General features: G+C 39.1%; 2 protein-coding genes across 5 annotated transcripts; both read right to left on the bottom strand.

Annotated features, from left to right (window-relative positions):
- Positions 1-8,540: 8,540 nt before the first annotated feature.
- Positions 8,541-14,873, bottom strand: C1H9orf40 (chromosome 1 C9orf40 homolog). Its single transcript, XM_072837896.1, has 2 exons — positions 14,336-14,873; positions 8,541-10,163 (listed from the first exon to the last, which is right to left on the bottom strand). Exons 1-2 carry the CDS (start codon positions 14,771-14,773, stop codon positions 10,005-10,007), a joined length of 597 nt encoding a protein of 198 aa, XP_072693997.1. The 5' UTR covers positions 14,774-14,873; the 3' UTR covers positions 8,541-10,004.
- Positions 14,874-29,586: 14,713 nt separating this feature from the next.
- CARNMT1 (carnosine N-methyltransferase 1) lies at positions 29,587-70,941 on the bottom strand. 4 transcript variants are annotated; one of them, XM_072837818.1, is made up of 10 exons: positions 70,536-70,659; positions 69,967-70,127; positions 69,598-69,666; positions 62,771-62,966; positions 61,773-61,936; positions 44,963-45,103; positions 43,859-44,037; positions 40,945-41,058; positions 32,931-33,034; positions 29,587-32,245 (listed from the first exon to the last, which is right to left on the bottom strand). In XM_072837818.1, exons 4-10 carry the CDS (start codon positions 62,957-62,959, stop codon positions 32,144-32,146), a joined length of 993 nt encoding a protein of 330 aa, XP_072693919.1. In that variant the 5' UTR covers positions 62,960-62,966; positions 69,598-69,666; positions 69,967-70,127; positions 70,536-70,659; the 3' UTR covers positions 29,587-32,143. The 4 variants fall into 4 exon arrangements, with proteins under 4 accessions (XP_072693919.1, XP_072693909.1, XP_072693929.1 ...); XM_072837808.1 differs by lacking the exon at positions 69,598-69,666 and having other exon boundaries at positions 69,872-70,127; XM_072837828.1 differs by lacking the exon at positions 69,598-69,666.
- Positions 70,942-72,089: the final 1,148 nt, after the last annotated feature.

Raw genomic sequence — 72,089 nt, 5'->3', positions numbered from 1 at the left:
TTAAATTGCAATATATCTTGATGTTGGCCTACTTTTGTTGATTTTGATTGGAGTTCTCTGTGCTTCCAGGATCTGCATGTCTGTTTCCTTCCCCAGATTAGGGAAGTTTTCAGCTGTTGTTTCTTCAAATAAATTTTCTGCACTCTTTCCTCTCTTTTCTTCTGGGACTCCTATAACGCAAATGTTAATTACATTTGGTGGAGTTACTGAGTTCCCCAAGTCTATCCTTGTTTTGCATAATTCTTCTTTCTCTCTTTTGTTCAGCTTCATTACTTTCCATTACTTTGTACTCTAGAGGTCATTAATTTGTTCCTCTCTTCTTCCAGCCTGCTGTTCTTTGCATCAAGCCTATTTCTAATCTCATTTACTGCATTCTTCAACTCTGATGGATTTTTTAACTCTTTTATCTCTTTGGTACTGGTCTCACTGATGTCTTCTTTTCTCAAGCCCAGTGAGTTTTCTTTTGGTTGTTGCTTTAAAATCTCCATTAGGCATGTTACTTATATCTGTTTCACTTAACTCTCTGGCCATGGCCTTATCTTGTTTTCTCATTTGGGATAAATTCCTCCATCTTAGCATTTTCTCTGTCCCTGCCTTCTTCTGTGTGTTAGAAAAGCTAGTTATGTCTCTTGCTCCTGAAATTAGTGGCCTTATGAAAAAGTCACATAGTGCCCAGGCCCTGGAGCTTCTAGAGTGAATCTGGTGTGTGCTGTGTGCACTCTGCTATTTTGTTTTGCCTACTTTATCCTTTAGGCCAGTAATCTGCAGAGGCCCCTGCCTGAATGTGGTGAGTTTTAACTGGGTGTGCTCTGGTCTGTTTGTGATATGAGACCTGACATCACCCCCACCAGAACTGAGGCTATGCAGAACTCTCTAGTTGGGAGATGTGGTGTGGGCAGAGGTTTGTGCTGGTCTTCTGGGAGTGGTGTCTGCTGTGCTGGGACTAAGGCAAGCATGACTGAGAAGAGCTGTTCCACTAAGGCACAGGGTAGTGGGGCTTGGTGTAAGCAAGTTAGGCAATGAGTGTCAGTAATGTGCTGCTTCCTGCAGGTGACTCTGTGTTTATGCTGAGGGGTGGGAGAGGGAAATGGTGCTGCCAGGCACTCCTTGCTTCCCAAATAGGTATCTTCATGAATGCTGCCTCTCAGGGATGCACTTGGAGAAGAGTAAACAATCTTCCCTGTGTGCCCCAGGTGTTCTTTAGATCACTGTTGCCAAGCTGTCTGGGTTGGCTGCCTGCCTTCTTTCCAGGAGCAGGTGCAGTGTCCTCCGGGCCCTATTCCTGCCAAGCCCTCTGTCCTTTAAAACTTCAGGCTTTAAGCCCCACTGGTTGCAAAAATTCATGAAATTCAGCCCTTTCATTTTCAGAAATTAGGCAATGGCTTTTGGGAAGGGTTCTCCTTGTGCATTCCTGTGTATTCCTCTCTTGCTTTTTACCATAATGATGACTCCCTCCCCTCTGCAGCACATGATACTTTTCTCCCCAAAATCACATCTCTGCACCTCCCACTTTCTTTGATACACTTTCAACCTCTTGAATTTTAGTTGTGAAGTTTGTTCTTTCTGGGGTTCTGTCAGTCTTCAGGTCGATTTCTATGGTATTTTGGATGACTTGACAGTTATCTAGTTGTGTTTGTGAGACCAGGAGAGCCTAAGGTCCTCCTAGTCTACCACTATCTTCTTCTCTCTATATTATCCTTTTTTTTTAAAGATTTTTATTTATTCATTCATAAGAGACACAGAGAGAGAGATTGGCAGAGACACAGACAGAGGGAGAAGCAGGCTCCATGCAGGGAGCCCGACATGGGACTTGATCCCAGGTCTCCAGGATCAGACCTTGGGCCGAAGGCAGGCGCTAAACCAGAGCCACCCAGGCATCCCCTATATTATCCTTTTAATATATTGTTAGGTATGTAAATATTTTTTTGAGAATTTTTGTGTTTATATTCATAAGATGTATTGATCTGTAGATTTTTCTTGCAATATATTTGGTTGTGGTATCAGGCTAATGTTGACCTCATAAAATGAATTGAAAAATGTTCTCTTTTATTTTTCTGTAAGAGATTATATTATTTCTTCCTTAAATATCTGATGCAATTCTCCAGTGAAAACATGTAAGTCTGCAGGTTTACTTTTGGAAGGTTTTTAACTAGGAGCTCAATTTCCTTAATAGATAAAGAGCTATTCCAAATATCTTTTTTTTAAAATGAGCTTTGGTAGTTTATGTCTTTGAAGAAGTTTGTCTGCTTCATCTAAGTTGTCAAATGTATAGGAATATAGTCATTCATAATATCTAGGGCTCCAGTGATGCAAATATATACATATTTTGGTATTGTCTCATAGGTTGCAGAGGCTCTGTTCATTTAAAATTTTTTTCTTCTTTTTTTAGATTGGACAATCTCTATTGATCCATCTTCACATTCACTGATTATTTCCTCTGTCATCTTTATTCTGCTGCTTAGCACATTTACTAAGTCTTTTATTTTAGGTATCGTATTTCCTCTTCTAAAATTTTCATTTGTTTCTAATTGTTTATATTTCTCTTTTGAGAAATTTTGTTTTCATTCAGTTCATTTTCTTTATGGAGCACAGTTTGGATAGTTGCTTTAAAATGTGGAGTAATTCAGGTAGCCCTGGTGGCTCAGTGGTTTATTGTTGCCTTCAGCCCAAGGCGTAATCCTGGAGACTTGGGATCAAATCCCATGTCAGGCTACCTGCATGGAGCCTGCTTCGCCCTCTGCATGTGTCTCTGCCTCTCTCTCTCTGTCTGTCATGAATAAATAAATAAATAAATCTTTAAAAAAAACTTGGAGTAATTCTAACATTTGGGTAATCTTGGAATTGATATCTGTCGGTTGTCTTTCAAAATTGGTCACATTTTCCTGATGATTTACATGTGACTATTATCTTTCCCTTTAAAACTGGCCACAGGGATCCCTGGGTGGCGCAGCGATTTGGCGCCTGCCTTTGGCCCAGGGCGCGATCCTGGAGACCCGGGATCGAATCCCACGTCGGGCTCCCGGTGCATGGAGCCTGCTTCTCTCTCTGCCTGTGTCTCTGCCTCTCTCTCTCTCTCACTGTGTGCCTATCATAAATAAATAAAAAAAATAAATAAATAAAACTGGCCACATTTTTCTTTCATTCTTTTAATGTCAAGTATTTTGTATTGTGTCTTGAATATTACTTTGTGAGACTATGGGTCATGTTTAAATCTTCTAGACGATATTTTTTCCCTACTCAACCCAGTTAGGTTCATACTGTAAATACTGTCTCTTCTTCCATGGGCATGGTTCTAAGGTCTAAGCAACGCTTGGCTATGTTGCTTTAGGCATGTCCCATGCATGTATCACTTAGACATTAGTGAGGGATTTAAGTGTAGGTTTATATTGTTTTAGTTTCAAAGTCTTTGCTATATAGCTCACAATCTATCTCAGATATGTGTCCCTTAAGAATGAGCCCAGGATTGGGGTGCCTGGCTAGCTCAGTTAGGAGCCTACTTTTTAAAAAAAGGTAATTAAAAACAAAACAAACAAACAAAAAACCCAGAATGAGCCCGGGACTAGTACCAGTTTATATACAGAAATGTGGGATTACTTACCCAGCCCTCTCATCCCCATTCCTCCACTCTTGTTCAAAGTAGCTCCCTCTCCTGGTCTTCTGGTCAAAGACAAGTTTCTTTCAGAGTTTGGGTTACTCATGCTGGCCACTGCAGTTCTGCTGGGTGGTCACTCTTGGATCAAAGCTGGGAAAGAGTAAAAAATAAAATCCTAAAACTTTACTCTGTAGGAGTTGCTTTGCCAAGTTTAACTTCCATTCCCTATCCAATAATGCCTTCATTTAATTTTCAGAGACTACAAATATATTTTAGTTGGGCTTTTAGTTGCAATTAGTGGGAGAGTTTGATCAGGTCTGAAAGTCTTAATTTTTTCTCTTTTTTATAGAGATTCATTTATGAGAGAGAGAGAGAGAGAGAGAGAGGAGCTGGGAGAGGGAAAAAGGGAGAGGGAGAAGTAGACACCCCATTGAGCAGGGAGCCCAACGTGGATCTTGATCCTAGGACTCTAGGATCATGATCTGAGCCAAAGCAAATGCTTAGCTGACTGAGCCACCCAAGCATCCCATTCCTATTTGTTTTATTTGTAAGCATTTTTCTATATCATTAAAACTCTTAATAACATCAATTTATGATCTCGTTATATTCTAATTATCCATCAATTCTCTTAAGCTATTTATTTCTAATATTTTACTATTACAGTGATGTATATGTTTGCATCTAGTTTTCTGATTATTTCTTTAAGACATATTTTTAGATACAGAATGAAAACTAGTTCAAAGATTATGATAAGGCTCTTAAAGCATATTACCAAGCAGCTTTTCAGAACGGCTTTACTAAAAATAAAGTGCTATCTGCAACTTTTGCCAATTTATACAGAAAAATATTCTTGTTTAAAATTTGGGATCACACTTAAGCAGACGTGTTTATTTTTTTAAGCTTATATATACTTTTTCTTTTGTAAACTATTTTCTATGTCTATTATCCAGTTATTAGAATCACAGTTTATAATAAATTTGTATGTTATGAATATAGAAAGAAATTATATGTATATCTGCCCATTAGTGCAAAAGAAGAACAGTAAAAACAAATCAGAAACTAATGAAATTATTTATTTACAGGGGAGTAAAAGGGAACAAAGTAGGAAAAACAGGGGAATGAAAATGGGGGGAGGACAAGTTAGGGTGAGTGACATCTCCAATTATACATTTTTGTATAGTTCTAATTTGTAGAACCACGTGAATGTTTTACAAACTTAAAAAAAAAAGAGATGGGGAATCAAAACTGATCTAGAAACAAATGAATCCAACTGTATTACAATAACCCAATCACTCTGAAGGGAAGGATAGAAAAGAACTAACCTAAGTAACTTTAGAGACAATGTTAACTGAATATCCAAAGCTGAGCACAAGAAGTACATACATTGTACTGCAATTAGCAGGCCTGTTTGGTACAGTAGTAAAGGTTAGCAGTTTCTAAATTGTGTTCTGTGTATTTGAGGATTTAGGAAATAAATGAATGAATAAATAAAAATAAATAGTGGATATGAAGTCTACTTTTAAAAGGAATTAAGAGAGGAATGGTGTTGGATAGGGATTGGAAGTATCAGTATGAAATCATGTGGGATTTTTTTAAGTCTATATACAGATATAGGCACAAGCATACTGATAGATGAAGGAATACATATAGCTGTATACACATACATTTTGTAGTTCTGTCAAGTTGAGAGCATCTAGAAGCAGTGATACTCAGTACAATGAGTAAATCTTGCACCCAGATCATTTCTAAGTAGCACTCTCCAGTAAAGCACCAGGGCTGTTTGGAGAAATGACTCCAAGACTAGAGTGGAGATACTACAAGAGAAATGTTTGTGCCAAAACCTCTGTGTAAGAAGGTATGGAAGTGCTAAAAATGATAGTCTATGTAAGTTTTCTATTGCTGCAGAACAAATTACTAAAAACTTAGCAGCTTAAACACACACACACACACACACACACACACACACACCAATCAGTTCACAGTTCTGTAGGTCAGAAGTCCCACTTGATAGGCGAGGTTCTCTGTTTAAGAGTGCCACAAAGCGGAAAGGTGCCAGTGCACTGCATTCCTCTCTGAAGGCTCCACAGAAGAATCCACATCTATGTTCATTCAAGTTGTTGGCTAAATTCAGATTCTTGATGTTGTAGGACTGAGGTCCCGGTTTCCTTGCTGGCTGGCTGGCTGCCACAGGCCTCACTCTCAGCCTCTGGAGGCAGCTTCCAGGTTCATCACATGGCTCCCTTCATCTTCAAAGCCAGAATTGCTCTTATATTAAATCCCTCTCACATTTTGCACCTGACTTCTGTCTCTCATCTGTCCACCCATACCTAAAGGACTCATGTGATTAAGTCATACCCACGTGGATCATTTCATCTTAGGATCAACTGGTTTGGGACTTTGATTACATTTGCCAAATTTCTCACAGTAGTATCTAAATCAGTGTTTGATTAAATGACTGGGTAATACATTGTGGTCTGGGAATCTTGAGGCCTATTTTAGAATTTTACCACAGGGTTGTATCAAAAAGATACAAGATACAGCAATCAATAAATAGAAATTGCTAGAACACTGTTGTTTAGATCTGTGGCCTCCAGGTAATTGTTGAAATTCTTTAAAAGTAATCAGTCAGTTTGCCCTAATTTCAGGAATTGTTAGAGGTCACTAATAGTCTACCTACCTACCTATCAGGAAGATGGCAAAAATGTGCATTTCATGTACTGCAAGGAAGAGATATATATATATAGTGCCTACTATGGGTTCTGCACAACCACCATGTCATTTCATCCCCACTCTGCTCCTTGGAGGTGGGATTTAGCATCCCTATTCTCTGAAGAGATGCCAAGGCTCAAATTGTTCAGTGAAAAACACAGCATTTCCCAGTGGCACAATTTCCATCCATTAACCCCGTAAATGCAAAAGTGCATTGCCAATGTTAACCAGTATTCACACAATAAATAACAGGTTAAAAAAAAAAAAAAGAGGAAGGGCACAAAGACCAACTCAGAGGGCCTCCCAATGGCTAAATCTCTTGGGATAATTTGTGTAACAAAGTAATGATAGCAATACACTATAATTCATAGAATAAAATATATGCTCATTAATCTATACTGTTATTAAGTCACTGAATAAAAAATAGGGGTGAAAGGAAAGTTCTTTCTTCACAGAATTCCAATTAATAATAGATATAGGAGGGATAATGGAAATAGAAAGTTGCCATTTGACCTATACCAAGAGCAATAAATATTTCATGTAAGAATCAACATATCCTAAAATTCATGGGCAGAATATGATGAGAAATTGGACATAGTCTTAAAGTATCTTCCAAGAGATAATTATTATGTAGGAGAAAATATTAACTTTATAATAGAAAAAAAATGGCCAACACTACATTAATCAAGTAATCAAAGTTTCAGGAACCAATGACAAGTTGACATCCAGTGCCTTCTGGAGTAACGCACTGAGGATACAACACTTATATGGAGTTCTTACCAAAAATGTGTAATTATGAGAAACATCAGACAATCCAAAATTGAAGGCTACCCTATGAAATAACTATACTCTACAAAAAAGTACTCAGTACTCTACAAAAAGTACTAAGGTCATGAAAGGCAAATACATTCCAAGGAATTGACTTAAAGGAGGCTGAGAAGATTTTACAACAAAATAGAACATGTGACCTTAGATTGAATTCTGGGCCAGAAAAAGGATGTTAGTGAGACGATGGCAAAACTTAGTCTATACATTTTGTCCACTTTTTGACATATCCTATTAAGAGTTGCCTGAAGTAACTCTTTCCATGTCCTCATAATAGCATTATAGAAATATATTAACATTAATTTCCTCATTTTCATAATTGTACTGTGGTAATGTAAGATGTTATATTAGGGAATCTGGGTGAAATGTATACAACTAAAAAAGAATTTTTAAATTTCTATCTTAATTTATCCACCATGCAATTTTGCCTAATTATCTTGAGATTCACTAACAAATTTTTCTAAAAGGATGGACTTTTTAAAATCTCTCTATATATACACATATGTATACATCTTTACATATATATTCATATTCCATATTTTAAACATATTTAAATGTTTACATTAATATATATACCTATATAAAAACATTCAACCTTCAACCTGGATAGCAAATATTTTCCCTGAATCTTTACCTTAGTTTTGTATGCTATTTGACACATAATGCTCAAAAAAGATTGTCTGAGCTACTTTTTTCTTCAAGCTTTAACACTGATGGGTGCCTTGAACTCACAACCCTGAGATCAAGAGTTTGCATAGCTCCAACTGAGCCAGCCAAGAATCCCTGTTTGAGCTACTATTTGAAACTCCTATTCACTCACCTGCAACGTAGTATCCTATGAAATTTCTCATTAAAGTAAATGACTACCTCCTATAGTTCATTAGGTGTACATGTCTCAGTTTTTACATTATGTTTCCAGCATCTTAACTGCTTGATCCCCGTGACACATCTTTTATATGCACATCTTTGGTAAAATGCCTAGCTTTGTGATATGGTCCTAGAAAATCATTAGCATTACCTTCCCATCAATAGAGAAGAAAACTTAACTAATTCATTCATGCAATTTTTAGTGACTGTCTACTGTGTGACAGGCACTGTCCCAGGCACAAGGAAGAGCAGTGAACAAAAACAGACCCCTTCCTACTCTCAGGTCAAAAAGAAGGGGGAAGAAAGTTTACCATTTTCTTCCCCCCCTCCGCAGTAATTTAAATGCTTCCCCCACTTGCTTGCCATCCTTGCTACTTCAATTCCAATTCGTATCCTGAAACTTCTAGTTGCAACTTAAAGTGGAATGAAGTATAACTACAAAAAACACATTTATACTATTTTTTGTACCTACAATAAGGTTATTATGAGAATTAAACGATGCAGGTAAAGTACTTAGTACATTGCTAGACAATAAACATAACCTCTCTGAGGTAGATACTATTTATTGTTTCTCAGTTTACAATTAAGGAACCTGGGGCTTAAAGATGAAAAATAACTTGCTTAATGTTACATAGGTAGAAAGCGGCAGTACAAGCCTTTGAACCACGTCTGACACCAAAGCCTTCATTCTTAACCACGGTACATGTCTTTTGTTCTAGAATATTCTTAACGTCAACCCATACTTAAATCCTACAGTATACACAAATTGGTTTTTTCCCCCCTCTCATTAGCATTTGTCATCCTTTCTGAATTTTGGATCTACTGTTATCAACAACAAAATATATACAAGGACAAGTTACTCGATTACAAAGCCAACATTCTGGATGTAGTACAAAAGTTAATTAACTTAATCATTGATACTCAAACACAAACTGCTTACTTTATTTTGTTAACAACGAAATAGTAGTAACACAATAACTTACTTGTAACAAAGCCACTGAAAGAGTGAAATAAAAACAAAGCTAATTAAGAGGAGCTGCTTCATCTCTAATTAGTTATCTCCTTTAAACAGGAAAAACTACCATTAGTCTGTCTAGTGGTTCTCAAAGCTGTCGGCATATTAGGATTGGGGAAAAGGAGGATTGGTGCTTAAAAAAATAGCTATACCCAAGCCCCATTCAGACAGGAATCTCTCCAGTGAAGCTCAGGCAAGGATTTCTGAAGTATTGTCAGTATTGAGAACTACAAGTCTAAAGTAATAAGCAATAAAAACCATACCCTCAAAACAATTCAAAACCAAGAAATTAAGAAATGCAACTGAATTTCTTTCCTCTTATCCTGGGAAAAGGGGGAGGAAAGCACCTATTTGCCTCTCCTTGCTCTTTATCCATTTATGATTCCCCAAAGTAGAGTTAAACAAATATCAAACACTGGAAACTATGCAAACATGCTACCCAAATTGAAATTCTCACTACTTTACATTCTACATTTAGAAAGTTCTCTTAAAACTATGCCACCTTTAAATATCTCCCACATTTTAAGTTTGCATAGATGTTTAAGTGGGCTATTTGTTCAACTAAGAGTCAATACAATGTACTAGAAAGCATTTTATTAATAAGTTATTATAAAACAATACTCATTTCATGTACCACAAATTGACTTTTTGGTACAGAGAAGAAGAATATTTAAACATTTCCCACTTCTAAAACTGTCAGAATTCCTTTTTATGAGATCAATGTTTTCGAATTTAGAGTCTAAACATAAATTTCTCTGCAAGAGTACATATATAAAATACTTCCCCTGTAACTGCACTAGATCCTTGACAAATCCTTTTTGGGAGTTTCAGTAGTGGCTATAGGCATTTATCTTTAAAATAACTGTTCCTCATTTTTCAGGTTTGGGAATGGTATCACATCAAGTATGGAAAATAACTTTTCTTCTTAAGAATATGTAAATTCACTTAAGAGATGTCTCCTCAAATTAAGAAGAACCTATTCTTCAGCTCCTTCCGTCAGGACTCCATGTCAATCTCAACCACTTCATTCTTGCCCTGAAGCGCTGCTTCTGTTGAGTTGTCTTCAATCACATCTTCGATGTCAGCCAGATCAATAGGTGGTAAAGGATTCCTCCAGTACTGGAAGGTGTTATACTGCCAAAATTCTTCATTGAGCTTTAGGGAAAAAAGAAAGATGAAAGCACATCAAAGGCTTATAGAAAGTTTTTTCTTTCTTTTTTTTTTTTCAGGAAACAAATTTTCTTATTTTAAAAGCAAACACACATTAAGATTTTGTGGCCCTGGGAAGCCCGGGTGGCTCAGCGGTTTGGCGCCACCTTCAGTCCAGGGCGTGATCCTGGAGACCCGGGATTGAGTCCCACATCGGGCTCCCTGTGTGGAGCCTGCTTCTCCCTCTGCCTCACCGCCCCCCCCCCCCCCCCCCCCCCGTCTCTCATGAGTAAATAAATAAAATCTTAGGAAAAAAAAAAAAGATTTTGTGGCCTTTTACTTTGCTTCTTCAACAAACACACTTTAAATTCTGCCTAAGCAAAGTACTTCATGGACTCCATCAAATCTGTGCATTTTCATATTCACGGATTTGTAAAAATATTGTTAGTAGTTTAAATTTAAAAGAATTTCTTCCAAGAACATCTCTTCTTGATAATTTTCTTTTTTTCAACCAAAGAAAATGTTGGAAATTGGTCTTAATTTTTTTTTTTTTTTTTTTTTTACCTTTCAGTGTGGAAAACAATTTATTTAAGTAATACAAACATATCTTAAAACTTATTTTTGGTCTTTCCCCTGAGGTTTGGTATTTTAAGGAACTGACTTTACATAGGCTAAAATATTTTGACACCTTGCCAAAAAATTTTTGACTAATAATCAGTTTCAGATTTTCTTGCTACTTAGCATATTTATAAAGATACAAGATTTGGTACACTGCAGGACTTTAAATCAATATACTAACACTGATAAATCCAAGTTGAGTATTGGCTCCTTTAAAATTCAACAGGTTCCTCTGAATAGCTATACTATTGTTTCAAGTAACTATGAAATGAAACTGATGTTCCAATGAAGTTTAAAATTAACACAGAATTTCAAAAGCATCCCCAAAATACTTTGTGTAAGGAAGCAGCCCTGGAATTATATCCAGGATTCCAAGCTGACCGTTTTAATTACCTACTTATAAACAGAGCCCAAAAAGATCCCATAGTGACATCAGTATAACCAAGTAGCTAAGAGCACAAATTTTGCCTCGAGAGAGACCTGGGATTTGCATAACTCCACCATCCACTAACTCTGACCTTGATCTAAGTCTGTTTCCTCACTGGTAAAACTCAAGACTCTTTTTCTTTTTTTAAAAAAAATTTATTTCTTTTAAGGGGGGGATGGGCAGAGAGAGAGAGGGAGACAGAGAATCTTAAGCAGGCTTCATGCCTAGCACAGAGCCCAACATGGGCCTTGATCTCAAAACCCTGAGATCATGACCTGAGCCAAAATCGAGTCGGATGCTTAACCCACTAGCCACCCAGGTACCCCTAGGCCTCTCGTTCAAATTAAGGATTAGTAGTGTAATTGCTCAATAGCGCTAGATATTATATCCCAAGAAACCCATGAATCATCCATTACTTTCTTCGTAGGAATATATATATATATATAAAACATTTCTGCCTACTTTCCAATAAAAATAGCTAACAATGATAGCACAGACAGAGCAATGAATCTGCATAAAGTGACACTATCACGAGAAAACACATAAATATTTATTGAAGAAATACCTGGTCTTACTTTAGTTCTTTGGTTAAACACACCGAAACAAAATCCTAGAAAAAAGCTAACAAAAATTTTTGAGACAACTCAAAAGATATTCTGAGGTTCTAGGACAGGAAAAAAGGTACCATTATTCTGTCTAAATTGAATCCTCAATGCAGAAAGGACACATCTGAGAAACTTTCTCCTAAATGAGATCCCAAGAGTGAGGGTAGGGACTTAAGCTCTATTCTGAATGCCAGGAACCAGGGAGACATTTACTGCATAAATTGAAAAAAGCCTTTCTAACTTTTCCATGATTTTGTCATACCCTGTATCTTGGTAATTTGCTACAAATCCCTTAAAACAAAGAACCTCTACCTCTGGAGGCACAAAAGAGAGGTGCTGAAGGAAACATGTTTCTCTCTTAAATTTGCAGAAGACAAAAAGCTCGTGAACAGAATTAACAAAAGGAATAAACATAAAGATTCCTGGGCTTTTGCTGAAAGAAAAGAGCACAAGGATTGTCTTGGTGAAAAAGGTATCCCTATGGCCAAGCTTAGTCCTTGCTATGGGCCTGTAGTGACTAGGAAGCAGAGAGCTGCCAGATGTAGTTACTGCTGTGACAGATACAGGTGTGACTAAGAGATTCTAAGAAGCTATATCAGTCCACTAAAAAATTCTCCTTCTTTGACAGGTGTGACTAAGAGATTCTAAGAAGGTATATCAGTCCACTAAAAAATTCTCCTTCTTTGCCTACCTACAATTTCCATATTTCCTTCTTATCAATCTGTGGCATACTGCAGTCAGGATACTCTGGTAGAAAAGACAAGCCTATGTATGGGTGGGGCACCGACATGGTCTGAAGAGGAAAGGTTTTCAAACTACACAGTAGTCATCTCTATATCAAATAGGTCTGGATGACTATCATTCTGGGTTTTTTTTGTTTGTTTTTTTAGGTTTTGCTGGCAGAAACAATATAATTGGAAATTCTAATTATTCGGTTTTCAAAACATAAGTGCTATCATTTGGTTTTAAGTAACTGGATTTTGAACATCTAAAAGAAATATGAATTTAAAAGTCTAACAAAAAATTCTCAAGTTTTCTAAATTCCAATAAACTGGAGGTGGAAATATTTACAATTTAGAATTTCATCCAGAAATGCTCATCATTATCGTCCGAAGGTAATTTCTCACCCACACAGAAAAAGTCCTTTCCTATCTATAAAATTCTCATTTTATTGGGTTTTTCATCAAGAAGTCCTACCAAAGGAATCTCAGTTCACTTTTTTCCAGCAAGGCATTTAGTGAATTCTGCATAAGATAATTAAAACAATGGAAAAATGTGAGATAGACGCTAGGATGTAGTGCTTCAAGAGTTTGGTGAATTCTGGCCCTACATCTGGTTCTTCTTTTCCCAAAACTCCTGGTAAGTCAATACACAGAACTGCCAAAAAGCAGCCTCAGTTCCTAAGTCTAGACCAAGGCTGTCCCAAAAATATGTTAAGCGTTTTTAGTGGCCATACTAAAAAAATAAATTTTAATACATTTTATTCAATCCAGTATCTCCAAGTTCTTTCGATGGGTAATCAATGGAAAAATTTTGAGATCTTCCGGGCGCCTGGGTGGCTCAGCGGTGGAGCGTCTGCCTTGGGCTCAGGTCGTGATCCTGGAGACCCGGGATGGAGTCCCGCGTCGGGCTTCCTGCAGGGAGCCTGCCGCCTCTGCCTCTGTCTCTCTGCCCCTCTCTCTGGGCATCTCTCGTGAATAAATAAAATCTTTAAAAATATATATCTATATATATTTTTTGAGATCTCCGAAGTCTAGTGTATCTTATACTTAGCGCACATCTCCATTTGGACCAGTCACTTTTCAAGTTTTCAGTGGTTCCCACACGGGTAGTGGCTGCCATACCGAACAGCACAAACCTAGACAAATTACATCCAAGGTGCAGAGATGGGGCAGGGTCGTTTCCAAAGAATAAGAACGCTTAAAAGTGATCCTAGCATAGCTTTACTTTAGGATCCAAATTAATCTTCAACAATAATCACAGGATGCGATTTAACACTGTGAGTTTTTAAATGCCTCTTCCCGAGAGAGCGAGGTCCTTCCTCTCTCTACCCAAAGCGCTGTACCATGCCTACAGGCCGTCCAACGGATGGCTACCACATCGTTCATCCTCTTAGGGAAGAACCCGATCACGAATTCTACACGAAATCATCGTTAAGCCACGGAAGGCGCGCTACACCTTGCTCCATTTGTCGTTGAGCAGACCTGCCGCGGTTCGCGGTCCAGGTCTCCAGAGAGCTCGCGCGCCGTCGTGCCCCACGCTCCCGCTGCCCTCCTTCCCAGCACGGGCACTGACGGTGCCAGCCCACGTCCACGTCGCCCGACCGTCTGTTTGGCAAGTGCTTTCAGCCCACAGGACCCCCCCCCCCCCCGCAAACGCGGGGCCCCATCCTGTGGAGCCCGGGAGTCGGGGACCCCGGCTCTTTGGGGCCTCCTGAACGCGAATCCCGGGGCGCGCCTGGCTGCGTAAAGGGGGGGCCCTCCTCTCCCCCCGCCCTCCGGGGCGCTCGGCGGACCTCCAGCCCCTACCTGGCGCGGTGCTGCCCCCCAGTCTCCCCGCCGGGGCTCCGTGCGCCCCGCCCCGTCGTCGCCGCCGCCCCTCGGGGGCCGGGCGCCCCGGGGCTCCTCCCCCGGCCCGCGGGGCCGCGCGGGAGGCTGCTGCAGCGGCGGCTCGCCCGTCTCCAGGCCTCGGCCGTCGCGCTGCACGCCGCCCGGAACGCCGGTGTCCCCGCCGTCGCGACGCTTGCTGGGCGAAGCTGAAGGCTCAGTCATAGCCCCGGCGTCGATTTTGCGCTTTCGGGGCAGCTCCGGGGCGCCGACAGGCTGCCCGGGATGCGAGGGCCCCGGCGGCGGGATCCAGAGCGGCGGCGGCGGCGGCGGCGGCGGCTCCTCGGGGAAGTCGCAGAGCAGGAGCCGCTTCCAAGGCACGTGGAACGTCAGCGGCTCGGCCGCACGCCGCTTGGCCATGGGCCCCGGGGCCTCGGGCGGAGCCCGCCCGGCGCGGGAGGCCCAGCGCCGATAACTCCGGGGGCGGAGGGCGAGGGCTGGGCGCGCGACGGAGGGCGGGGGGCGGGGCGGCCGGGCCCGGCGCTGCCCGCGCGCGTCGCCCCCGCTGCGGCCGAGGGGCTGCCGGACGTTGGGGAGCAAACCGCGAAGCGGCGGAGATTCGAACCTGCGCACGAATGCGCGCGCGCGCCCTCGCGCCGGCCGGGCGGAGCCGCTGGTTGGTTGGTGGAGGCTCGCAGGGCGCGCTCCCGAACGCCCCCGCGGCCGGAAGTGCGGGCCCCGGAGGGAGGCGGGAAATCGGCCGCCGCTCCTATTAAAGGCCCGGGGCCGGGGGGCGTGACCTTGCTTCCCCCGGGGGCGGGGAGCGGCCGTGCGCGCCCCGGAGCGCGCTGAAGCGGTGCGGGCTTCGGACCTGTAACGTGTGGGTGTTAGTCTTCCCCTCGGGGACGCTTCCAGGAGGTTCAGGCCCCTCGCCGAGGGGCCGGCTGCGAGCCGACGGGCTGAGGCGGTAGCCACGGTAAGCGGTCCCCGCCGGCGGACTGCTGGCCCGGGGGGGGGCGGCCCGCGCGCGGGCTCGAAGCAGGACCAAGGGCGTGTCTGGCGCTGGCTGTCGTGGAAAGCGCAGTAGGCACCGCATTCTTCGAAGACCTTTTGATTAAAAATCCATTGATGAGGCCGCGGAGGACGTGTGCTCGCCAAAATTGCGCGTCCCGGAGCCAAGCCTGCAGCACGGCGCTTTCCCCTGGCCAACCGAACCAAGACTTGCCTGGCTCTTAAATTACGTGGGAAGCGCACGGAGTTCCCTTCTTCCGATGATGCGAAGTGAGATTCCAAGACCTTCCCCCCGCCCCCTCCCCCCCCCCCGGGCGGAATTTGTTGCTACCAAGCAAAGAGAGGGGGATGAGCGCAGTGACTTTACTATATAGCGTGTATCTTCCGGTTGGTAAAGGTAGTAGCCAAGTCGACCAAGATGAGCAAGGGAGCTGAGCTGCAGGATCTTCTAGAGGAAGTGCAAGGCAGGTAACTGTTCTCGTAGGTGGTCAATGCTTAACCTGTCACTTGCCCCTTGGCCCCTGAGCCTCGAGGTCGCGAGAAGATAGGCAACCCAGTACTTGGTCGGCGCCAAGTTAGGGTGGGAGACACCAGCTCTTCCGTCTGATCTTTCCATTCCTTCTTTGAAGTTGGGGACTCCTCAGTCCCCCAGGAACTGGTCACACAGATCAGATGTGGAAGATCTACATTTTATTTGAACGGTTTTGAGGGTTGTGCCTCCCAATAATGGTAAAAGGTGTGCAGTTTAGCTAATGGAGGTCCGCTCCTCTGTGGTCCTCACCACAGATTCTCTTTGTTTTTCTAAATTGTGAACTCCATCCTGTGTAGAGAAAGGTTGTGTGGAACACACGTGGCTGGTGGGCACCTGGGAGGCTCAGGGTAGGATTCCAGGATCCTGGGATGGAGGCCCGCGTCCCGCTCCCTTCTCAGCGGAGGAGCCTGCTTCTCCTTTCCCCACCCCACCCCCCTCAAAATAAATAAAATTAAAATATATATATAGATAGATAGATAGATAGATAGATAGATAGATAGATAAAGGAATGGTAGTAAGATACCCAGCATCCAGTTTCGCATATAGGGTATTACTTGGACCAGAACATGAGAGCGTTCCCACATGCTTCTCCCAACTGGTGCCTGCCTTCCTCCCTTTCCTCCACTCCAGGTAATTGCTATACAATTATACTCCAGGTAAATGCTATACAAAGGGATGGCTGATTCAAAATACAATTATTTTGTATTTTGAATCAGCCATCCCTTTGCTTTACTTTGTAATTTTGCTGTCTGTGTTTCTAAGTGACTTTTTTGGTTTTGCTGGTGTGTGTGTGTGTGTGTGTTTTCTACACTTTATGGAGCCCTGATTGACATAAAATAAAATGCATATATTTAAAGTGTTTAGTTTGCTGAATTCTGACATATGTATATTCCTGTGAAACAATAGGTACAGCGGGGTCGGGGCTGGGTGGCCCAGGTGAAGCATCTGACTTCTGCTCAGGTCGTGGGATCGAGCCCCATGTTGCACTTATGGTCCAGTAAGAAGTCTGCTTGTCCCTCTCCCCCACTCATGTGCAATCTCTCTCTCTCTCTCTCTCTCTCTCTAATAAATAAATAAGATCTTAAGAAACCATAGCCACAGTTACAATAATACACATACCCATCACCCCCCCCAGAAGTTTCCATTTGCCCTTTTGTAATTCCTCCCTCCACCCCTGGCTCCTTCCTGGCAAATGTAACCACCGCTTTACTTTCTGTCCTTATAGATTAATTTGCATTTTCTAGAGTTTTGTATAAATGAAATAATATACTAACCATCGCTTTACTTTCTGTCATTATAGATTAATTTGCATTTTCTAGAGTTTTGTATAAATGGAATCATATATACTAACCACCGCTTTACTTTCTGTCATTACAGATTAATTTGCATTTTCTAGAGTTTTGTGTAAACGGAATCATATATACTAACCACCGCTTTACTTTCTGTCATTATAGATTAATTTGCATTTTCTAGAGTTTTGTATAAACAGAATCATATATACTGTTATTGTTTGGCTTCCTTCACAGTTCTATTGAGATTCATTCAGCTATCACATGTTCTTTCCTTTTTATTACCCAGTACTTCTCCATTGTGTGGCTTTATCACAACTTGTTTCTCCATTCATCTGTTGATGGACATGTAGGTTGCTTCCAGTCTGGGGCTATACAGATAAAGCTGCTGAGCACATTTGTGTGTAAGGCTTTATGGACATAGGCTTTCTTTTCTCCTGGGTAAAATACCTCGGAGAATAATGGCTGGACCATGTGGTGGGTGTATGTTTAACTTGCTAGCAGATCGCCAAATGTGGTTATACCATTTTACATTCCCATCAGCAGTGTATGAGAGTTCCAGTTCCTACGCATGCTCTCCAACAATTGGTATGATCAGAGTTTATTTTTAATCTTTCTAACTAGGTATCTCATGGTCCTTATTATAGTTTTAATTTACATTTCCCTAGTGACTAATGATGTTGACTAATGATAGATTTTTTTGCTGTCTGTATCTGTGTAAAATGTTCAAATCTTTTGTCCACTTAAAATATTGAGCTGCTTGCTTTACTGTTTTCCTTATTTTATATTTTTGTGCATATAATCGTATTTCATTAATTTATACTTAGTATGGTATACCATCATATGAATCCATTCTATTGATAAACATTTGAGATTTTTCAGATTTTTGCAGTGAGAAATAGTGTGCTGCAAGCATACTCGTTCATGAGTTTTGGTTTAACTGAAGTGTAATTGACATGCTGTTTCCTATTTTCAGGTGTATGTCATATTGATTCAATATTTTTATACATTATGAAATGATCCTCGTGATAATTGCAGTTACCATCTGTCACCATATGAAGTTAGTACAGAATTATTGACTATATTCCCTATGCTGTACATTACATTCCCTAATTTATTTTTTTACCTCTGTACTATTTGTGTTGACCTTCCAAGTATTGGAGGTTTTCCTAGATATCTTTCTTTTGATTTCTAGTTTAATTCCTTTCCATTTAATTCATTTTGTATGTGATTTTAATCCTTTTACATTTGTTAAGATTTATTTTATGATCCAGCATATGAATTATCATGGAACATGGAATATGTGTTCTTGGAAAGAACATAATATCCTGCGAGTATTCAGCAGAGTGCTCTATCAATATCACTTAGGTCAAGGTGGTTGGTTGTGTTTCTCAGATATTACATGTCTTTACAGATTTGGGTTGTTTTGTTTTGTGTTTTTTGCCTAAATGTTCTATGAATTGCTAAGAAATAGGTGTTAAAATATCCAACAACGACAGTCAATTTTTGTTTCTCCTTTTAGTTCTGTCAGTTTTTGTGTATTTTGAAGCACCTTTATTAGGCACACACATATTACAATTGTTATGTCTATTATGTATTAGCCCTTTGTTCTTTTGAAAAATTCCTCTTTATCTCTGGTAATGTTCTTTATTTTGAAGTCTTCTATGTCTGATATCATCGCAGCTCCAGCCCCCTTTGGCTTACCATTTGCATAGTACATCTTTTTTCCCATCCATTTACTTTAAGTTTATCTGTCTTTATAGTTAATGTTTCTCTTGGAGTCAGACATCATGTATAGTTGGATCATGTTTTCCTGACATTCTGACCATTTCTGTATTTTAATTAGAATGTTTAGTGCTTTAGCACTTGATATAAATTATAGATATGACTGGATTTTGGTCTATTCTTTTACTCTTTACTTGCTGTCTCTTCCCTTTCTTGACTCTAAACCTTCTTTCTAGACCTCTTTTGGATTAATTTAGTATCATTTTGAATTTAATTTTAATCTATTAAATACCACTTTGCATGAATTTTCAGTTGTTGCTCTAAGGATCACAATATATACATCTTTAATGTTTCACAGTTTAAAGTTAACACTTAAAGTACCACTTCAAGCAGAAATCCTGTAGCCCTTCACTCCCATCCTCACCCCGTCCAGGTACATTTTCATATTAGTCCAATAGGATCTTCTCCCTATCCTATAATTTTGTTTAAACAGCTCTCTGATTTCTTTCCCCAGTACTTCTCACGGATAATGACTCAGAACTCACTAGTAACAGCAAAGCAACAAAGAGGAAATTTTTCTCTTGGATGCACACTCAGAAACATTCTGCTTATCTTAAAATTTGCCTGTTTCAGACTGATTAAAGCCCTACAGCAGTTTGGGTGGGGAAGTGGTTTTAAACATTTTTTTTTTTTTTTTAGCGACTATGTATTTGCCAGACCTTTTACATATCTCATTTAATCCTCAGAACTCCTTGGCAAATATTGCTAGCTTGCTGATGAACCTCACCCCAGAGGATCGGACTGCTGTCAACTTCTCAGTGAGTCGCAACTCACTCAGCATTGCCCAGGACTCTTGAGATTGCCTTTGCCTGATTTTTTTTTTTTTTTTTCTGGAGCACATATCACCTTCTGATCTGTTACATGATTCACTTATTATTATTATTGTGTCCTTCTCTAGAAAGTAAGCTCCTTGAGGGTAAGGTTCTTTGTTTTTTCACTCAAGCACCTAGAACAGTGCCCAGCATGGATCAGGTGCTCGGTACATATTTGTTGAACAAATGACTATTCATCATTTTCGCTTGGATGTTTCACAAGTATCTCATAGTCCATTCTTGTGTCTCCTATATCCCATCATTCATCTAACCAGGTACTCCTATCAGGAATAGAACTGTACCCCTTCATAACCTCATTAATTTATTCTTTGAAATATAGTGTATGCTAAGGACCAGGGAAAATTCAAGAGTTGCAACAATAAACAAAACAAAAATCCCTGTCTCATGATTCCCACACTGAAGCTTATATTGAGAGAAACAGACAGTAAAAAAGTACATCTGTCAAGTGCTGAGAAACAACAAAGCAGAATAAGGTTGGCAGAGGTTATATTAGGTGGTCAAGAAGGGTCTCTCAGATAAGACTTTTGAGCAGCGACCTGAGGAAAATTAGGGGTGAGTTGAATTTTAATGGTGAGTGGTTATAGGTGAAGGTAGTAAGAAGTGCAAATGTGCTAAAGCAAGAGCATGTCTGACTTGAACTTGGGACACCAAGAAAGTCAATGTGGCCTTTTTTCTCTTAGTGTTTTGGCTAATTTCTACTGCTATGATTTACTTTTCTTCTCTCATGCCTTTTCTGCTGTTAATCTCATACACTGTATTTTTCATCCCAGACTTATCTTCAGAAGTTCAAGGTTGGTTTATAATACATCTCTGTATAACTTTTTGAACACATGGAACAGTTATGTTCTCTGTTTTAATGTCCTTCTCTGCTAAGTCTCACATCTGTATCAGTTCTGGGTTGGTTTCCATTGATCATTCTTTCTCCTCTCTATAGGTGTTATTTTGTTCTGTGTCTGCATACATGGTAATTTTTTATTGGATACCAGGTATTATAAGTTTTGCTTGTTGGTGCTTCTTCCTCTACCCTTGGGTAGTTCCCTCAACCACATGCACTGATCAGTACTCTGTAGGTCAGTATTCTTGGCCAGAGGAGGCAGGGGTGGAGGAGGGTGCTCTGCTCTGATCTCCAGAGTGCTCTGTGTGTGGTTTCCTCCTCTCAGTTACTGTGTCCTGCGGACTCTAGCTGCCTTGGTTTTCCTGGACTGTCAACAACTCCATGTCCTCAGTTCAGGCACAATGCCAGGTTTTGTGTAGGTGTCCCCACCCAGTGCCATATCCTGGAGACTCAAAGTGAGAGAGAGTAGGGCTCACCTTGTTTCTCTCTCTCATTTATCAGTCTCCTTTGTTGGCAGTTATTTTACACATTGTGCCCAGGTTTTTGGTTGTTTTAGGTGAGAGGGTAAATGTGGTCCCTTATTCCATCTTGACTGGAAGCAGACAATGCCTATCTGTAAGATTTTACTTTGACTTCAAGGTTATATAACTTTTAACTTTGAGATATGCCTGTTTCCTTGTTTCTTGTAGGAAATTGTACTTATTCATTATATATATATATATATATATATATTCATATCTATTAATATGTAGCTAGCATCAATGTATAAGACAAACAATTCATCAACCTTGTAATATTCAAACCACTGACTATGACATACCTGATGTTATTCTATAAGAATTCAGCCAGTATAAAGAAAAATGTATAAATTTTATTCCAGACTGGAAAAATGCCAGTTTTCCTCTTTGTACTGATTAGGGTACAAGTAAATTAGGGTATAGCGGGAACAGTTAAAAATGAAATAGAGATCTTTAGTTATATCCGTACATGTGTTTGGTAAGTTCTGTTCTTCCTTCAGGTCTCAGCTCAAATACCATTTCTTTAAGGCATTCTTCTCTAAGTCAGCACCTCCCTACTGCTCAGAGTACCCTGCACCTGTCCTTTATAACTTTATAATGGGGATCTCAGTTCTTACAATGAGGTAATGACTTGTTTGACACCTTTCCTCTGCTGCGTAAGCTCTGGGGGGAGAAACAATAACTTCTAACCAAGAACAAGCTTTTTTCTTGACACAGTGCAAGTTCCCAATAAATGTTTGTGGGGTGAATGAAAAAGTGAAGACCACGCTGAATAGTGAGGCTAAGATACTGACCTATTCTGTGTTTCTCCACACTGTTTCTTCCTTCCCAGGCGGCCCGTGATAATAAAGAGCAAAACAGACAAACAAAACAAAACAAAAAAACAAAGACATTGTAAGTTGCAAAAAATTTTAATGCAATTTCCAACATCACCTTGGCCATCATGAAAATGTTTAATAGACTGTGTTGGTGAAGATATTGAGAAACAGACACTCTCCTTGTTTTAAAATGTAACCTTTTAAGAGAGCTATCTGACAACATCTATGAAAATTTTAAAATGCACTGCCCACCTTCAGATATTACGCAGATGTGTCAATGTGTCTACTGAGGATGTGCTGGACTATTCACTGTAATGTAATGCTGAATAGCAAAAGGTTGTAAACAATCTTTTACATTGTGTGTGCATTGTGTGTTAGCATTGTTAGCATTGTGTGTGTTAGCATTGTTAGCATTGTGTGTGTATTATACATGGAGACATACAGATTTTATTAAAGGAATTTATGTGTATGGATATAGAACAATTGGCAAAACATATTTAGTCAAAAAATAAGGTTCACAATAGTATATATAAGCCAAAAACATGAAAGAGCAGAGAAGATATATAATAATGTATGTTATATACAAGTACATATACACATTTGTATGTGCATTCTTTTGGTATTGCATAAAATGTTCCTGGGACAAGAATGTTATCACGAATCAGTGGGGTGGGATATTAGGAAACATGGGTAGAGGGCATATGGGACACATCTTTGGGCCATCTCATTATCTCGTGACACTGGTATTTTGTGTGGGTTACAAGTTTCTGCATTTCAGCATATTTTGCAAGCAGAGGTACTGGGTCACTTTATTCTAGATTATCTTTTCAAGGATATGTGTACAGTCAACAGGCCTGGAATATAGAGGCAGTGTCTCCTTCTGGAACAAAGGGTAGGTTTATTTACTATCTAGCATAGTATCTTCTCCTAGGGCAAAAAGTCAGTCACACTTACTATGTGCCCATCATAAAAGAGTAAGGCTTCCTAAGCTCCAAGTTCTCCTGTAATGCAACTCAGTGCTTGTGCAGGTATCACCTAGCGTTCTCTTGTGTCATTTTGTGAGATTTGGGTCTCAGGGTACTGTACAAAATTAATACTCTGGCTAATGTTATTGCTATAAGTTATAAATTGTCCTTTGATTTTGATGTAGGAGTTCTGTGTTCAAAATGGCTATTTTTTTTTTTTTTAAGATTTTATTTGGTGATGGGCACTGAGGGGGACACTTGATGGGATGAGCACTGGGTGTTATGCTGTATGTTGGCAAACTGAACTCCAATAAAAAAAATTAAAAAATAAAGATTTTATTTATTCACGAGAGACAGAGAGAGAGGCAGAGACACAGGCAGAGGGAGAAGCAGGCTCCATGCAGGGAGCCTGACATAGGACTCAACCCTGGGACTCCAGGATCACTCACTGGGTCGAAGGCGGCACTAAGCCACTGAGCCACCCAGGGATCCCCAAAGTGGCTATTTTTTTTATAAGCTAAGAAATCTGCAAAAGATTTTCTTTCTTGGCAATTGTGGATTAGCATCTCAGTTTGGAATAGCTGAGTCTCTTACCCAAAGGATGTTTACATTCATAAGATTTTTTTCATAGCCTTCTATTGTGCAAGACAAAGACGAGGTAGAGCAGGAGACTGGAAGGGACAGACATTGTTTCTTTGTGGGAAGGAGTGGAAGCAAAACTCTTCTGCCTCAGGGGAGGGGTAGGAAAACCTTATTCCCAGGACAAGGGCAAAGATCCTTGGAGGAAAAGTAGAAGCAAAAGGAAATTCCTACTTAAAACCAACCGCAAATACATAGGGAATGCTGAGAAAACCCCACTATGAGGCCTGGGTGACAGAGCCTGCCTAAGACAGAGGCTACACTAAGAAAACATGAATTCCCATTTTCTCTATCATGAACCTAGCACTGACTCACAAGGAACAGAGTAGTCTACTCTTGGGGCAGAGGTAGGAGCGTGTAGCAAGAATGCCTCTGTGGCACAGGCACGCAGACACAGCTGAATGCTGGAGAGTGTGCAACAATGCTGTGAAAAACCCTCTGGCATTGTGTCCTCTAAGCACAAGGTAACAAGTTACTGCTAGCAGAAGTTGAAGCCCATGATGCACTGTAGATAAAATGCAAGCCCAACTCAACTTTTAAAAATATTTTCCCATCTTACATACTGTACAGTTTATTTTTTAAAAAAGATTTATTCATTCATGAGAGACAGAGGGAGAGACAAGATATAGGCAGAAGGAGAAGCACGCACCCTGCGGGGAGCCCAATGCAGGAATTGATCCTGGGACTCTATCCCAGGACCCCAGAATCATGCCTGAGCTGAAGGCAGACACTCAACCGCTGAGCCACCCAGGTGTCCCCCAGCTCAATTTCTTGCAAGATGACTCAGCATCCCAGGCATATATTTATACCCAGGCATAAATACTATATTGTTTATCTCTGTTTGCTTGTTGTTTTTCTACACAACAGATAGAATTCAATACTTAAAGACTCAGGGAAAAAGCAATAGGAGAAAGCAAACAAAAACATCAAGAGATGAAGCAATTAACAGAAGTAGACTCCAGTGAACAGGATATTGGGATTATCAATCTTTTATCAATCAAATTCCTGTAATATATTAAAGGATATGGTGGAAAAGTTGAGCAACATGCATTGATGCACAGGGAATTTTAGCAGAGTTGGAAATTAAATTATAAAGATAAATGGAAATGCTTGAAATTAAAAAGCATAACAGATGAAAATTCTTAACCAGCTCATTATTAGAATGGACACAGATGAGGAATGATTCAAGGAACTTGAAGATAAGGAAACAGGAAAATTAAAATAATAGTAAAATAAATAAAAAGCAACCTCCAAACAGAGCATCCAGGAATCATGGACAATAACAAGCCATCTAATGTACATTCAATAGAAGTCCTAGAAAGATAGAATAGGGCAGAAGGAATATTTGAAGAGATAAGATTTTTCTGAAGTAATAACATCAGCCACAGTTACAGCAAAAAGGATAACCAAACACATGCGTAGACATGTCATAGTCAAACTATTGAAAACTGAAGAGAGACTACTTGAAAGCAGCCAGTTTAAAAAGAAAAACATTCAGAGAGACAAAAGTAAGGATTATAGCAGAGTACTCATCTAAATAATGGTGACATCTTTAATGAATAAAAGTCAACCCAGAATTTTGTATTCAGCAAGTCTTTTACAAAATAAAATTTAAGATAAAGGATTTGTCAGACAAAATCTAAGAGAATGCATTGCTAGCAGACCAGATACGAGAAATGTTAAGGGAAGTTCTTAAGGTGCAGGCTTGCTACCAGATGGAAACTTGGATGCACACAAAGAAATGATAAGTGTTTTGTCATAAATTACACCAAAACTCAGCGGCTTAAATGAACAAACCTGACCCATTTTCTGTCTGTGGGTCAGGAATTCAACATCAGCTCAGACTTAAAGGGTCTGACTAGGGTTGCTCATGTGGTTGCGGTCAAGATGTTGGCTGGGGCTTCATCAGCGGGCTTGCCTGGAGCTGGGGGACCCACTTCCAAGCTCATTGTACACGTATAACTGTTTCTTCATCACATGGGATTCTCCAGTTAGGTGAATGCCCTCATGACATGTCTTTTTTGTCTCTCTTAATTTAAGTGACTTGAGAGAAAAATGGAAGGTACAATGACTTTTATGACCTGCAAAAAATTTTACATTCTTGGCAATTGTGGGTTACCAGATCAGTTTGGAATAGTGGAAGTCTCAGACACAGGGGATGTTTGCACTCACAAGATTTGGTTTTTCTCATGGCTTTCCACTGGGTGCTCAAGAGAAAGACTTGGAGCAGATCAGGAGGCTGGAAGTCCTCCTGGCTTAAAGTATTACATACAGTATAGCTGCTGCTGATGGGGGCTGGTGTAAATCACACGTTTCTACCTCCATCTATGTATTAGAAGTGAGTCACTACAGCCCACACCTTAAGAGGGAGAAGAATGAAACTATAGCAAAGGGAGAAATTTGTGGAGATATTTTAGAAACACCACACACCAGAAACTATAAAACACAAAAAATATATTTTTATTGCTTTAAAAGAATTCAGTTATAGCAAAAATAGTAACAATGTTTTCTGGGGTTTATTATGCATATTAAAGTAAAATGTGTGACAATAGCATGAATGATGTGAGAAAGGAATTGGAATATATTGTAAGAAGTTGAATTCTTACAGCTAAATAGTGCCCTCAACTGAGATTAATGTCAGCAATGAGGAATCTGCTATTCAATATAGAGCTTTGGGTGATCTGAAAATAGAAGTCCAGGGATCCCTGGGTGGCGCAGTGGTTTAGCGCCTGCCTTTGGCCCAGGGCGCGATCCTGGAGACCCGGGATCGAATCCCACATCAGGCTCCCGGTGCATGGAGCCTGCTTCTCCCTCTGCCTGTGTCTCTGCCTTTCTCTCTCTCTCTGTGACTATCATAAATAAATAAAAAATTAAAAAAAATAAAAAAAAATAAAAAAAAATGAAAATAGAAGTCCATTTGGTAGAAGTGAGTGTAGTTGGCCACTGGAAAGTGAGGAAAAAGCCTTGCCTATTAGTGCACAGTCTTGCCACCACTAAACATGGCTGGCAGTGAAGTTGGGGCTCTGGGTGCCAGAGTGGCCAAAGCTAGAAGACTGTGGGCCGGAGAGCACAATGGCATGTGCATGAGCAGAAAGTAAAGGGCCCTGGGGGCTGGGCACTCACTGGATGCTGCAAGCACGGGGAGGAAGTGGCAGCAGTGCTCAGGCACATAAACTCAGGAGCCAGAGGTCAATGGAGAAAATTGGGTTAGCTTCCTACCACTTCCTCCCACTGTCTCAACGGACCAGCCTGCCCTGCCTCCCAGCTGGGGTCACTTGGTCTGTTGTGGCTGTGGTGTGGCTCCTGATGTACTTGTTAAACTTCTTGGTCTATGATCCTATAGAGGAAAAAGACAAGAATTCAAATGATAGTTTTGGACAGCGCTCACAGTGGGAAGGAAGCGGAAATTTTTAGGGGCTCACCTGAGCCAGGAGAGCTGATTTGCCAAGTGTTGGGATAGCAGGTTGATATAAGGAGCCAAAATGAAAATAACAGGTGCAACCTCTGATCACTTAAACAGTAAAAGCAAGAGGCTCTACTGGACAAACCATAGGTTCCTCCCTGCTCCACTGTCTCCTATGGACCACAGACCACCACCACCCCAGTCAAGGGGCAGGTGGATCTGCAGACATCATGGTGGATTTCCAGAAAAACTGCAGGCTTGTAGACCTGGGGGGATGGGGTGAAAGAGGAGGAGGGCCTGCATGGGAAAAGCACCAAGTCAAGGTGCAGAAATGTGCCTTCATGCTAACCCCTCTCCTTCCTCTAAGCAGGTCTCAGCAGAGGCGCCTGAGGAAGGCTTCCCCCAGAGCCTCTGATAAAGCGGCTCTGAATGGAGGCACAGGGCTAGGACTGAAGCTATGACCAAGAGCCTGAGCCCTTGATTATAAGTCCCACTAGAGACTGCAGCACCTTAGCTATGCAGCAGGTCTGGTACAGGGAGGCCAGCCTTGTTCCATGAGCCAGCCAGGTAAAGCCTTTGTAATTACCTATGTTTAGGCCTGGGGAAAAAAAAAAAAAAAATCACAGTTTTTATTTTTTTATTTACCAAGGAGTCAGACACCTCGAAAATAACCTCTCACTGAGGCGCTTTGGGCCAATTCAAAACATGTACAATGGATCTGACATATTATTTGCCTGCACTTTTCCTTCCAGTAAGTCACATTCAAGGACTACTGCATGGACTGTCCCTTCCTGGGCGGGCCAGCAGAAATGGTATTGAACTCCAGGAGGGAGAAACCACAGCTTCAAAGACTTAATGGCTGGCTGCCTAAATTCTCACAGGCCACACAGCCAGGTACTTGACAGTAGGATCAACTGCCTGACAATCACCAAAGACACCTTTGTACAAAACAGGGAAACTATTAATCTGTGACTGTGCTTTTGAGACTGAATGCCTCTTTGGTTTGACATTCTCCTTTGGAGGCGGGTCAGTTTGAACTTGATGAGTAAAGCAGCGACAAGGACCCAACAAGCCTTCCAAGTCAAATAGCATATTCAGGAATGTAGCTGGCCTGGCCCTAGGCAGCTTTTTGGTGCTACGAGAAAATGGCAGCTATTCCTTTAGGGGTAAACTTCATGCCCCAGTTTACCACCTACAGCAAAGCCGCTGGTTTAATGGGGGCTCTGGACTCACATTCTCTGAATTCCTGGGCCTAGATCCCTGGTTCTTTAAGTTGAAACCTAGGAGCGCCCAAGGGGTTGCAGTTGTTCAGTATCATACATTTTTACTAACTTTGGATTGTTGCCAATGACCTGTCTGGTATGCCAGCTGAAAACCTACTGACTGGCAGACTAAAGATACCTTTTTCTGAGCATTACACTTACATAAATTGCTCAACCTAATAAGGAAATGAATATTAAAATTAGATACTTTTTCCTATTATATGGACAGAAATGACAAGTTTAGCAAAATCCAGTATTGGCCAGAGAATAGATGCAGAGTTACTCCAAAACAGTGTGGCGTGTAAATTGTTCATTTTTTTGAAAGGCAACTTGAATGAAAATGCACACACACACTGGCTGAATGATTCTACTTCTATGTATCTATTGAAGAGAAATAATCAAACATATAAGAGGCAGATGCTAGCATGTTTCTAAAAGTGAGTGGCCCCTCCATTAAGTTTTGCTTGTGCCTTCTCTCCCACTACCTACTATTTCATTTCTTTACAATTCCCACCAAACTTTAAATATGCAAGAATCCATCCATACATACTTGTCATCTTTGATTTTTCCCCCCAGGATTCCACTGAATTTTTTTTTTTAACCATAACATTAAAACTAAGGTCCTGTTACTAATCTTCATCTTTTTTTTTTTTATCACTATACAGCAGTCAACATAGATGGAAATTACATTGTCTACTCAGGTGCTTTCACATAATATTGCACATAATAGCACATGACCTCATAAAACCCTTTGAAACAGGTGGTATCAATCCTCTTACAGATGAGGAAACACACTTACAACCATCTTGCCTGAGATCAAATAGTTCAGGAAAACAAACCCAGAGTAAGTAGCAAGTCCAGTAGTTTGTGCTACTAATGGCTGGTCCTGGAACTCTCTTGTACTGGTTTCCTTTTATTTCCTATTATTTTTCAATTATTTGACAAAACCAAAGATCAAGATTAATTAGTGTAAGACCTGACATACTCAAAAGACCAAGTACTCTTATTGACTTTCTAGAAGCATATAAGAATAGGCTCGTGTAAGGATTTAAAAGTATGTGTTCATTGAATTAAAATCCCCACATCCAGGCAGCCCCAGTGGCGCAGCGGTTGGGCGCCGCCTGCAGCCCGGGGTGTGATCCTCAGGACCAGGGATCGAGTCCCATGTCAGGCTCCCTGCATGGAGCCTGCTTCTCACTTTGCCTGTATCTTTGCCTCTTCCTCTCTCTCTGTGTGTGTCTCTATGAATAAATAAATAAAATCTTTTAAAAAATAAAAAATAAAATAAAATTCCCACATCCACTGTTACTACTACTTAGATGGAAACAACCAAGCAAATACTGTTTCATAGCAATTGGCAGACTTTAATATTCAAGAAAAATTAAGTCCATCATACACATTAAAAATATAGGAAATTTCATGCAGACATGAAGCTTCCAATTCAGCCTTTGTGGCAACTTTTAGAATGAGAATTACATATAAATACAGTACATTTTACAGTTCCCAAACTTCATAATTTTATACTGTGATTTAGACAGCTTCTCTTTATATTTTACATTTCCCGTCTTGCTCGCTTGATTAAAATACCCTAACCTGCACCGCTTCAGAATATGGAAAAGGGCGGGGGTGGGGGTTGGGGGGAAGCAGAAGCAAGAACAATGACCTATCTCCTCCTGCTTTATGAAAATGAATGAAAACATTTGTATATAGAGCTAATATAAGGAAAAAGAACAAAAAACTTTAAGGCTTACATACTTTAGTAGCTAGGACTACACATAATATAAAAAATCCTCCAGTGACACTTCTATTATTGATTGATACCACAATTTTCAAGTTCAGAATATATTAACTACAAAAGCAAAAAGAAAAAAAGTGATGCAAATTTGTGTAGAACATTTGAAAAACAGTAGTCATGATATGAGAAATTAAAAACAAATGAAGTGGCCAATTTCAGTATTAACTAAAATGTAAGGTATAATTTAGAAATATAAGTAACATTATTAAAGAATAAAACCTGATAGCCAAAATTTTAAGTAATAAAGCCAACTCCCTGCTATCAACGTATTTTTGCCTTTATGAGAAAAACAATATCATTTGTTATGATACAAGTAAAAAAGTGAATACTAGTCAGTGAATAAAAAGCCTTTCTACATGACTCAAAAATAGCATGCATTCCTTTCCTTTCAATGAATTTTTTAAATACTTAGGATCCTTTTAAGCTTTTTTTTTCTTAAAAACAAATTTTGGGTTTTCTCCCCCTCCCCACCAATTAATTTCAAATTCGTTCACGTGGGAGTTAATGAGAATTCTAACTGAACACTATGGGGGTGGGGGATACACAAAAAAGAAATAGATTTTTGTTTGTTTTTGTAACTCAAAACACTACAAATTTAGCCAATTCAGATAATCTTCATGGAGACCTTTAACTGCATAACAGGAGCAAAGGCCACAAAAGCTCCCTTACACAGCAAAGCTCCTACTAGTAAGAAGCCAAATTGCGCAGACTCCCCCAACATAACTGACAAAAAAGGCCTAAAGATTCACAAGTAAGTCTTCCTATTAGAACAGGACATTAATCCTATAGCACATTATTGAGATTAAGTTTATATAATTAATTCAAATTGCCACAGAGGTCATTTAATGCCATCATAATCACCTGTGAAAATATCCAACAAGAATACTTCCTTTTCCCAAGAAAAGGTTAAAACATTAAATTAGTCATCTCTGCTTTCCAAGCTACTGGAAACAAAATAATAAACATAAAAAAATACAAAGGAAAACTCCCTCCAATAGAAAAAAAATCTGCTAGAGGTAGAAATTTAAAGCAGCATATACTGTTTTAACTCCAGCTATCAGGGAACAAAATTGGTGTTAATCTGAAATTACATCAATGGCTGCTGCTTACAATATTGAAGACACAGACCATGGGCAGTAATTCATCCCTGAATTTCATATTCAAAATTTCCCCACGGTTAATACCATCATGACAGGTTAATGAAAAAAAAGTGCTTGCTTTTGTGATCCAGGTAATTTAAAGAAAAGACATTATTGTAAACATTCACTGACAGACTGTATTCACTTCTAGTTTAAAATCATACATTTCAAATGGGCAGATCTTATTCTTATTTCCCCATTTTCCGAGAAGTACCTTGAATAAAGGCTTTTTGTGCCTCACCTAAAAGTGTTGAGATCTCATACATTTCAGAGTGATTCATGATGAGTATGCTTTCAAATAATGTTCAGTTTAGTGTACCCCAAAGACTAATTTTTCAGTTACTTGAATGCTTGAATGCATTTGACTGGCCTGTGATCTTATTAAATTTAGCATTTCATAAAAATGAAATGTCTGATGCTTCTCTAAGTTCAGCTGAGCTAGAAAAGAAAATAATTTGAATGATAAAAGGATAGACACACATGTATGGATTGCTTAGGTCCAGAGCAAACAAAAGTCCCAATTCCAGATGCTGAATGTGAGAGGATCCTCAGACTCTTCTAAAAATAACATGTGCAATGCACACAAAACAGATATTTTTGGGGACTTCAATACTAGTAGTCATTAGTATGGCAGACTTGCAATAGACAGCTTCGTGAAGACCACTGGAGATAAAAGTTTAGTTTTTTTCTACTGAAAGACAATTCTGGGCTTCAAGGAAAAAGTATACTTGAAGACATTTCCTCCATTTTTACTTTTGTAGTACAAATATGCATGGCATAGTATATTTCTGAAAAAGCGATAGACATATTAAGAAAATAGATGCTATTTCTAAATTTTGTTAGGAATAAGAAGGCACCACTGATTTGAGGTTGTGTCCTGTCATCGGGATATAGTTGATTTTGAGTTGTTTATTTCAGCATTTGCTCTTATCAAACTTTTTTTCCTGCTGATACTGCTTGAGAACGTTACTGTGGTTTACGGACCACAAACAAGACACATTCATAGTAGTATTTCATCATGGAGAGATCATTCACAGTATATGTTGACAAGACAGATTCTTTTTCCACCTGGAATGCAAACAATAATCATAATGATGATGATGACCATGATAACACAAATACTGAGTACCTGTGACAGATGCTATTTTAAACATACTTTTTACTAGTTCATTCATTACATACAAATATCCCCTTTAGATTGGCATTATTAGTAATCCCACTTTACAAAGAACAGATTGCTCATGGTCACATCACTAATAAGAGCTCTACATGACTCTGATATATTGCTTCTCTTCATATTTAAAAACAAATATGTTTATTTTTCAAATGAATGGAATGGTTCTAAATAAACACAACTAAAACACAAGTCAAAATATCATAAAACCTTATAATCACATGATTAAAAAAATGAGCACTACAGAAACACCTGCAGGAATACAGTGGACAATATCATTGCCCTTCCACCTCCGTCCACTCTTCCAGAAGCCAGTCTACTTATAACTATCAGTCTGCAAGGGCTGATCTTGTGATAATTGTAAGCTACCATGTACCAAAAGGTGATTGATTACACCAGGGATTGCAGTTTTCCATTTACATACACATTCTGCCAAATCCTAATAATTCAAAAAGCTAAGTATTATTTCTACTTTATGGATGAGAACAAAGAGGTGAAGTCAGGAACTGTCATATTATTACTATTCCTGTTTAAGAGCACTGGAAGTTAGAATGTGGCAGTACTTCATTCCATCCTTACCTCTACCTGGAATCCATACTGCAGAACGACATTTTTTATATCTTCATAGCTCAATTCTATGGAAAGTTCATTTGCCAAATTTTCAAAGTGGTACAGCAGAGGACCTACGGTTTAAAGATATTATGAATGAATTACTTAAATATAAACTTGCACTAGTTGCTGTGTTAGAACTCCAAGTTGAATTATAAGATGTGTCGTAGATGAAACAAACATAAAAAGGAAAAGAGCAGAACCTTTACATCTGCCAAGGGCATGTGTCCAGACCCCTGAAACTCTGGCCCAGTAAGCCCAGCACTTCACCCCACATTCGAGTGCTGGGCTTACACTTATGGGGGCTGAGACCCTCTGGTATACCAGGATTGCAATGTGATTCTCCACACCGTGAGCCTTACACCTGTAATTCTTAAGTTACTGAAGGAGCAAGTGGATCAGAGGATGTGAAGTCCTTAAGTTCCAGAGGTATACTGTAATTATAATTCCTTAAATAAATGCACAACTGCAGCTACAAACTGGCTATCAAGGGCCCTCAAGCTAGCCTAGGTCTAGAGAGTGTGTAGGGATAGTGGAAGTTATAGGCAAGGCTTGCTGAAAGGAAGAGGTGACACCAGAGCTCGCTTTTTAAGTGCACAGCTCATATCCCAGCTCTAACAGTTACTAACTGTGCCATTGGACAAGTCACTAGCTCTGCTCCATATAATTTGACTTTAATCCGAGGTAACATCCAATACACCTAGCATATAGAAGGCATTAGGTAAACGAGAGCAATCACAACTGTTTAAAATGATACTCCCCCTTTACTATGATTTCATTCCATATATCCAAGGTACTACCTACCATCTGACTCAAACCAAAGTCTCCAATCTTTCAATCTCTCACATTTTGCCTCCATCATCAGCCTCATCCAGGCAACCCAATCATTCAACAGTTATGCTCCAGTACTAATCTAAACAATCTTTTCTTTACCTTTCATTGGGTTAACTATACCTAACTCACCATCCTTACCCCTCATACAATGTGCTAATCACAGGAAATAAGAGTAACAACAGGACAGCTTTTCTTCCCAAAAGGCTAATCTCTCTGTGGAACATACTAAGAGTTAAAACGTTTTTCTTCCTTTCCTCTTTTTTACCCAACATAAACTACTAGAAAAAAATGGCTATGAATATATGTTAGTACTCTTTTCAGAAGACAACAATGGCTTACCATCAAACTATTCTGTCAAGCTTAACTTCCTGTTAGTTTTATTAGTACTAGTAAAAACGATAACTACCATTTATTGAGCACCTGCTGTGTTAGACCATCGCAAAGCCTTTGAAGCCTTTTTATAAACATGCAGAGCCTCATAGCAGTTTGTCCAGGAGCTCTAAAGTATATGATGCTCCTGCTCCATTACTTTAAGAGCTTCCAGCAATATTGTCTTATTATGTCTAAATAAAAACTCCAATGATTCTTACATAGTCCGGTCATACTGTACCTCTACTCATGTTGTATTCCACCTAGAAAGCTCCAACTCTCTAACTCAAGCTTTAGCCATGCTCCAAAACCTTGCTGAAATCAAGTTTTAATATAATCCATCCAAATTTCCAGCCCTACTGCTCACCCTCTTAATATACCCTAGTTTAAAAATTCATTAAATGAAAAAAAAAATTCATTAAATGTACCATTTGCATGGCTCCCTGATTATTTTTCATGTAATCTGCATTTTTTTAAACTAGAATTACAAGCTACATGAGTAAAGGATCACATGTTCAGTTTCTTGTGAGTCCACAATAATGCCCAGCATAGCAGTGAATGTACAGTTAAGCATCTGTAAATTTTACCACCCAAAGATAACCTGTATTACAGTTGTGTATTTTTTATAGTCTATTACAGATACTTCGACAAATACTCTGTGCATATTTCACTTCTACAAGTGTAATTAATCTAACATTTCTATATACCATTCTATATTAAAAAAGAACCAGGAACCCGTGGGGAAAAAATGGCTGATCTGAGGGCCTAGCAGAGAAAGTACAAGAAGAGCCGGGTCCACCTGATTATGCCAGAAAGGAGGTGTTCAAACACGACAGAGATATATCAGACAGACACAGGAGAAGGGGGCCCCACTTGCTAAATCTGGGACAAGTAAATTTAAACCATTTATATCCTTAAGGCTCTAAAATTCCAGTTAAGAGACAGTGATTGTTAGATTGGAAAACAAAATATAACTATGCTGTTGATAAGACAGATCTAAAACAAAGATACAGAAAAGATTTAAGATACAGGAAAAGATACCTTACACATTAACTAGGAAAAAGCTTGTGGTAGCTATACGAAACTGCCCACTTAAAGAAACATGGCATGCAACTGTTCAAAACAAAAGAGCTGGCACTCAAACCTCAGCAAAAAGTTGAATAGGCTGAGTAGGGATGTATCGAGGGTGCAGGAATGCAGGTTGGGTAGGAGGACAGTCACTGCTGGCTCATTTTTCAAGCAGACTGATAAATTTTCTTTCCCATTCACTTTATCCACTAAATTAAACTTTGGTCTTTACCTGAGCATGGACTAGAACGGGCCCAAGGTAGGCATCTTGGTTACTTGGTCACATGAGGTTCGACTTGTTGATTTATACATAAATCTTCAATGTCTATCTTTCCTATACAGTCACTCTTATTCCAGGATTATTCCAAGTCCATCACATAGCCAGTCATCGTCCAGGGTTATTGCAGGTCAACCGGCTCTATTCTCATTGGTTTTTTTTTTTTTTTTTTTTGTAAAACTTATCCAGCTACCCCATCTGAAAAACTTGTTACATTGTGTTGTTCCCTGATGAACAGGGAGGGTTCCCTCCTTGCCATTGTCATTGTTTTAGACCCTTTTTCTATTTTTACAACTATAACAAGGTCTCGGTGTGAGATAATGTGTCACTTATCTACCTTTTATACAAAACCTCTCATGTTTCAAAAAATATTCAGCTTTAAAATACTTTAAAATTTGACAGGACTCATTATACTTTATAAGAATCTCCTTTGGGACTTGTGAGATAATAGAAAAAATACATACTGGTCTCTGGCACAAAGTTCCTGAAATCCTTCTAACTTCCTAAGTGGTAAGAACACTAGGAGCAGCACCTTTTATTCAGATATTATGCCTCTGACTCTGGCCCCTGACACAGGGATCCTGAAACTCATAATTTCCTGGGTGACAGGAGCATCTTTTGTTCTAATGAGACAACTGTAAGTGGGCTTCTGGGTGGCTACTGGACAAGGGCTCATCACCAAAAAGACCAAGCGGTGATTAGAAGCTTGGAATTTTCAGCCCTGCACCACAATTCTCTTGAGAAGGGAGAAGGGCTTAAAAATTGAATGACTGGTAATGCCTACATGATGAAGCCTCCATCAAATCCCCAAAGCATGGAGTTCAGAGAGCTACTGGGATGGTGGATATGTGGCGGTGCTGGGACAGTGGCAACCCCTGGACAGAGAGCATGGAAGTTCCACATCCCTTCCCAGATACTCTGCTCTACATATCTCTTCCATCTGGGTGTTCATCTGTATCCTTGAATAAAATGGTAAACCTAAGTGTTTCCCTAAGTTCTGTGAGCCACTCTAGCAATCAAACCCAAAGAGGGAGTTGTTAGAACTTCCAATCTGCAGCCTATAGACGTACAGCTGGTCAGAAGCACAGGTGACCATCTGTGACTAGTGTCTGAAGTAGAGGGGTGGGGGTTCTGTGAGACTGAACCCTTAATCTGTGGTATCTTACACTATCTCCAGCTAGACAGTATGGGAAGTGGTTAAACTACAGGGCACCCAGCTGGTGTCACAGAGAATTGCTTGTTGTGAAGGAAAAAAAGCCCACATTTGGTGACCAGATGTGTCAGAAGTGTGAGTGTTTTGTATGAGGAATAAAAGAGACACACAGGGAAGAACTGGGTGTTTCCCTACACAGGAAGGAAAAATCTGCAGGTCTTTCATTTTAGTACTTTAACCTGTTTATACTTCCAGATGAAATTAAGATTCCCTTTGCTAACTGCCTGCATCAGTGCACGAATATGTATACTCACACACAGATTTTAAAATAAATCACACATACATGTGTTTAAGGGTCACCATGAAAAACTGAAGAACAGGATACACAGGCACTCCTCTACACTTTGCCAAATCACAGCCTTTCCCAAAGGACACATGCAGATAGTTCCCTTAAAAAGCTCACTAGCTTTCCCTAACCTGAGGAATATTACAATACTTCAGACTGCCCTTAAAGAGGTTTCTAAATTAACAGTTATCCCAGTTGTGATTTCACAGAATGTAGATAATTATCTTCATGATAATTTAACTTCCAGTGTAGCTTTTCGGTATTCCATTATAGCTGGCAGAGACCATTCTCGTTCTTTAGGAGTATACTGACATGCCGGTCTTATGTCAGCACGGTTGGGGTGAAATCGTCCCCCAGGGGTTGATGCACTCTCAGTTTACAGATAAAATTATTTTTCCAGGCCCACAAGGCTAAGGTCAAAACCATGGTAATGTTAGAAATTTACCAACATAAATGCCACTTTGTCATCTACTGTGGCATCTTAACATTACTTGTTTCCACTTACAAATTTTGCAACAATGCACTCATACACAGAACAGTCACTCAAGAGCCACTGATTGCCAGGCTCTGTGGGAGGTAAACAGCATTAGCTGCTGGCCCCACTGAGCTCAGAGACTACCAGGAATAACAAACATATGGGTGGCAACAGTGTGTTGTGTTAAATGCTCACAGATTCTGTGAGAATATAAAAGAGGAATACAACAAATATTTACTGCAACCTGAAAGGATCACCTCAGCTGAGTGCTACGAGCACCTAGGAAAGAGCCAATGTGAGAACAGAGGCAACAGAGAAAGGACCTTCTAGGTCAGAGGACTGGCACCTGTAGTCGGGGCCAGGGTGGAAGAAAAAAAGACACAAGATTGCAAAGGGTACTATGCACAATCCTAAGAGTTTCGGTGATCCAGAAAGCCAGAATTTTATGTAGGGAACGTGATGGGAATAGATTCACGGGTTAGGAGGATCATGCTTGTGTAACATACAGAGGTTGATATAAAAGAGGCACGGAGGGCTGGAGACAACTTGAAGGTGGGGGTACCCTGATGAAACTACTGCAGTGATGCAGGCTTGAACTAAGGAACTAGCATGAGCTTGGAACAGTGGTTCTCAACGGGGGTGTTTCTGTCATAACTGGGGAGGGCCAGGGAAGAACCATTCACCCCCAGATGCCAATGGTGCCGCCTCTAAGAAACCCTGGGATAGGAAGAAATTCAAGACCTATTGAGAAGCTTTAGGAGACACATCTTGTGGACTGACTGGGTGCAGGTGGTGAGGAAGAAGAGGAATAAAGGAGGATATACAGTTTTCTGGTTGGGAGAATATGCTAAGATCAGAAAAGACAGGAGTTTTTCTTGGATTCTAAAGTATCCAAGTTGGTTTGGAATGTAACAAAGATATCTGGACCAGATACACAGATTGGGAAATGAAAGACTAGGTGGAGTCAGGGTAGGAATTACATGTGGTAAAGATGAGTGAGCAAAGGGCATGAAAAGTGAGAACATTCTTCTGAACAGATACCCAGAACATGCCAGGATTAAGGGAAAATTCACTATGAGATAATCATTATTCTTTACATTCTTCAGCTTACATATATAAAGAATTTTATTTGGAAAGTACTAACCTACTGAGTAATTATTTTTAAGGACCACGCTTCTCCATTATTCCAATGCTCAGGATTGTTTTGGAACTCTGTGGTATAAAGAACAGAAGCTCTCCTAATTGATCTCCCCTCTGACCTATGTAGTGTGGCCCAGCATGTCTGCTCTTATCAAACAGTGTGCTTATGGAGAGCAAATTTTATTTGTTCCAGGCAGTTATGATTCCTGTTACATAAGAAAATATTAATAAACCTATTAAAATAAAAGTTCAAACAGAAAAGTTGTTTCTGGTGACACCTGGGTGTCTCAGTGGTTGAGTGTCTGCCTTTGGCTCAGATTGTGATCCCAGGGTCCCAGGATCAACTTCTGCATCAGGGTCTCCACAGGGAGCCTGCTTCTCCCTCTGCCTGTGTCTCTGTCTCTCTCTCATTCTCTCTGTCTTTCATGAATAAATAAATAGAATCTTAAAAAAAAAAAAAAAAAAAAAGGAAACAAAAGCTGTTTCTGTGAAAGTTAACGCTTTGGAAATACAAGAAACCTTACCAAAATCAGTAACTGGGGTCAAAAATATTAGTCACATAATTTAACATAACCTGTTAATGCTATGTTATAAACTGACCCCAGCTACAGAACTAGCTGGTTAGACATTCAAGGGGTTGGCTCTGGGCTGTGAGCCTGCCTCTGCCATATATATAAAGTTCTAGGACCCCACTGCGAGTTACTTAAAGCAAGACTCCGATTCTTCAACTATAAAACAGTGGAAGTACCATTTCAACATAGGGTTGTTTTGAGATTAAATAAGGTTATTTGCTCACCCATGGTGGTAATACAGTTGACCTATGAACAACACAGGTTTGAACTGCACAGGGCCACTTCTCCACGTTTTATTTTGTTGATAAATGCAGCACAGTATTGCCAATGTATTTTCTCTTACGATTTTCTTAACATTCTTTATCTTACTTTACTGTAAAAATATAGTATATGATACATGCAATATACAAAATACGAGCCAACTGTTATCAGTAGGCTTCTGGCCAACAGCAGGCTACCAGTAGTTGTTTTGGGGAGTCAAATGTTACATGCAGATTTCTGATTGTGCAAGGGGTCAGCATCCCTAAGGCCCACATTGTTCAAGGCTCAACTGTATCACATTTCAATCTTTCCTTGGGAAATTTTCAAAGAAATTTATTTTAGAGAAGTGACTACTTTGAAAGAGGACCTAAGGTTTGGGATAACTGTTTCAAATTATGGTTACATTTTACAGCCACTCTCGTCTGTCCCATGAAATTCTTTTTTTTTTTTTTTTAAGATTTATTTATTTATTTATTTATTTATTTATGCATTCATTCATTCATGAGAGACACAAAAAGAGAGAGAGAGGTAGAGACACAGGCAGAGGGAGAAGCAGGCTCCTCACAGGGAGCCCAATGTGGGACTCAATCCCAGACCCTGGGAACACAACCTGAGCTGAAGGCAAGTGCCCAACCGCTAAGCGACCATTCAGGCATCCCATGTCCCATGAAATTCTAAAGAGAAGTTTGGAAAGACCCACTTCTCTCTCTAGTCTTAGTCCTAATGGCAAAATCTGTGGTAAAGTCCAATCATTAAAAAAAGAGCACAAGGCAGAACAACAGAACTAGGCCAATCCTAAAGCCATGGACTCACATACAATGTGTTGTCCGTCCTCTTATGTAATGTAATAACCCAGATCCTGAAAATGTTTATATTCTAGCCATGATGTCTTTCTTAACATGGATTATACATCTCACTAGAAAAGTATATTTACCTTAATGTTATCATTAGTCTCCCTTTATTTTAGAAGAGGAGGGTAAAACTGGCAACTTCCTCTAGATCCTGGATAGGAATATTCATCACCTAGCAGTAGGATGCAGTAAAAAGGTTTCTGCATAAATGAAATGACTCTCTTCCTTAAACTAAGGTAGTCCTGAAAGTCACCATACCTAGTCTTTTCCCACTAAGCATATGTACTGAGGAGGAAGTTTCTATGGGAGAGGTAAGTGCTTTCTTTCAAATGTTTCATTATAGAAGGAAAAAAACACAACAGGTTGCAGTCTTGATGGAGGGGTGGGTGGTGGAAGATGAGAGAAGGATTACCATCAGATTAATTATGACTGCTATGAGAATGATCTACTAAGAACACACAATTCTTGGGGCTTCCACTGCTCTCAGAGGAACTACATACTAACAGGGATACAGTCTAAAGGAACTTACACAACATAACTATAACCTTCGTGAACATTTGATACTACAAAGTTATCAGAGAATAGCTGTAAGTACTCAGATTAACATATGAGATTCTAATAAACACCAAAGAACTTACCTAGATTTATCCAAATTCCACCTGGCTTGAGAATTTTCCATATCGTATCAATATAATCAATTACATTGTGAGCTGTGTCTATGAAGAAACAGGTAGCAATACAGTCCCAGGTATCTATTTGAGGAAAACCACATTACTACATTCATTATGTTATGCTGCCTTTTCTTTTAATTACTTCTACAAATGTACCAGCTACCTCTTACAGATTATGAATATTTCATTTAACTGGAGGAATACAGTAGCTAAACTCTTCCAATCAACACTGTAATTAGGATAACCAAACAATCATTTATGAGAGACTTCGCAATTCATGAAAGTTTTTACTGATAATTTGATAATTAACTTGGAAACCATTTTTGATAGCCTATGTAACTACGTATCTTTATCAAATGGTACTTGTAAGAGTTTTGTTTATAATCTACTCAATGTCTAGTCTTCCTTTCAAATAGGTTAAGATGAAGTAACAGTCATTTGAATTTTAAACTGTGATGTAATTGGTGTTAACCACTAATTCTGGCAAGTTACAAAAAAGGCTGTATGCACTTGTTGCCAAGCAAGAAACAAACGGCATAACAATATTTAAACTCTCCACCAGGACTTCGGATAGTCGCCAGTGGAACAGGGGGAGGAGGCAGTCAGAAGCAGAGCAAGGGATCCCAAGAGAGAACAGTGCCCCGTGGAGGCCATGCCCCAGCACACAGGCAGAGGCTGGAGTCCACAAATTTCAGGGCCATAAGGGCACTGATCCAACCAAGGATGACCTTCACCATCTGCTCTCTCAAGCCCTGCTACAGAACAAGGTCACCTATACTCACCCAAGTGATATTTCCCATTATGTCACCTCTCTTTCGAGAACTTGTTCTCTAACCTATCTCCAACCCCTAACATTTTCCATCTCTCTCTCTCTCTCTCTCTCTCTCTCTCTCTCTCTACCTTCAGAATACAGGTTATCCCAATGTCAGAGTTCAGGAAAAGATAAAGAAAAACTTGACTGTTGTGTCAAGTCCCTGCCCAGTCCCTCCAATGGCTTCCTACCTCTCTAATTGAAGTTGGCCTCAGCAACCCTCCCCAATCTCCTCTCCCACCACTGTGCCTGCTGCTCACTACAAAGTAGCCTCTTGCTTTTGCTTGAGCAGAATAAGCACCTTCCCCACCCAAATCCTTCTTCCCTCACCATTCCTTCTGTCTGCAACACTTCCCTCCAAATACCGAATGGTTTGCCTCTTCACTTTTTCAAGGTTCTCTGCTCAACATTTTTTTTAAAGACTTTTATTTATTTATTCATGTGAGACAGAGGGAAAGAGAAACAGGCAGAGACACAGGCAGAGGGAGAAGCAGGTACCACGCAGGGAGCCTGACACGGGACTCAATCCCGGGTCTCCAGGATCACGCCCTGGGCGGAAGGCGGCACTAAACTGCTGAGCCACCTGGGCTGCCCTCGACACTTTTTTTTAAAGATATTTTTATTTATTCATGAGAGATAGAGAGAGAGCGGCAGAGACACAGGCAGAGGGAGAAGCAGGACTCGATCCCAGGACCCCCAGGATCATGACCTGAGCCGAAGAAAAATGCTCAGCCACTGAGCCACCCAGGCATTCCTTTGCTCAACATTTTTAAAAAGTTCTGCTTAGGGATCCCTGGGTGGCGCAGCGGTTTGGCGCCTGCCTTTGGCCCAGGGCGCGATCCTGGAGACCCGGGATCGAATCCCACATCGGGCTCCCGGTGCATGTGTCTCCCTCTGCCTGTGTCTCTGCCTCTCTCTCTCTCTCTCTCTCTCTGTGACTATCATAAATAAATAAAAATTAAAAATAAAATAAAATAAAAGTTCTGCTTAGCCTTCCCTGATAACTCTATAAATACAACAGCCTCTTCCCAATCCCTCTGTGTCCCTATTACCCTGCCTTAGTATTCTTCCTCACAATATTAAATTTGTTCTTGCTCCCTGTCCTTACTGGAATACAAATTCCCGTGTACAGAACTTTGCTTTACTCACTGCTCTCTTTCTCGTGCCTAGAACATACCTGGGACTTTGCAGGGGCTGAAATAAGTATTTCTTGAATGAATGATCTTGCTGACCTCTCAGTATACTATTTTTCTTCTTCCTTTTACTGCTACTTCCCCACCCCCCACACCGAACCCTCTCTCCATTACCATCTCCCTTTCTCTAATGCTAGCTCAAACTTTGTTTGCCAAGGTGAAGTTCCAATTTCATGGCCTGATTATAAAGGTCTCCCACAATCTGGAACCAATCTCCCTTTCTAGGCATATCTTCTATTAAACTACCAAAGCAAGCTCTCTTTCCCTTCCAGTCATGCTGTCCCACCATCCCCGATTACCTCATTCATTCCTACCTTCGTAACTCTGCCTCCTCATTCCTTTTTTTTTTTTTTTTTAAAGATTTTATTTATTCATGATAGACAGTGAGAGAGAGAGAGAGAGAGAGGCAGAGACACAGGCAGAGGGAGATGCAGGCTCCATGCCGGGAGCCCGACGTGGGACTCGATCCGGAGACCCCAAGATCACGCCCTGGGCCAGAGGCAGGCGCTAAACCGCTGAGCCACCTAGGGATCCCTGCCTCCCCATTCTTGAAGTGACAGCCTTCTTTCTACAAAGTTTTCCTTCCCCACACGAATCTACTTTTATCTCTATCATATTCATTACTCACTGAATTTGTTTACATGTTGTCGTTTATTAATAGACCCAACAGATGCTATATTTCTTAATTGTGGGATCTTATACTTCTTCATATTTCCCATCATTACCTTAGACAAGATTTTGAAAATATCCTAACTTGTCACTGAAGTAAATCTTTTATTCTGCTATCAAAATGAATGATCAATACTTTGGCTTAGTATAAACTTAGCTCATTAAATTTAGAATAAAGAGAACTTATCAATGCTTGTTTTGGACTTACTGCATTCTGAGTAGATCTCCTGAAAATCTCCTGCAGTCATGGAAAAGTTAGAACCAGGAGGAAGACTGTGGGGGTCAACATCGGGGAAAGAGATGGGTCGAATCTGATCAGCTGACCTCCGGTTATTGCTAAACTGATGGATCCAGGGATAAAGCTTATATTTATTAATTTCAGAACATCTGCAAAATATGAGCACAAAATTCAGTGTTAACTAAAAGTTTTATCAAGAAAGTCTACTTTAAATACTAAAACTTAATCTGATTGAAGATTTACTTATACTTAAAGTGTTACTACTACACCCCAACCAATCATCTGAAAATGCACATCTACATGCAGATGAGTAACCAATCGTGAATTAAAAAACAGGAAAAAAACAACTAAAGTAAATTCAGAGATCTAAGTGTGTTGTTCATTCACATTTAAAAAAATGTATTTCCAAACCTCAAACTCAAGTAAAAAACAGGCCAACCCTTCCTGAAAAAAGTGGTATGGATTTGCTATGCTACCCAACTATTCTAATTCCCTGTTTTAACTTCTCACCATTCCCTAACCCATCCTGGACAGCATATAATTTAAACAAAACAACTAGTTATGTTTTCCAATGCACCTCTTCTGGCTTTAAAAATAACAACTCTTTTCCACTATTTTCTAAAGGCCACAGAAATTCTGAGAGATGTTTCCAACTCAGTCATAGGAGCATATTTGGCCATTTTATAAGAATCTGATTAAAGGAAAAGTAACAATTGCTACACTGAACTCTTATTCTACTAAAGAAACAAAAGGGTGAAGAAGTTTAAGAAATAATGAGAAAATACTCCTTCCTGGATCATGCACAGTCTTGAAATTCTGCACAGGGAGCATTCCAGTTTCGTGGGATGTCCCATCATTTTCTAAAAAGTCACTTATCCATCCTGTTTCAGTGTTAAGAACTGATTAAAAGTGGTAATTTGTATAAGCAACTTGATTTTAATATAAGAAACACGTATGATACATAGCATCATTAAACACTATATATTTATCTTCAAATTCAGAATTGTTCAAAAATAGGTTAAGTCAATCTGATTCTGAGAAATCACTATTTCCAGCAAAAAGTAAATTAAATACCTGTTGAGTACAAAGTTGGAAGAAAAGAGCATAAAAAAACTCCATTCATTTCCTTGACAAGCATAACCTAGCATAGCTATTTCCCAGGCCAGTCTTCCTAGTCCAGCACCAGGTACCAGAATATTTACTTTAGAAGGATCCCTGAAATGAAATAAGGCAATTATGTCCAACCCCTCAAAGAAAGAAAGAAAGAAAGAAAGAAAAAAACAAAACACAAAATCCACATTAACAACTAAAAACTTAGATATTCAGTAAGAATAAGCTCACTCAAGACTGACTTCTTAAAATTGAGAGAAATACTTCTAAATATAAATGAAAAAATAAAGGTGCGAGGAACTATCATAAGTTCAAATATCATATGAGGGTTTACGCCCTAAATAAGACTTATGAAGACACTCATACTCCTAAAGTAGCTGTCACTTGTACAACTATCTCAAGAAAAATTATCCCAAAGGGATCCCAATACACAGAGATTGAACATAGTTATTTTATAAGACAGTGAAACAAAACATTATTTCTAAATTCTGTAACTAATACAATGGTTTGTGTGACTAAATAGATGAAAATATATGTAGATTTTAATGTTTTAGTTACATCTTTAAGGTCCTATATTTTTTAACTGGCAAAAGAATTTGGTGGGAGGGAAAATGAAGAATTGCCTTCTAACTGAGCATAAATAATGAAAAGTACATCACACCAAACAAGAGGCTCACAACAAGACTGCTCTTCACTTATTAGCATCACACGACAGTCACAAATTCCCTTCACTGTAAGATCCACCATCCATTTCCAAACAGCTAAAAACTTTAGCAAAGCAAGGGACTTTATCAGGAATTCCAGCCAATCAATATAACCCTAAGGAAATCAAAATGATATTCTTATAGAAAACTAAAGGCAAATGTGTATAATCAGCTGTCATCATGTCAATGAAAAAGATTTCAAGATTATCTGCATTCTCCAAATTTAGTTCCTAAGTCAAATCCAACTTCCAAATTATCCCCATGTAGAATCCTCTCTCTTTCCTATCTTTATACTATATGGTCTTTAAGTTTGGTGTGCTCCAAACTGCAGCAGGCCTTTTATTAGTGGCCCCTATAATGTAATCTCTGCATTTCCCACTCTGAAATGAAAAACAAACAAACACAACTGTCGGACTTTTGTGTGTGTGTGTGTTTTTAAATATTTTATTTATTTATTCATGAGAGAGAGAGAGAGTGAGTCAGAGACACAGGCAGAGGGAGAAGCAGGCTCCATGCAAGGAGCCTGATGCGGGACTCAATCCTGAAACCTCGGGATCATGCCCTGAGCCAAAGGCAGATGCCCAACCACCAAGCCACTCAGGCATCCCAGGCTTTTGAAAATTCAGTCTACGAATATAGTAACATGGGAACTTGTCCCGGGTCATCCAGTCTGAAATATATATGTATTTGTTTAAGAATTTTAACAAAGTCTATTTAGTTTAACTGTTGAATTTTATATATACAATAAAGCATAAATCAAAATTTGTTAAAAATGATTTCTGATAAATAGGCTTATTAGGATTAGGTGACATTCTTTAATACGTGATATAAGCAAACTGATGCCAAGCTGCCATTATAAGTTTTCACCAAAATAAAACAAAATGTTTTCTCATTTCAGATTACACACAATGTCTGTCTGCAAACACTTTAATTTTTAACTGATGTAACTGATTAAATTCCTAATGAAGAAAATGGGTAACATCCTCTCATGTGGTTTACCTGTATCAGTTATCTAACAAGCACAAAAGCATATACATATTTTCAGTATTAGAATTTGAAAAACTAAAAAAAAAAAAAAAAAAAAAAAAAGAAAAAAAAAAAAAGAATTTGAAAAACTACTGGTCGCAGAACTCTATGCTACCCTTTGTATGACAGACCTACCACTGTGGCATCCCACCCAAGCTTCTCTCTCTTTTTCCACTCCCTATCAGACCCACCAAAACCCATACTCTCCCAGAATTACCTCTTTTCTTTTCTCAGTTCCCATCTGCCCAATCAAAACATGCATTTTTCCCAAGCAGCTGTTCTCACCTTAGATTAAGGGGGAAAAAAAAAAAAGGCAACATAATGCAACAAAAGTAACTGGACTTGAAAGTAAATTCATAGAAGAGTATTTAAATTGCTATATAAATAATCACTAATATTGTCTGGATGGCTGATGAGCTGAGAAAAACCTACCAAGAAGAAATTAGAAAACATGCTAACCCTAAGGGAAAGCTGTGTTAATAATAGAATTGACAGTTATTTTGTCAATTTATGGAAAGTAACTTTATGACCCCTAAGATCAAATTCTCCAAATCTAAACAGGCCCACAGAACTCTCTAACCCCACCTTGTGGCAGGAAGTGCTGTATAAAACTGCTACTAAAAGGTGTCCTCAAGCCAGGGAATGCAGACTGTATTAAGACCCTAGATTAAAAAAAAAAAAAAAAAATAGGCCCTAGATTAAAAGTTCGCAAAGATTATGATAGATCAATCAATTATCTATAGTATGACAAAAGGATTTCTGTGGGCATACAAAAGGAGATACATTAAAACAAACACCAGAGAACTGAAAAAAAGATTTTAAAAATCAAGCAATGAATATGTATAAAACTAAAGCATTTTAAAAAGGAGTTCCTGCTATGACTCCATATCAACTCTAGGGCATTTCTATGAAGGTATTTCTGTGCAAAATAAGGGAAATAAAGTCTACATACGGACCATTAGGGTGATGTGACTTTATACTTGACTGAAACTTAGAAAACCAGGAATAGAGGCATTATAATATGGCACTCAATAATCAAATGGTGCTGCTAGCGATTCTAAGGGGAAATAAAGCATAATAGTTTACCTAGTTATTAAGGTCCAACTATGCAGAAGCAGTATATTTGTTACAAATGTGATACCCCTGATAACAGCAGGAAAAATTTCAACAGTTTATCCCATACAAGCAAAAATGAAGAGTGTGTACCTACACAGAATGTAAAGAAGCTGTGGATCCTGCTTGTACCATGTTTTGTGTTCCAACTATTACCCGCAGTAAATGTTCCTGAGAAGTCTCCTTTATCGGACACAGAATGATTTTTGTGTTGCAGTTGCAGATTAGCAAGTTCCAACACACAAAATACTTCTCTTGTGTCAATATGCTGACACTTAGCTGGCCTTTGGCATTTAGCAGTGTATACACTTTCAAGCACTAGAAGCATTCGGTTCTGTTTGAATCCCAGTTCTCTGTTCAATACAGTAAAAATCACTAACCACTTGTAGCTACTGAACACTTAAAATGTGGCTAGTCCAATGTGTTGCTAGTGTAAAACAGATGCCAGATTTCAGTATAAAAAAAGAATGTAAAATACCTCATTAATAATCTCACATACTGATTATATGCTGAAATATTTCTGATAAATTGTCTTATTAAAGTATATTGATTTTATCTGTGGCTTTTTATGTAGCTGCTAGAAAATTTAAAATAACATATATGGCCTGTGTTATATTTCTATTGACCAGTGCTGATCCACAGAGAGAAATAGTAAAAACATAATTTTGAGCAAAAGCCAATTGTGAAATGACACAACCCACTCTATGAACTTCCACAATATAAAGAATAAAATGTTTTGCTTAAAGGTATATAAACATGTAGTTATTATGGAAAAGCAAGATTAGAGTAACAACTTCATATTAGTTGTTACCTCTGGAAAGAGAGAAGAATATACTCAGTGTGGTTTACAGGGCATGGTTTCAACTGTATCTGCAATCTTTCTTTTAAAAAATATACCAAAAAATCCACACACAAACAAAACAAGACCCTGAAGTAACTATGGCAAAATTTCAAGGTTTAAGAGCTAGGTGTTGAAATATTTTTTATTCAAAGTAGAAAATTGGTTAAAACTTCCATTAGTGTCTGGTCCCTTCAAAAATATCCCAGTTTACCTCTTCATCCACTCTCAACAAAGAACTCCCATGTAGCAAACAGCTTCTCACCAATTCCAGAAAAACACTTTCTCACCTTAATCTTTAGAGCTATATACCCACAGAAACTCAGTTTAAATTATCGCCTTATCTCTGAAGCCGTTCCCAAATATCTCAGGCAAAGCTTGAACTCACTTCTCAGTAATTTCAGCACTTCATACCTCTGTTATAGTTATATACCAAGTTTTCTATGACCCACAGGCCTGTCACTTGTTTTTGTTTTACTGGAACATAGTCACGCACACAAATTGTCTATGGCTGCGTACCCACTGAACAGTCTAAAATATATACTAGCTGTCCCTTTAAGTTGGCCATCCCTGATCTAATGGATCTTAAACACCTTTCCCATTTATATACAGTTTCCTTAACTCTTTTATGACTGAATAAATACTCCACTGCATGACTGTACCATTATGTATTAAAATCCACTAATTAAGAACATTTAGATTTTTTTCCCAATCTTTTGTTATTATAATGTTAAAGCCAATATCCTTGGCATAAATGATCTTCCAAATGCAAGAATCTGTAGAAAGCTTCACCAAAATTGAATTCCAGGAGTCAAAAGATATGTGTTTAAATTTTGTTAAATACTACCAAGTTGCCCTCCATAAGATTTTACTGATTTATTCTTCCTTCAGCAAGCTGTATGTCTCTCTACCCTTAGTAAGATATATAACTTTTAAACTTTGCAAAGTAATAGGTGAAAAATGTCATCTTAGTGTGGTTTTCACATTTGCATATTCTTATGAGATTGAGGTCTTGTATTTTTTTCTGTGAACTATTTACACATTTTTCTACTGGGTTATTAGTCTTGAATTGTTTTTCCACTGAATTATTATTACTCTAGATTTATAAGCACTTGAAATCCTGAACTTTAAGAGCTGGGATCTTGTTTGAAAGATCTGAAATAAATATTTGTCTTTGGTCTAAGAGAACTTTTAGGATGAGGGATAGACCTAAATTTTCAGTCTCCACTCTTGCATTATTTGGCGGTCTACGTTTCTTCCATTTTCTCTTTTTAAATGGTTTCTTTAGCTAAGAGAATCCTTTCATAAATTATGATTTATATAGTTTAATGTAAGTAGGAAAAAAACGCTTCTTTAAAGTTCACCATATATTTCCCTAATGACCAACTATATATATATATATATTTTTTTTTTTTAATGACCAACTATATTAAAGAAATAATACATTCATCTAGTCAATAGTATATCTGTATCTTTTTGGAGTGAAATGCAAAGACAATAGATTTCTCCCACATGCAAAGTATCACTTCATTTTCTTCTAAAATAGGATGGGTTAGTGAAATTAAGATATAAAAATACAGTCCAAAAAAAAATACAGTCCAACAATTTTCAGGATTCACAAAAGAATATGGTTCCACACGGCTGTGATTTTTCATTTCAGGTGGGACTCAAACTTAAGAATTTCTTTCCTTAGCAACTATAAACTTGATCACACACACACAAAATTTTTTTTTAAAGATTTATTTATTTATTTATTCATGACAGACACAGAGAGAGAGAGAGAGAGGCAGAGAGAGAGAGAGACAGAGACACTGGAGGAGGGAGAAGCAGGCTCCATGCAGGGAGCCCGATGCGGGACTCGATCACGGGTCTCCAGGATCGCGCCCGGGGCCAAAGGCAGGCGTTAAACCGCTTGAGCTACCCAGGGATCCTCGATCACACAAAATTCTTAAATTCAAATGATAACATAATTAAGTCACTTGAAAACTTGAAACTCTCAATTATTACTGTTCAAACCATGACATGAAAAGTTACTGTGCTTATGTTCATACTTGAGAAAAAGATTTAAACTCTGAGCTCATACTTCAAGAAAAATTACATTGTTCATTTCAATGATCAACTGCTCACTAAAGTACAGTCCAAATCTATTTAAAACTCCAAACAGACTAGAGGCTACCAACTACCAAAATGGTTGGCATTCAGCACAATTAAAAAAACATTTCCTTTATTAACAAATAGACCCAATACAATGTGAATCTGTGACTTCAAAGCTGCTTGTGGGTGTGAGTGGTTCAGTCAGTACAGTATCTGATTCTTGATCTCAGGATTGTGAGTTCAAACCCCACATTGGGTGTGGAGCCTACTTAAAAAAATAATAATAAACTCTAAACAGAGATAAACTGGACAAACTAACAAAACAGTGTGTTTTCACAGGAAAAAAATATTTTAATGCTCACAGGTATAGTTAATTCTATGCATATTTAAGTATACTATTTTTAATACGCAGCTTGGTTAGAAAAGGCCTTCACTGAAATTTCAAAAAGGACGAACAAAAGCTGACACAAATTTGAGTCAAATCTAGTCTGAAGTATAAAGACATCAAATTCTCATGTGCTTGCTGTGGCATAAACAGGATCCTGGAAATTTATATGACCCAGCTGACCAGGATTTACCTAAGAATCAATCTGGATACTGAAGGGCTGTAATTAATGTCCTTTTTTCAGGACTAGGGGTTTACTTTTTTATGGCAAAATTATGACTTTAACATGGATATGGACTTTATTAACTTTATTTCTTTAAGGTTTTTTGATAGCTCATCTTATTAACTGTAAGAAAATCAATCTAAATTAATTAAGCAAAACAAATGACATAGTAAGAGATAATGAAATTTTTCCACTGGGTCCAAGAATGGCACAAAAACAAAGTTTGACAGATATTTTGGCACACTTCATTTAAAGGTTATCTATCTACTCTGATAACATTGATTATTTTCAGGGAAGGGAAATGGGTGGCTGGGTAAAAGTTATGGCAAAGAGACTTTAAATTCTGTGAAGTTTTAAAATTTTTGAGCACTCACTATGGTATGTTTTAACTAATTGAAAAAATTATTCTTTTATTTTAAAATAACCTTTTGGGGGGGCGCCTGGGTGGCTCAGTCGGTTGAGCATCTGCCTTCGGCTCACCAAGCCCTGCATCTGGCTGCTTCTCCCTCTCCCTTTGTATGCTCTCTCTCTCTCTCTCTCAATAAATAAATAAATCTTTAAAAAATAAAATAACCTATTAAAATCATCAAGAGTTAGTTCATTCTTTTCTCATCAGCCCACATTCTGTCAGTAGCAATGATGGTAATAAAATAGTAGACAGAAAACAGTAAAATAATACTCTGTGTCAGTTCACTAAGTACCTTTAACAATGGCATGCCCTTTGGCATAGTGGACATTGTTATCCTGTTTGGACACCATGGTAATATACATGATTCAATGAATATGAACAAAATCATGTTTAAAGTGCTAGAAATGATGTTAACATGGGCATTTGGCATTCAGCCTTTCAAATATACACAAACTTTGTACATTCTAATTGTAAAGAGCCTTACTTTATAACCTACTTTTCAAAAACAGATATATTTTGAATTTTGAGAAAGATCTGGACTTTATGTTTACAGACTATTCAACTATTATTGATTATTTTTAGAGCACTGGATATATGCATGACAGAGAACCAACTAGAAACTCACATCCTACAATACAATACATCCTATAATATATCAATGTTTATAAAAGTCCATAATAATCACGTCACAATTCTTTTTTTTTTTAAGATTTTATTTATTTATTCGAGAGGGGGAGAGAGAGAGAAAGAGAGAGAGAGAGAGAGAGGCAGAGACACAGGCAGAGGGAGAAGCAGGCTCATGCGGGGAGCCCAATATGGGACTCGATCCCGGGTCTCCAGGATCAGGCCCTGGGCTGAAGGCGGTGCTAAACCGCTGAGTCACCCAAGCTGCCTTCACATCACAATTGTAACAGTTGTAGAATATTTAATGTAAGACTACTGGTAAGAATTGTAGCACTTAAAAAAAAAAATGTAGCATTTGGACAGCCTGGGTGGCTCAGCGGTTTAGCACTGCCTTTGGCCCAGGGCATGATCCTGGAGTCTGGGGATCGAGTCCCATGTCGGGCTCCCTGCATGGAGCTTGGTTCTCCCTCTGCCTGCGGCTCTGCCTCTCTGCCTCTCTCTCTCTCATGAATAAATAAAAAAATTAAAAAAAAGAAAAAAGAATTGTAGCATTTATTAAACAAAGGTATTCCTTAAAAACTCTGTGATTTTTGGCTATTTATTCCAACTAAAGCCTAGTTTTCAAAACAAGCATTATTGAGGAAGACTTCATATCTTAAAGGAAAATTAAAAGCGTATTTCAACATTGCCACTTCAATATTCCATTATTAAAGAGGCAAAGATGTCTCCCAACAAAGAAAAATCCTGACCAGATGGTTTTAGAAGTAAATTCTATTAAATATCTGGTCAGGATTTTTCTTTGTTGGGAGACATCTTTGCCTCTTTAATAATAATAAAGATGAATGGACACCAATTCTTCTCAAACTTACCCCAAATTTAAAAAATACTTCCTTGGGCAACTGGGTGGCTCAGCGATTGAGTGTCTGCCTTTGGCTCAGGGCATGATCCTGGGTTCCTGGGATTGAGTCCTGCATCAGGCTCCCTGCATGGAGCCTGCTTCTCCCTCTGCCTATGTCTCTGCCTCTCTGTGTCTCTCATAAATAAATAAATAAATTTAAAAATAAATAAAATAAAAAACACTTCCTATAACTCATCCTATGAGGCCAACAGTATCCTGATACCAAAAGAAGATAACATCATCACAAGAAAAGAAAAGTCACAAAAACAAATCAGCAGTAAAACCCTTTTTTACAGATGTAAAAATCCTCAACAAAATATTAGCAAACTGAACCCAACAACATATTAAAAGGATTGTTCACCAGGACCAATAGTAGTATGTCATTAATGCAAGAGCAGTTCAACATAAGAAAATCAATCAATATATCACATGAACAGAACAAAGGTTCTATTCATTTGACACAGAAAAGACATTTGATAAAACACCAACACCCTTTATTGATAAAAATGCTCAGGACACTAGGAATCAAGGGAAAATTCCTTAATATGATAAAGGGTATTAAAAACCTACAGCTAACATCATACCCAATGGTGAAACAATGAAAGTTTTCCCTCTAAGACCCAGAACATGATAAAGGTGCCCCCTTTCACCACTGCTATTCAACATTGTACCAGAAGTTCTGGCCAGAGTGGAAAGAAGATGGAAAACCATCTCTATCTGTAGATGCTCTGAACCTGTATGTAGAAAATTGCAAAGAATCCACAAGAAAGCTTCTCCAATAGACAAATTAAGCCAAGTTGCAGGGTTACACAATCAATACATAAAAATCAGCTGTGATTCTATACATTAGCAATGGACAATCTTAAAGGAAATTAAGAAAGCAATTCCATTTACAGTAACATCTAAAAGAACTAAATACAGGGTGCCTGGGGTTAAGCAGCTGTGTTCAGCTCAGGCCGTGATCTCAGGATCCTGGTATCAAGCCCCCATCGGGCTCCCTAATCAGCAGAGTCTGCTTTTCCCTCTCCCTCTGGCCCTCCCCCGCCCCCCGCCGCTTGTTCTCTCTCTCTCACACTCACTCTCTCTCAAATAAATAAAATCTTAAAAAAAAAAAAAAAAGAACTAAATACTTAGGGAATAAATCTAACCAAGGTCAAGAAAGACTTATACTGAAAACTACAAAACAGTGCTGAAAAAAATTATAAAGAAGATCTAAATAAATAGACATCCTGTGTTCATGGATAGGAAGATTTAACATCGTTAAGATGTCAATATTTTCCAAACTAGTTGACATATTTAACACAATTCCTAACAAAATTGCAATAGCCTTTCTCCAAAAATGAAAATGCTGATTCTGGAATTCATATGGAATTGCAAGGTCTCCAAAGAGCCAAAACTATCTTGGAAAAGAATAAATTGAAGGATTTATGCTTCCTGACTTCAGAACTTAAAAAGCTACAGAAATTAAAATACTGCGGAATTGCCATAAGAGCCAACGTACAGACCAACAGAATAGAACAGAGAGCCCAGAAATAAACCCTGTCATGTAAGGTCAATTGATTTTCAACAATAGTACCAAGATAATTCAATGAGGGAAAGGATAGTCTTTTAACAAATGTTGCTGGGAAAACCAGATATCCATATGTTAAAAAATGAAGTTAGACCTTTACCTTACACCACATACAAAATGAACTCAAAGAATTAAAACTATAAAATTATTAGAAGAGGGATGCCTGAGTGGCTCAGTGGTTGAACATCTGCCTTCAGCTCAGGTTGTGATCCTGGCGTCCTAGGATCCAGTCTCACATGAGGCTCCCCATGGGGAGCCTGCTTCTCCCTCTACCTATGTCTCTGCCAACCCGCCCCCCTCATGAATTTTTTTAAAAAATTCTTAGAAGAAAGTATTAGGGAAAATCTTCATGGCATTGATTTGACAATGATTTCATAAACATGACATGAAAAGCACTAGCACCAAAAGGAAAAAAACAGGTAAATTGAACTTCACCAAAATTATACAATTTTATACATCAATGGACATCAAGAAAGTGAAAAGACAAACTACAGAATTGGAGAAAATACTTGCAAATCATATATCCAACAAAGAATCAATACTTGCATAAAAACCAAAAAAAGGTCAAAGATTACACAGTTTCACCAATGCAAATCATCTTTAACTCAAACATAATAAAGACTACAAAAACCATGAAGAGTCAGTATTTTAAAAAATTAGGAACCCCAAGCATACTATACCCTCACTGATAAACCTGAGAATACAAAATGCGTTAACAAGTCTGTGGCTGCTAAAAATGTGAATCGAGAGCTTAAGTGAGTACTATACATGTCAATCACTTCTAGTGGCTGAAGTATTTGAAATGTGAAAGAAGTAAACCTCTTTCTAGAAAAATATGTCATTAAAAAACTTCTTCCAGGGACGCCTGGGTGGCTTAGTGGATGAGCATCTGCCTTCAACTCTGGTGATCCCAGGGTCCTGGGATCGAGTGCTGCATTGAGCTCTCCATAGGGAGCCTGTTTCTCTCTCTGCCTATGTTTCTGCCTCTCTCTGTGTGTCTCTCATGAATAAATAAAACCTTAAAAAAAAAAAAAAAACACTTCTTCCTAAATTCTATCTTTTAAAAAGTCAGTGAATTATTACATACGTTACTTCTGAACCTTGTACATCAGATATTTGGACATGCAAAAACAAGCACTGGAAGCTATTTTGTTTTTTTTTTTAAAGAGTGATATAACATGGCATATAATGGAATATAATATATATATATAATATAACATGGTATGGAATATAATAATTTCACCTGTGCTTCCAATGTTAGTCACTTACAGAGTTATTTCTGGGTCTCAGACCCCAGAACTCTATAAATCTGATTGGAGAAATATTCATAGAATTGAAAATCAGTAAAGTGCCATACTGCCATCAATGATGGAATAATGAAAGCTTTAAGTGATACAGGAATCACAAATCTATAATGAACCTATTATCCCTTTAACTATGTGTTCAGCAGGTAACTATAGCACAGCATGTCAAAAACGTACTGTCCACAAGAATAACTGGATGATTTTCATGGCACCCAGCTACAATCTACATGGCATACCCATGTAGAAATCCAAACCAGATGGATTAGCAGCCATTACCTGTTAAAGGCCAACTAGACAATACAAGAGCCCCAATCCTATCCTTTGCAGATGACAATTCCAATACACCAATGGTTTCCTGTGGACACGGTAGCAGTTCATTTAGTGCTGAAGAAGTAACTATATTTTCACAACTGAGAATCCAAGTGTTTTTTAAAATTGCAAAGATCGTCCTACTAATCTACTGCAGGAAAGATTCAATCAATGTACATGAAGTAAAAGGTGAGATCAGATGAAAACTTAGAAACTATTTCATTTTCTAGAAAGCACATTACATTGCCACATTTCTAGATGAAAGGTTTATAGATAATTTTCTTAAGTGACTGAAGCAGCTAATACATGTAATATTAAAAATTAAAAACACAAGATTCACTCAATCCCTCCCCCCCCCCCCCCATGCTCACAGCTTGCCAGGGAATGCCTTTTTTCTAGTTGTCAATACTATTCACTTGTTTCTTCTTCTTCTTTTTTTTTTTTTTTACAATTTTATTTATTTATTCATAAAACAGACAGAGAGAGAGAGGCAGAGACACAGGCAGAGGGAGAAGCAGGCTCCATGCAGGAAGTCTGATGCGTGACTTATCCTGAGACCCCGGGATCACACCCTGAGCCAAAGGCAGACACTCAATCACTAAGCCACCCAGGCATCCCTCACTTCAGTTTCTACTGTTCTTTTTACATACATCATCTGGCATTCAATCAAAAAATGAGACATGCAAACCAGAAAGAAAACGTAACCCACTGTTATGGGAAGAAACCATCATCAGAACTGACCCACAAACAGCACATATGTTGGAATTATCAGACAGGATTTAAAAATAATCATAAAAAATACATTAAGGCATCAAGTGGAAAAGGCAGATCACATGATATAAACGGGAAATGTGAGCACAGAGTGAACACACACACACACACAGAAATAAATGTGTATATGGAGGTACTAGACAGGTGTTTTAAATTCTGTATCAGAGTAAGTCTTTCAATGAATTTATCAACAGACTGCCATGATAAACAATCAGTGAAATTCAAGTTAGGTCAATAGAAATTATCCAAATTAAAATATAGAAAGCGTCCTGAGAGATGATGTCAAGCAGTTTCATATACAAGCAACTCAAGTCCCAGAAGGGAAAAATAAGAGCAAATAGTCTTTAGTAATACATATCTACCCAAACCCTCCAAGGCAAAACAAACCCCAAGTAGGATAAACTCAAAGAAAACTACATCTAGGCACCTCATAAACTGCTGACAGAGGTCAGGTGGGGTAAGGAGAATGGGGAGTACCCATACCCTAATGGGTATGGGATTTATTCTGGGTTCATGAAAATCTTTTCAAACTCTGTAGAGATGATGGATACACAATGCTGTGAATATCTAAATACCATCAAATTGTTTACTAAAAAATGGTCACTTTTACTATACTTATTTCACCTCAACTTTTTTAAATGAGGGGAAAAACATTTATATTTCTCAAAACAAGGTATAAAATGGCCCTTACACATATGAAGATATTCAATTTCATTCATAATAAGAGAAATGCAAATGAGAAGTAGGCCAAGATACACTTCAACACCCATTGGATTGGCAAAAGTTCAAAAGCTTGGTAATACAATGTTTGGCAAGGCTGTGAGTAAACAGGTACTTTCATACATTGCTGGCCAGAAGGGGAAACAGTACAACCCTTACAGGCATATGTGGCAATAACTGGCACAGACTGTAAAGTCGGCACCACCTATCAGTGTTCATGCCTTTTTATAATCTCCACCCTTTAGTATGCACAGGGATCTAGGACTTGCTCCTAACCAAGAGTCACCTCTGTGGTAACATCACATCATAAAAGACTCCACTGAAAGCCTGCTCACTCTAAAGGCTCTCTTTGACAGCTTGATGAAATGACCATTTTGGGAAAGCTCACAAGACAAGGAACTGCAAGCGGCACCTCGGCTTCCAAGGAGGTTAACACGAAGCCAGGGCCCTTCCTCAGTCCCACGACCACAATGAAATGAATTCTGCCAACAACATGAGTGAGCTTGAAAGCAGGTATTTCCACAGTCAGGAACAAAGCCCAGCAGACATCTGGATTGCAACCTCGGAAATCCTACACAGAGGATGCAATTAAGCTATGCCCAGACTTCTGACCCACAGAAATTGTGAAATAATAAATGTATGCTGTTTTAAGCAAATTTGTGGTAATCTGTTGCACAACAATAGGTAACTAACACACTTACCACACTACATATGCATTTACCTTGCAGGCTCAGCAATCCCATGTCTAAGAATTTATACTAAAGATATACTTTCAACAGTACAAAAATACTCCTGTATACAGTTATTAATTGTAACTTTATAATTGTAAGATACTGCCAACTACTTAAATAACCAAATACAAAAAACAAAACAACAACAACAACAAAAAAAACAAATACAGGAGATTGGTTGAAGTACTCTACAGCTATAAAAAAGGCTAGGAAGACCTCCATGAACTGAAATGTAGCTTTTCTAAGACTATTTAGGGGAAAAAAGTAGAGTGCAACATAAAGTATACAGGCTGCTACATTTTGTGTATGAAACAAACAAGTAATTATGAAGAAACCTGTATCTGCTTACATTCATAAGAAACAAAAAAATAAAAAGAAGGATAAACAAGAAATCAGTGATACTGATTAGCTACATGGGGCATGGGATTGAGAATGAGGGATTGAGATTGGCTATCAAAGGAACAGAGAAGGGAATACACTTTTTCTGAATATCACAAGTTGATAACTGATAGCTAACCCATCAAAAAAATATAAATCAGCAAGGTTGTGGTGTGGGGGCAAGACATAACCACCCTGAAAATTGAAAGCAAACAAAAACAAACCTCAAAATACTGGATTTCAAATAAAAAACACAATCACACTGAGGAGAGGGGGTTGAAGCAAAGCAAGCTTTGCTTCAAAGCTAATTTGAGGAACTTGTGAAGCCTATTTTTGTGAATACCCTTCATTTAGGGGGAAAAAATAATTGCTAGCAAATCCTAAACTTCTGCCAGTAGTTTGTTTTTCATAGTGGTATGGAGATAACAACTCTGAAACCATTATGTGAGTACTGTGGATTGAGTGGATGAGTCAATGTACAGATGTTGTCAGAAGCCGAGTTCTCACTGTGGAAAAAGGCAGACAGATATAGAGAACAGGTGAAGCCAAGATGGAAACTTTGGGGGGTGGATTGGAATTGAAGGGATCAGTATGAATTAATGCTTTCTAATGTGTGTATGCATGTATGTTCTATCCATTATAAAAGGCTCAAAAGTGGGATCCCTGGGTGGCGCAGCGGTTTGGCGCCTGCCTTTGGCCCAGGGCGCGATCCTGGAGACCCGGGATCGAATCCCACGTCAGGCTCCCGGTGCATGGAGCCTGCTTCTCCCTCTGCCTGTGTCTCTGCCTCATTCTCTCTCTCTCTCTGTGACTATCACAAATAAATAAAAATTTAAAAAAAAAAAAAAAGGCTCAAAAGCCGTGACATTTTAGTAACGATGAACATGCCTAGTACCAGATCGTGGTTTCTACATACCATTCCACATTAACCAGTTACTTGGAAAAATCTCCAATTCCAGGACTAAAGTAGGGAAGATACATAATGGGACTGAAATAACTTACTGTACCAGAAAATAAGGAAGCACTAAAAAAAAATGGGCCATTTGAAAAGACATAGGAGCCAACTTGAAGGGACTCCTGCTGTGCTAAATGTGAGGTAACAACAACAACAACAGAAATCCAACAGTAATGGATCATAACCCAATGAGTAAAATAGGAACCATTGGTCCTTTCTGGTAATAGTTTACAGATCCAGTAGAACGCCAACTGATAATCATAAAGGTAGAAAATCACCATTCCATAACCAGCACAGGACACATCAGTTCATGCAAGAATCATTAGTGGCTGACAATTCTAAGGTGGAGAAAGTCTGAGAAGAAGTAGGATATTAATTGTATGGTCTTAAAGCATCTCCTCAGAAATTGTTTATTAGTCCCAAGAGGAGAAACAGTAACCACACAATGGAGAAACTAAGTGACATTCTAAATGGATAATCAAAATTAAATGGTCAATGATGGACTAATAGACACTGTATGACTCTGAATGTGATATCCTGAGAAGGATAATCAATTAGGTATCATTTCATCAGATATTCTCAAACCGAGGCATATTCCATAAAATAACTTCCTTGTATTCTTCAAAAATATCAACATCATAAAAGTCAAAGAAAGGCTAAGGCACTGTTCCAGATTAAAGAACTAAGGTATGATAATGAGATGCAATGCAACATCCAGGGCTGGATTCTAGACTGGAAAGAGAAGTGTTATAAAGAACATTTTCAGGAAAATTTTATAAAACTTGAATACAGATTACAGATTAGAAAATCATATTCTAGGTTAAATTTTCTCAATCTGATAACTGCAATGTGTTTATGTAAGAGAATATCCTTGTTCTTAAGAAATAAACTCTGAAGCATTAAGAGGTTAAAAAATGATATATAAATTGATCTTTCAAATGCTTTAAGTAATAATTGTGCATATATGCAGTTTTAGACATAATCATAAAGCAGGGAAACAAGGGAAGTAGGAGGAAGAAAAAATAAAATGTAAAACTTTAAGAATTGGTGATTAAGTAGAAAGGATATAGTGCTGTAAAATGCATGCAACGAATCTGTTATTCTGAAGTTGTTGAGATTCTCAAAATGACATATACACTGGTATTTTCAAAAATACAGGAATTATACTTGCTGCTAGATCTTGTTTAATGTGATACAAAATACAAAGCATGTCATAGCACAAATCTGGTTTTTAAATACTTCGATAACTATTATTCAAAACTGGTTATCTTGCAACCTTATGCATTTTATTTTATTCGTTTATCAATGCTATTCTGAAAAGTGGACTGCTTAAGCTTTTCATGGCACAAAAAAGAATCTCTAAGCTATAGATCCCTTATCTATCTACAAGTTAGTTATAATGAGGAAAATGCAAATAGCCTGCAGCTTTTTGTGATGCCATAAGCAAATTATAAAAGAAAACATCACTGATAACGAACATTCAATTTAACCTTATTAATTTCTATACAGAATGATTTTCCCTTAAGTGTAGAGAGTATTCAAAATATTAACTTCAACCTCATACAAGGCATCTATGAACACGTATAACACCACACACCCATATATGGAAAATACAGGCACACAGTGACTATAAAAATGAATCAGGACTATGAAATTTCTTATAGAGAAACTTAGTGCTTACATTATCTTAGACAAATTGGTTAAAAATAAGATACTATTTACCATCTCTCTTTTGGAAAATTTTTTAAAATTTCTTTAATGATTGGCTGGTAGCAGGCTTCCCTCTCTGCTTTCCCGGTTTCACTCCAGTCTCTCACAAACTGTTTCAGTGTGGATTTTAATTTATCCATGTCAAATGTAGATGCTGGCATAATCTTTCCATTCCCCTGTTTAGAAAACAGAAATCAATTAGCTTCTGATCAAGGAATCAATCACGAATATGGTTAAACAGACTTGCTACTAAGGGGCTATATAGATGGTTTGGTGGATAAATCACTAGCCTCTCACCTCAACCAGGGTTCATGTAGGGTTGAGATCCTACATGAAAAGAGTTTGGTGGTCTCACTTCTACCCTCAATAGATTTAAGGTCCACTAATCATGAAACCACCATATAATTAAGCAGTCTTTACTCAGGAGAGGACCAGAACTGAGCTGCTATGGAGACGGGACATCTTCTCTAAGAGAGGGAAGAAAGTCCCTCCAGGTCATTGATGGGGCAGCATGGAGAGGCTCACACTGGAGTGGCCTAACTGTAGCTATCCTGTGGATACAAAAAGAGGACTTCAGTTTCTATTACTGCCAGTCCCTTGAGATTTATAAGTGAAAATAACTTCTTAAAGTAAAAGATAAATATCAACAGATACAAGATACTGAAAATGCATTTAGCAAAGGAAATTAATTTTACACAGCTAGTAAAGTTGGTCATAAAAACTTGTCACTAACTCCATATGCTAGAACAGTCAGGACATTATGTGAAACATACAACAATATGCCAATAATTATCTTACTATTTTTATAAAAAAAAATAATCCCTGAACAAACCTAGTTTCTGGGATGGTATTCTGTTTAGCCTAATCAAATGCCTGAGCATAAAAGTGAAAATATTCTCTAAGTAGAGCAAATGGCCCATGCAAAATATAAAAGTGAAATCCAGAAAGATAAAGACCTCAAAATACAGAGGTTAAACCCTAAAATAAAAATAGAACAAACTTTCACATACATCTTCTCCATATTCTTTATTTTCAAACATATGTATGCAATCATTCACAATGGTCAGTAGTATTTCTTGATTATGATCAATGCATTTCCGAATCTTGTCCAAGTGAAGAAGAAACTGAGGAAGTAGTTTCTGTTGATTATCTGGAAGTGATCGAAATTGTCTTTCTGTTCGGTTCACTCGCTCATGCATACTGGTGCTAAAACATAAAAGGTGTTTTTTAAATTGGCAAAAGAATTCTCACCAGGGCCAATCTAACTTAAAGGTTGTCTTGCTGCACAATTATTTCTTTATGATGTTGGGAGACTGTCATTTACAATCTTCTGGTTTCTTAAAGGATATCAACTTAGAAAGTTTTATGTTATCACTTTAACAAATTCTCTAAGCAACCAAACAAAAGACAAATATTTTACAACTAGCAAAGTAAACATTTGCACCAATTAGGAGGGGGAAAAGGAAACATAAAGAAGATTAATGTACAATTAGTTTATTTTTATGATTATAATTTCCAAACTTGGAATTTTTAGCAAACTAGATGAATGCTTTGAATTTCTCCATCAAATAGCAAAATACTCCTCTGAAATTACTTGACAATATACAATATATGTTTTGAAATTAACTAAGAACCAATCAAGCTAAATTAAACACACACACACACACAAAGGATCTTATGTACTACAAAAGTAGTAAACAATGGAAAACTTGAAATTCTATAGCATTTTACATATTATTCACAATTTGCATTCCAGAAGTTTCCAGATAACTCTAATGGTCACTTTGAGAATTACCTATTTATAAAATCTGAAAACAAACAAAAAAACACATCATTTTTAAAAGCTGAACATTACATTTGCCATGAGTGTCATTTTACATCAATCAGATGGGCAAAATCTAAAAGCCTGATTATAAGAAATATGGGAAAAAATATTAAGAAATATTCCAAAAATATGGAACAACTTGAATTTATATACACATACTGATTGATGACAGGTGCCAAAATTAGTACAACCACTTCGGAAAATAATTTAGCATTACCCAAACAAGCTTAATATGCACACTCCCTAGCAATTAGATACTCAATTATATACTCAAGATAAACTCCTGCACAGGGGCACCATGAAACATAAACTATCTTCCTATTACCACTGTTACATATAACAAACAAGAAACCTGCAAATAACCTAACAGTTAATCACCAGTAAAATGAATGAAGTACAGTATAATCAAACAATTGAATGCAACTGAATTAATAAACTACAACTATACACAATAATATGGATAAAACTTATGAATATAAGTATATGTTGAAAAGAAGCAAGTTGCAGAAAAATACAGAATGTACAATTCCATTTTATATAAAAATAAACAATATATTACAGGGACTGAACACATAAAAAAAACTACAAAGAAAGCAAAGAAATGAAAATTAAGAAAGTGATGTTCTTTGCAGGGAAAAGGAAAGGGTTTTTTTTTTTTTAACCAAGTGTTAGGTGCATGGGTTTTCATTGTATCATTCTTTACATTTTATATAAACAAATAAATAAATAAATGTGTTTCTCCTCAAAGTTCTTTGGCATTTACTCTGTACTAAATGAAAATGAAAAACACGTTTTCATTTGGTTGTCTGAATCTTTCTATTCACTCAAGTTAATTGTCTCGTTTTTATGCCAAATTACTCTTTAATTTCTGAATAGTAATAAAGAAGTTCTGAAGAAGCTCTTGAGTAAAGCAATAACCTGATCAGGTTTTTAGAAACTGGTATGTGGTGGTGGTTGTGGTGGTCAGGGGCAAAAGGGGAATTGGTAGGGTAGTGTGAAAAGATCAAGCTGGCAGGTTCTGCATTGATGTTTGCTTTGGTCCCCCTAGAGACAGTGTAACAGTGAGCTGTAGAGTCAAAGAGATAGGGATTGAAATCCAGGTTATGCCACCTATTTGCTACAAGACCCTTTGCAAGTTACTTCCTTTCTCCCTGCCTCAATTGTCTCACATACAAAACAAGGTAATACATAACAACAGCAATGATGATGATAATTATAGAAGCTATTATTTGTTGAAATTTAATAAAAGCCAGGCCCTACAAAAGTCACTGAACATGGATTACTCTGAGAAATCTCCATAAAACCCTACAAGGTTGGGTACCATTATATTCCTCTACCAACCCAATGGGATTTCACTAAAAATGTAACAAAATAACGCATACAAATCACTTAGCCCAGGGCCTGAAATATAGATCAAATGTGGTAGTTTTAACTATATATGTTCACAGTGAAGATACAAAAAAATGTAAAGTAAAAATTCTCCAGGAAAAAAGCTATTAATAATCCCTCTTCTAAAGGTAATCACTTCTTTTTGGCATATTTCTCCTTGTTGTTAAGATAGTTTTTTTAATTGCCTTTCTAGTCAAAAAGTAATACTCAGAACAGCACATCACTTGGAGATCACTAGAAATGAAGAATCTCATGGCCCACCTAAGAGCTACTGAAATGTAGCCTTTTAACAAGATCTCCAATGATTCACATGCATATCAACTTTTTAGAAGCACTTGTAATTCTTCAGCTTTATCAAAATAATTTTCCCAGATCAGAAAAAACTTCTCTAATGACTATAAGACAAATGACTATAATGACTGTTCATTATACCATCTATGCAACCAAAATTGATTTAGTTATTTCCCAAACACTGGGTATCTATATACTTTCACTTGTCTACATGATAAGACTTTGTGTTCTAAATCTGTCTATATTTTGGGGGGGGGGGGGGAAATTACTACAAATTCCCAAAAGGATAATTACCAAGTCAGAAAGGCTAAGTACTGGGGTGCCTGGGTGGCTCTCAGTTAAGCATCTGACTCTTGATTTTGATTTAGATCAAGATTTCATAGGTCATGGGATGGAGCCCCAAGTGGGCACCATGATCAGTGGGGAGTCTGCTTCTCTCCTTATCCCCCTCCCTCTGCCCCTTCCCAGCTCACTCTAAAATAAGCAAATCTTAAAAAAAAAAAAAGTATTTTTAAGGCTCTTGACACAGATTCATTTTCAGAATGAATTAAGTTACATTCCTAGAAAATGAATCAAGTTACATTCCTAGAAAATAGAGGATGACACTAAAGGAACTATTTAAAGTGACTATAACAGCAAACAGCAGAGTTATGAAGGGTTACAACTCACAGTCAATTGGTTAAAGAGTACTTCATTTCTAGTGTTCCTGAGCACTGGATGCCCCACAATCTCCCTCTCAACATATCTCAAAATTCAACATATCCAAACTGAACTTTGCACACAATAGCCCGTCCAAAAAAACCCTGCACCTCTTGCTCTATGGCTGACACTGATGAATGGTATACCATACATCCACTCAAGTCAGAAACAAATGAGTCACTGTAAAACACCTCTTCTTACAGACCCCACAATCACAAGCCCCAGATCCTTTTGATTCTACTTCATAAACTCTCTGCAAATCACTACCTCTCCCAAACCCTCATTCGGTCTCCCAAAGATTCCTAAGAGGCCTGCTCCCTAGGAATGCTGTCCCCAGATTAAATCTACCACACCTAATGAATTCTTCTAAAATATAAGTCTCATCTTTGTCCCTATATTGAATCTCCAGATTTCAACCTATGCAAATAACAATCAACAAATGTTATGCTCCCAAGGTGGCATGTTTCATTCTCCATGAAGACTAATTTCCAAGATTGTAGGGTAGTTGAAGGAAGTTATGGATTTGCCAGAAGAGCCCACACATATTTACTGTCAATTACTGATACTGAAGTGATATAACTACAACAGAACAGTTATGAGATACAGGATATGTCTTAACCCCTGATTTTTAAAATGGTCTGCAAAACTGTCCATAAGGTACATCCATCCACAATGACTCTCCTGAAATAAGTGAGGTCTTACTGAAGCTGATACAAATCCAATCTTTACAATACTATTTTAAATGGGGCTAACTTCACTCTTCTGGAAATGCTTAAACAACCAATGTACTTTAAGGCAGGGGTGGGCAAACTATGGCTCCCTGGATACTGGGTCCATTTTGTAAAGACTTTTCCTGGAGCGTAGCCATGCCCATTTGTTCACATACTTCCTATGGTGGTTGCTCCCACATAGAGGCAGAGTCGAATAGCTGTAACAGAGACTACCTAGGCCCTCTGACCTTAAAATATTCATTGCCTGGCCCTTTAATGAAAGTTTCCCAACTCTTCCAACATTCTTTTAAGAATGTTTTACAACCTTCAGACTCTCCTTGGTTCTGAATTCAGTCAGCAGTTAAGAGGCCATGTCTTCTGATAACTAAGGGGAGAAAATAGAGTGACCAGCCATATGCTCAAGAGTATCTCTACCTTCAGCTCTCTCCAGAAGGTTGGTCTTGGCAGTGACCCCAACTCTGACTCAGTCTCCATTCATTAGGGTGGGTCTGATACTGGGTCTGAGCCAAGGGCCAGGTCATAGACCCATTCCTCTGCACCGGTTGAGCTACTCTAGAATTCCAAATAGGAAGGTGTATATTTATTTGAGAGAGAGCGAGAGCCAGAGAGATCAGAGAGAGAAAGGAAGAGGGAGAAGAAGACTCGCTGCTGGGCACGGAGCCCGATGCAGAGCTCACAGTACCAGGACCCTGAGATCATGACCTGAGCTGAAGGCAGACACTATTAATTGGCCAAGCCACCCAGGTGACCCCTTCTCTATCCATTTTTAAAATGTATTAAAACACACACACAGAAAAAATAAGTAAATAAAATAAAATAAAATTATAAATTAAAATGTATTAAAACACAAGTTTTAAATGGTCTTACTAGTATCTCTGCTTACTAATGCAGGGTAAAATTTTAGTCAACAATTTTGGATTTCAGGCCAGACTCTACCATAATTTGGTTGTGTAAGCCTGCACAATCTGTTCACCTCTTTATATGCCTATTCCTTCAGCTGTACAAAAGAACTCTACATCTCAATTTTTAAAATCTTACCTAACTGCTATTTCGAAAAGTAGAATGTTTCTCAGAAGACCTTTATTTTTCTTCATTCATAACAAGATTGGTATTTTAGGGCTAACAACCTAAAAACTTTTTTTTTTTTTTTTTTTTGCTATTCACTACAATGCTACAATAATTTTTGCCTTAATCAAAATATGTCATCTAGGGCAGCCCCAGTGGCACAGCAGTTTAGCGCCGCCTGCAGCCCAGGGTGTGATCCTGGAGACCTGGGATCGAGTCCCACATCGGGCTCCCTGCATGGAGCCTGCTTCTCCCTCTGCCTGTGTCTCTGCCCCTCTCTCTCTCTCTCTGTCCCTCATGAATAAATAAAATAAAAAATCTTAAAAAAAAAATAAAGAACTCAAAAAAAATATGTCATCTAAGCAAAACCTGTAGGAAACACAAAATTAGAAGCCATATTACTAGAACATATTAATCAGGACATTTCTTGTCCTTTGACCTTTAATCTAAATCCCCTATATAATCACTAAAAGACAGCAGTGAAACTAAGCTTTTTAAAATCTAGAAGTACTTGCTAAAGGTTTAGAATAGGATTGTCCATCAGATCTTACTGCAATAATGGAAAGGCTTACATCTGCACTGTCCAATATAACAGACACCAGCCACATGTGGCTGGTTATTAAGCATTTGAAATGTAGCTAGTAAGACTGAGGAAATGAATTTTAAATTTTAATTAATTTAAGCTTTAATGTAGCTAGATGTGACTAGCGACTACAGGATTGAACAGTGCAGGTCTAGAAGATCATAAACTGTTGGAACAACCTAGTGTGTTTTCTGCTACAAAATGCTTCCCATACCCCTAGTCCTTCAGTGATGTTTTTAAAAGCATATTTTTAACAATATTTACAGTCTGTTTGAAGTGTTTCATCAAGAGAGTACACACAAATAAAAAGGATTGTTTTTAAAAAATAAAATTATCCTAAATCTCACATTAAACTGCTAAAGAGGGATTACAGTATAGGAAACTATATCACAACAACTAGAATATGCACATAAAAACTCTTCTCTACATTGCCACAGTTGAGCCCTACTTCTAGGTCAAAGGTTCCTGCCCCCCCCCCAATAAAAAGGCCCATTTGATACCTAATCTTAAATATCGATTTTAAATTAGTCTTAGTATATTGGAACCAGCACAAACACACATTTTAACTAGTTGGGTCCACTTCCTTTCCAGGACATATTCCAGTATCCTTTTCTAGATTTTTCACCTAAATCTAGGGTTGTTTCTCCTCCCTGTGTGATTCTTTCAAACAACAATACTTGCATCAAGTTCAATTCTATGGTTGTATGCCTTCCTCCCTCTGTTGATACTAAATACAATCCCCACACTAGTTAATTCCCTTTTGGGCTCCATTAGTAGTGCGGTCCAGTTCCTATGCCTGGGTTTAATCAGTAGATTATTTCATCAAGATCTTTGCACTTCAAAATTTCAGGTTGCAGAAATGCAATCAGATTCTAAATAACTTTAGGCTTTTATTAAGCAAGTTTCCAAATTCAAAATAGTAACAAACTACCAACTTGTCACAAACTTACAGGCTATTTGGGAAGCACAAATGTATTTCTTTGCTACTACTTGTCTTATTTGTTAAAAATAGAGCTTCAACAACATATGCCAAGCACTGGTGACACAAAAATAAATAAGGCTCAGTCCCTGCCCTTGAAGAGGTCACAGTCAACCAATTAAAAAAAAAAAAAAGTTTGCATAAATCACAGCAGCATCCCATCTAAGGGAACAGTTTTACCCGTGCAGTTCCTGTCTATCTCATTCCAACTGCAGACTCAGAACATCGCTGTCGGTGAACTCAACTCTTAACACGAATAAAAGTGCTAGATTTACCTGAAAAATCTAAGTCCCTTTCAGATCTTGGAATCATAATTTTGTGACTAGGCTATTTTAACACCTTATCTAAAAAGAAGAAAAAAAAAAAGTGGAAGTTAAGCAAGTTTAAAAGTCCCATCACTGTGCCCAGCCCGTAGTGAGAATTCGATACATATTTGCAGAATAAAATATCAAAAAAAGTGATCCTCTACTGTGCCTCCTCTCCTTTCCCTCTTCAATAATGAGCAAATTTTAGAACATCCGGACCACCTCCGACCTTAATTTCACCCACCAGTTAAAGACTTTGAGCGCCATCATTCACCACTACTGTGCCTGGACGTTCAAAGCGCCCGGGGGGGGGGGGGGATGTTGGGGTGGAAATCTTACGCAGCTGCTCTCGCAAGAACTGGCAACAGTTTGGGAAATTCGTCCTACGGCATCCCACGTGTAGGTGAACTTGGGTTCTCGGCGTGTTCAGGTTGGAGGACATCGACAACACATACAGATCATGCCCAGCACTGGACGCTTTGACCACCATCATCTTCTATCTGCAATTGTTAACAGCACTTTTCCGGTCACCCCCACCGGCCTCAAAGCCAAACCTTTAAGGAGGGATGATGGAAGGCAAGAGAGCTAATCTGATCCTGAGGTTGGAAGACACGAGGCTGGGCAGCAGACGGCGCGGCAGGCACGCGGCTGTGCAGGGCCGGGCCGGGCCGGGCCGGGCCGGGGCGGGGGGGGGGGGGGGCTAAGGTGGTACGAGGTGACTCAGGGGCCCGGAGGTCAGCAGCTGTGGCGGCCCGGTCCGGGAGCCCGGAGGCGTGGCGGCCGCGGGCGAGGGCGAGGCCGAGGGCGAGGGCGAGGGCGAGCGCGGCGGGCGCCCCCGTTCCGGCGGCTCGGCCGCGACCAGCGGGCACCTCGATGGGCTGCGCCGGGGTCCGCCACGGGCTTCTTACCCGTAGTAGCGGAAGGCATTAATGATCTTCCAGAAGTGCTCGCGCTCCAGCCGCTCCTCCTCCTCCTCCGTGCTGCGCGCGGCCGCCGCCGCCGCCGAAACCGCCGCGGCCGAGGCCAAACGCCCGGCGGAGAACTGCACTTCCACCTCCTCGCTCCCGCCGCGGCCGCCGCCGCCTCCCCCGCAGCCCTCGGGCAGCTGAGAAGCGGGCGGCGGAGGGCGCCGCCGTCGCTGCATCGCCGCCGCGGCCCGAGGCCTGGCTCGCTTGCGTCTCGCCGCAACTGAGAGCGTGGTGGCGGCTGCTCGGCCTTCCTCTAGACGGCGCCCGCCGCGGACATGCCCCCAGCTCGCGGTGCGCTCCGCCCCCGCCGCCCTCAGGCCTCCATCCGCGCCGGGCTCCGCCAGGTCTTCGGGAGCGCCCGGCACGAGCGCGCATGCGCATGCGAGGGTACGACGGAGGGCCGCCGCCGCCCGCGCTCATTCGCTGCCGGGTTTGGCGACGGCGCGCTGCCGGAAGGACGACGCGCCCAGTGGGCGGGGCGAAGGGTCAGGTGGGCGGGGCGACCGGGGAGATCCCTCGTGGGGTGGGGCCGGCACCTGCGGGAAGCCGCGGAGGTGGGGCCGAAGAGCCTGCGGGCGCTGGGAGGTGGGACGGGCAGCTGAACCGAGGCGAAAGGAGGGGCGGGCCGGCAGGAAGTTCAGCCTCGGTGAGTTTATTAGGAGTGTTTAGTTAAGAAAACCTGGGGGGAGGTCTTGCGTTCATCCTGGTCTAAAGTTTAATTTGTTTTCTAAGTGTATTTCCGTGTCTAATTACGTAGGGGAAGAGAGACACCATCATCTATTCAGTGCTTAGGGTCTTGCGAAAATCCTCCTCCCGCCCTGGCCGGTGGTGGCAGACGGATGAAGAAGATGTGAAGACCACCCAAAGGCACAGGAGCCGAAATGCCTCAGCCTTGGCGCGAGTAGCCCCCTAGGGTTGCCCTTAGCAATGCCAGGCTTAGCTTCTTCCTCTTCATCTACAGACACTTTCCACCTCTTTTGTCTCTGAGCTCGTAGTTAAAACAGGTGCCTCGCCCAACATTTAATATTATTCTTAGGAAATAACTTTTTTTTTTTTTCAATTTTATCTACCCCTCGGTATATCTTTCTTACAAAAAAAAAAAAAGTGCTAAAAGAAAAAAGATTGCTTTATTCAGAAGAGTTAAACATGCCCAGGTACCACAAATTCCGTAAAAACATATCATCATATTGAAAAGGAAATGGCGTTATATTTTCATCAATTAGTAATGCTTTAAAAAGTCTTGTGGTTATTCCGTGTCAATGTTCCATTTTTCATACAATATTTTTTATAGAACTTTAAAGTCTATTTCTTTAATAGTAATGCAGTAATACATGGTCCAAAAATCAAAAGGAAAGGGCAAAGGGTTACAAATGTGGAGTTTCTTTACCTTCTTCCTAGCCAGCCTTATCCCCTACACAGACGCAATATGTCAATTCCTTACCTATTCTTCCACGTTTTCTATCCAGTGTGGATTTTTCTTAGAGACAGGTGTTT

This window comes from Canis lupus, chromosome 1 (assembly GCF_048164855.1).
Source record: "Canis lupus baileyi chromosome 1, mCanLup2.hap1, whole genome shotgun sequence".
NCBI lineage: Eukaryota > Metazoa > Chordata > Mammalia > Carnivora > Canidae > Canis > Canis lupus.
This window is presented reverse-complemented; position numbering and strand designations above follow the sequence as displayed.

What these genes read in the sequence shown, in the direction of transcription:
- CARNMT1 (XM_072837802.1), bottom strand. Translation starts at nt 70,771, where the DNA reads ATGCAGCGACGGCGGCGCCCTCCGCCGCCCGCTTCTCAGCTGCCCGAG. An exon ending in AATTTTCCAAAAGAGAGATG is followed by an intron (nt 45,104 to 61,772) that starts GTAAATAGTATC and finishes ATTTCATTTCAG; the next exon opens with GGATCCTTCTAAAGTAAATA. An exon ending in TGGAATTTGGATAAATCTAG is followed by an intron (nt 33,035 to 40,944) that starts GTAAGTTCTTTG and finishes TTTAAACCGTAG; the next exon opens with GTCCTCTGCTGTACCACTTT.
- C1H9orf40 (XM_072837896.1), bottom strand. Translation starts at nt 14,773, where the DNA reads ATGGCCAAGCGGCGTGCGGCCGAGCCGCTGACGTTCCACGTGCCTTGG. An exon ending in GGGGGGCAGCACCGCGCCAG is followed by an intron (nt 10,164 to 14,335) that starts GTAGGGGCTGGA and finishes TTTTCCCTAAAG; the next exon opens with CTCAATGAAGAATTTTGGCA.